General features: G+C 39.5%; 3 protein-coding genes across 3 annotated transcripts; 1 reads left to right on the forward strand and 2 right to left on the reverse strand.

The window, feature by feature from the left end:
• The first annotated feature begins 588 nt into the window (after nucleotides 1-588).
• BTG4 (BTG anti-proliferation factor 4) lies at nucleotides 589-2243 on the forward strand. Its single transcript, XM_010219428.2, has 4 exons — nucleotides 589-761; nucleotides 1381-1518; nucleotides 1699-1894; nucleotides 2025-2243. The coding sequence occupies exons 1-4, from the start codon at nucleotides 589-591 to the stop codon at nucleotides 2214-2216; spliced, it is 699 nt and encodes a 232-aa protein (XP_010217730.1). The 3' UTR covers nucleotides 2217-2243.
• Nucleotides 2244-3411: 1168 nt separating this feature from the next.
• Nucleotides 3412-26182, reverse strand: LOC104572292 (uncharacterized). The gene is made up of 26 exons (XM_088527396.1): nucleotides 26019-26182; nucleotides 25385-25608; nucleotides 24932-25096; nucleotides 24491-24673; nucleotides 24135-24255; nucleotides 23188-23301; nucleotides 22220-22388; nucleotides 21850-22012; nucleotides 21352-21540; nucleotides 20278-20470; nucleotides 19949-20088; nucleotides 19167-19304; nucleotides 18387-18607; nucleotides 17724-17881; nucleotides 16717-16944; nucleotides 15822-16157; nucleotides 14726-15124; nucleotides 14285-14455; nucleotides 13634-13791; nucleotides 12997-13137; nucleotides 12617-12755; nucleotides 12063-12253; nucleotides 11132-11257; nucleotides 10794-10974; nucleotides 4119-4279; nucleotides 3412-3504 (listed from the first exon to the last, which is right to left on the reverse strand). Exons 1-26 carry the CDS (start codon nucleotides 26158-26160, stop codon nucleotides 3412-3414), a joined length of 4644 nt encoding a protein of 1547 aa, XP_088383522.1. The 5' UTR covers nucleotides 26161-26182.
• Nucleotides 26183-39066: 12884 nt separating this feature from the next.
• Nucleotides 39067-47031, reverse strand: LOC148594209 (uncharacterized). The gene is made up of 11 exons (XM_088527385.1): nucleotides 46737-47031; nucleotides 44763-44884; nucleotides 44042-44117; nucleotides 43724-43767; nucleotides 42926-43581; nucleotides 40959-41064; nucleotides 40510-40656; nucleotides 40260-40320; nucleotides 39868-40034; nucleotides 39675-39785; nucleotides 39067-39189 (listed from the first exon to the last, which is right to left on the reverse strand). Exons 1-11 carry the CDS (start codon nucleotides 46975-46977, stop codon nucleotides 39067-39069), a joined length of 1854 nt encoding a protein of 617 aa, XP_088383511.1. The 5' UTR covers nucleotides 46978-47031.
• Between the last annotated feature and the right edge of the window lie 24041 nt (nucleotides 47032-71072).

A 71072-nucleotide genomic window follows, 5' to 3' on the forward strand; every position in this document is an offset into this window, starting at 1 on the left:
GCTTTCCTAAGGGCCACCTGATTTCCAGTTCTATATAAACCCTAGGTAAGTTACCCTGAAAAGGGAGTTAAGGTTTTTTTTTTTTTTTCTTCTTTTTCTTCCTTTCTTCCTGTGTTTTTTGGTGGATTTTATTGGCTCTTGTGATATTAAAAGTAGTTTGTTGTTTCTTTAAAAATTGTAGAGACTTTTATTAATTGTGGCTTGAGAAGGTAATGTTCATTACTTCTTTTTTAAAGAAGTATGTATGAGAACTGCTGTTTTTTTGTTCTGATATGTAAATTATAGGAAGCATTCTGTAATGGTTCCTATATTATATATCCTAATACTCAGCTTAGTGTGAGTGTCTTCCAGTAATGCATTAATCTGAGTTCATTACTCAGAACTGAAATCATCAGCTATTTGGCAATATGCTGTCTGTCTAAATCTATCCAGAATACCTAGACCCTATCTGGCCTAGCTGAGGAAGGTTCAGCAACATTTATCTTTGAAACTTGATAGTACCTTAATGTTGTTAAATATCTCTGGAGTAGTGTCTTATTTACCGATAACTATTCAACAGCTCAAGCACCTTGTGCACTTCAATTTAAAATGAAAGATGAAATTGCTGCCACAGTCTTCTTCATCACAAGGCTAGTAAAAAGGCAAGACAAACTGAGCAAAAGAAAAATGGAGAAGTTTGCGGCTAAACTGACAACCTTACTCTTTGAAAAATATAAGGATCATTGGTACCTGGACAATCCATCCAGAGGACAAGCCTTCAGGTAAGACTCCTGCTAGAAGGTTGTGGGGAGGACTGCAACTTTGATTTGAAAAAATTAAGCTGTAGTGAGGATATTTTCTATTTCTGGAGACTTGACAATGGAAACAACCAAGAGTTCAGTGGAAAATGTAGTGAGGTGAAACCTCTAGAGAGCTACTGACCTCCTTGTACAGCTTGATGGGAAAGAAAATCTTTTAACAGTTAAAGATGCACTTAAATTGAAAGTGGCTCTACAAATGTGCTTTCATATGTGTCTGTATGCAGCTAGGAAGCTGAGGTGGAAGACTGAGAGCAGGAAGCAATGGATGTAACATAACTGAGTAGCTGAATGACTGCTTGAATGTAGAAATTGAGTAGTCCTGAACTGAACCCAGAAATTCTCATACTTACCTCTCTAATAATGACCTCTGAAGTGAGCTGCTGCATTGTTAAATTTTTCTCTGGATTTATAAAGTAGCTCCTCTTTGGCTGACAGCTGGTTAAGGCTGTAACTGAGACCTTGAATCAATAGGCTAGCTGAGAGAAGATAATTACTGAATTTGAATATACTCATGTATGGGCTGAGCTTGTGTAGCTGCAGTGAAATGTTACTTTCCACCTGCACTTGTACTCCTACATAGGTGTATAAGGATAAACAAACATCAAAGGAGAGATCCACTGCTGGAGCAAGCTTGTGTGGAGAGCAATGTGGACTTCAATAATCTTGGCTTGCCGAAAGAGATGACACTATGGGTTGATCCTTTTGAAGTATGTTGCAGGTGAGCTGTGAAGCTGTAGTTAGAGATAGTACCTGTCAAGTGCACTAGTAGGAACTTAATCCTTTAAGCCTATTACTAGAGACCTAATGTCTGGGGGTATGTTTCGTAATTAGTGCTTGTGGTAGCAGAAGTCTGTACTTCCATCGCAGAGCTGTATTACACAAATGCAGTTACTTTCAGATATGGTGAGAAGAACCGGCCCTTCACAATTGCTCACTTTGAAGGAGAAGAGAACCGAGAGCTTCCTCAGCAGATCAGCTATGCTGTTGATAGAGCAGCACTGGACTGCCATTCTGGCACCTCTTCAGATGAAGAGGGCTTCAATAGGGAGCCAAAAACTATCCCTACTGTCAGCAACCCCAACAGCGTCTATCAGGTAAGCGTGTGCTAATGCTGTTGCCAAGAGCTGGAGGCTTGGAGGTATGCACTAGGCTAATGACTGGTCAGACCAGTCTGCCTTTATACTCCAGAAAGTTATAACAGTCTCTTTATTTTTTGCTATGTAGTTCAATGACTTCTGCAAGCCACCCATACAGACCTGGTCTCAGTATCTTCATAGGAAGGCATATATGACTGACGGGCTTCCTCAGGCAGGCTCATACTATGCCCAGCAGAGGGGTTACAGAGTCCACAGGCCAACAGTTGCTTTCACAGGACCGCGTATTGATAGATACCATTGGATCAATACCAAGCGGTAGAACTGTGGCTCCACCTGTTACAGGCAGTTGAAAACACTTAACTATGGTACAGGATGAAGGCTGGCCCTGAGATTGCATAAATGATATAAAAAGCACTCATTCTGTCTTGTGTGTTTGAAATAGTAGGGTTTTATTATGTAACCATTTTAATGTTTTATTAATGTTAATCTAAGATTGAAAATTCATCTGTAAGATTCTATTTGTAAGTTAAAAAGGAAATGCAGATATCAATAAATCTACTCATGTGTTTTTAAGAGCTGTCTGATCTGCTAACAGTGTCATGAAGGGAGCTTAAAGCCATGTTAGGCAATAGCAGAAGCAAGTCAAGGAAGGAAAAACATTCTCTTTTACTTGGAAAGTCTTCTTCCTTCTGGCAAAGATAGTAAAGTCAGGCTTAGTAAATTGCAGTGTGAGGGGTGGAGGGGGGAAAAACCTCTATGCATAACAAGCAGAATCTCATGGGTTTTCAGTTGAGAGGACTTAAGTCCAAAAAAAAAGAAAAAATATACTGGTATGAGGAAAAGGCACAGAAGTTTTCTGATCAGTCAGTGTGATTCTTGCAATGGTTGATTTTAATTTGTGGGGAAGTTAGATCTAGTCTGAAGACTATGGGGGAACATTCACAGGGCAAAATAACATTATTATCAATCCTCACAGGGAATATGTGTTTACTCACTCAAACATAGTTAAATTTCACTTCCTTTGAGAAATCTAAAGCTTTCTTGTATTCTATCCTTTTAGACAATTAAGGCTCTGTAACAGAATCATAACACAGATTTTTTCAATCAGTATTCCACAATGGTAAAAGCAGATAAAGCTACAAAATCTTTTGACTTACTATTTTCTGAGCAAGTGAAATGTTGATATATTGTTGTATGACTTGCATAAAGGCAACTTGCAGAGTTGGATAGATATGGGAGTGGTGGAATTTGGACAGGAAGGACTGCAGAATGAGAATTAGTTCAGTATATGTGCTATGGGGATGATCCCCGTATTAAACATTCATAGTCAATATCTTAGGCCTGAACAATGTGCTTACAGCCCTCTGGAACATGGCACTTGAGTTGGTTCCTCTATTGATATCTTTTATAGAAAGCATCAAGCATACCTTGATTTATAAACATATAAAACATTACTTCCTAGTTCCACAGCTAAATGAACATGAAAAGACTAAGCAAGCTGGCTGAGTATGAACTTAACCCTGATAAAAGAAGGAGTATCTGAAGGCATTGCCTGTAGCATTACTGAGAGGTATGCTGGAGGCAACACACAGGTTAATTTCTGGAGCCTACAGAGGGAAGAAAAATTGCTTCTGTAAAAATGTGAATACACTTGAGATCTGCAAAGTAAGAGGAATTAATGGGATATAAATTCATTTAAATGTCAGCTTTGATTTGCAGTGAATACATAGAGCCAACAAATACCACATGAAAATTGAGACTTTTTTTTAAAAAAAAAATCCTTAGTATATCACATCACTTCATCTTGCCAGTTTCCTAATTAAGTAAATGAAAGTATACTCTAGCCCTGGTGCTCTGGCTGCTAGTCCCTCTTATTTTTTTTATTATTTCATATAGTTATGAGAAGTCCTAGAGGCTTTACCTAGATTAGCACTGTAGTGCACTAAAAACTGTATAGAGACAAGTAATGACTGCTTGCTCCAGATCTCAAAAGAAATATTTATTCCTGCCCTAATTGTGTAGGGATAAACTGACCTACTGAATACATACAAAGATATTATAGCAAACATAATGAAATTAAGTAATTTCTTATTTTCCAGACTGATCATTTTCTACTTGATCTTGTCTTAAAAGTGATAGATTGATCACATACTGCAGGCTGATTGGAGGTCTGTTTTCTTCTGGAAGCACTGATCACAAAATATCAGTATCTTAAACTTACATCCATGTGAAGTCTGAGGAGCTGTAGGATGGCGATGTCATATTGATATATGACAAACTCCCTTGCAGAAAGGGCTGCAGAGTGGACAGTGGTTAGTTCTCTGCCACAAGTCATCAAGGAATCCAGTATGTCCTGAAAAGAGTGTGCTGAACTTATCCCCTCTGAAGAGACAGAGGTGGGAGGAAAAAAGGCATTTCACTACTACTTGCTTTTTATTTTGTTTTTGTCTGTCTAGGGGGAATACAGCAATTTGAATGCACAATGGCCTGGAAGTCTCAATTTAAACAATTAAAACAAATTATTTTCTGTAAAAAGAGGTGTTAGTTATGTAGTCTGAATTCCTACATGAGTCAGTCTCAACCTTAAGTCTTCAGCCTTAGATGACCATTAGCATTCCACTCTTCCTAGGTGAATTTTTAATTAATCACGGCCTTGAAAAGTGAGGTTACTTGTGGGGCATGCTCCATCGTTAGGGAAGCCGGGGTATGATTGCTAAGACTTTCTCCTGCACTGGTAGAGCAATTACTCCATAGAGGAGAATAACTTTAAGTTGTTTGTTATTGCAGCAAACAGTTTATGGTTCCCTCAATGCTGAAACAAAGCTTTGCATTACATTGGAGCTCAACTAGAAAAGGTTAGATATGCTGTTGTTCAGAATATGATTTACCACTAGTTAAGCTGCTGATGCAAGAGTTGAACTCATTACTGATGTTTTTCCAAGGAACAAGGACACAGGAAGCTTCTGTATGCTTAGTTTTACCACCACCTGTATACCCACAATACTACTTTCTGAAATTATCATCTCTTAACATCTTTATTTGAGCAAATATAAATTTTGCATAGTGGGAAAAAAGGAATTATGTAACATTCAAACAATTATTTCTCATGCTGGTAGTTTTTGCTTGGACTGCTTCCAGAAAGCTCCTGGCAGTGGCTTTTTCTTTCTTAATAAGGTGTTTTTTGCTATTGCTTTCTTAATAGTAAAAGAAATCAATTATCTGCCTTTAAACTTGCATAGCATGTCACTATTTAGATTAAAATTCCCTATTTCATCAGAATTAATGGAAAAAAGTAACATAAAATTGCAACTTTTAGCTGTATTTAAATGCTCCAACCACAACATCTGTCTTGCTATAAGAGCTCTACTCCTGCTACATAACAGAGGCAAGTTACTTATTCAGTTATCATAGGACTTTTGATGAGTTGACACACCGAAGTAAAAGAGCTGGGAGAAAGAAAAGCCCTCTAGAGATCAGTTAAGGTTTATCTGTTAGTCAGGCAGTAGCTAAGAAACTGGTTTAACATGTTTACCATACATAGGAGGAGGTGTGAAGTGTAGATTCAGCACAACAATTCTGGATGCCATCAGGTGTCCTGACTGCTTCAGAACCTTGATATCTGTGAGACCACTACACCCTAGTCAACAACTGCAAAGAATCCCTTAGAGGTCTGTGCGCCTTCCTCTTCTTGTTCCATACAGTACTCATGGCTTTTCTGTAAAGAAGGGGGGCAAGTAATCAGTTCAAAATCAACTATTAGGAATAAAAGTTGGTCTTGTTGAGCAATTTCTGATTTTAGAGGCAGTCTAAAAGTATGGAAGTATATTGGAATATCTCCAATAGACTGGATAGGGAAGTCTGTCTTTGGGGTTTAGGTATTTGGTGGATCATACAGCCCATTTGCTGTTAAGGAAACTCTGTGAATTACTCACAAGGAGATTAGAGGAATGAGGCCAGCTGGACTACCTGATGCACTCAGCATTTTATAACTTCAGTTTTGGATGCACGGAGAAATAGTTTGTCCTTTGTTTCAGATAGCAGTGTTTCAAATCAGATGTTAATTTTGTTTTGTGTGTTCAGATGAATTTAAGGAATGTGCTATAATCCACTTATTCAAGCTGCTGAGAAAATCAACAGCTGCTTGTTTCATACAGAAGGGGTCGGAAAAGACTCAGAAACTTTAGGGAATTGATCACATGTGGTAATTCACCTACTCCCAATAAAATCTTGGTTTTCAATCCAAAGAGGAGGATACTCTGGGGCCTATCAAGTAGCTGCTGGTTTTTCAAGCAGAAAGGTTAGAAGCTTCTTGACCCTAAAGATGGGAATAACTTTAGCTCTGTGGCTGCATCATGCAGATCATCTGGGTAAGACGTTTAATTTTATTTGTGACCTAGAGAAAGCGAGCGTCCATGTAAGTATTCCTTTTTACGTGATGTCTGTGACTTGAGAGTATCAAAAATTTGTCATCACCGAATCTGAAGATGCCCTTTTAGCCTAAACTCCTCAGTATTGCTTGCTTAATTATTAGGACTGTTTAAGGTATTCTTCTACTGATGCTTAGTTAGGAAAATGGGACTGGCTTTTTGCCCCCTACTTCACCCCAAGAATCACTAAAACCTTCCTCATTCTATATTTTTAATTTAGTCTGATCCACCCTGCCTTTTCCCTGTTTGTTCCATTTCGAAAGCATGAATGCCCCCTGCTCGGGAAATGTCAGCATTAGTGGAGAATGATGAATCAGTTGAATTTCCTCTGACAAATCAGACCTACTCTTAGTCAGGGATAATAGCAGCTGGTCATCTGCCTCTTGGTGTATCCCTGGAATCCAGGAAGACTCAGTGATGGATGACAGGGAATTGTTATTCTGCTGTGTGTCTCCTTCTTTTCCTTCTTCTAGTCTTATTCTCAGCTCTTCCAAATCTGGATGAAAATCCTTCCCTAAGAAGGATTGTGCTTCACTGTATCGTTTCGCTAGGTTCTGCAAATTTAAAATGAGGAGATAAAAAAGTAAGTGTTTATAAAAGAATACAATGGGTATTTTGCTTTTGCTAATGCAATTTAGTTTTATGTGACCTTTTACTACCACTCTGATATAAGTCTAGGTTTTGTACTTTAGAAATTTCTGCTCCCTTGCATTGCTCTATTTGCAGAAAAAGTATTAAGAATGAAATATATAGACCTCCAGCAGGGCTTTACCTCCTAGAGTGGATTTCTCAGGAAGTACATGCTTTGTTTAGGAAGAGAGAATCTTCACATGCCTTCCCTATGTAAAATAAGACATTACTAATCTTTATCTTCAAACCATTGTCTTAGTATATTTATTACGAATCTCATGGTACAAATCATAAATGACCTAACAACCTAACATAGCTGCAGTTATTGTCTCATTAGCATTATTTCATTAATGCTATATATCATGTATATGATGCAGCCTATATAGCTACTGTGATCTACTGTTTTCTGACCTGCAGTGGGTCAAAATTACTTGAGGTACTCTTCTCTGCTCTTTTATTTCCCAGGAAGACTTTAAGCTGATCCTTCAGTTTTCTTATTTTCTGCTCTCTGAATTTCTGCAGTTCATTGGCTGTGATGTTATCTTGATCCACAGACTACAGGAGAAGGGCCAAAAAAGAAAATAAGACCCAGGTTTTGTTCTGGAAGGGGTGGTACTTGGAGAATAGAATTTTTTCTAGAATAACAGTAGCGATGCAAATTAGGACATTTTCTGTATAAAAAAGCGATTTATTTTTAATATCACCTTCTCCTGGATGCAGACTTTTACTAGTGAGGCCAGTTTTAACTTGAAGTTCTTGTTCTTTGATAAAGAACATGTTTCTCAACCCGTACTGAGGCAATAAAATACCTAGTCCAGTACAGGGAGATCTAGAGTATGGAATGGTTCTGACTTTAGCTTCTCTGAAAATACAGCCACCTCCATAATGCCTAGAGCTCATTTGTACCATTCAATCAAGATCACATTCATTCTTGCAAAGCAATGAGATAATAGTGTCAGGAGAAGCATAAATAAAATGCTTTAAGCTCACTTCTTGTTCAGTGATATTAGAATCTGGGATCTGTAAAACAGGATGACAAACTGACAAGTTGTGCAGAATTTCTTCCAGAAAATGTAGGCTCTGTTTGGGTGCTGCTAAATCCTGGTTGAGGCCTGAGCATTTGATTTGTTCCAAATGTTTCTGGCAGAGAGTTTGTTCAGTGTGGGGGTGATGTTCTGACAGTTCTTTTAGAAATGTGTCGTCCTTGCTGGTAGCTTCTGTTTCTTTACTCCTCTTTATCTCCTAAAAACATAGTTATACCATAAATCATAGCCATAAATTAGATGTCCAAACTCATTTAAGTAACAGAAGTAGACTGATTTGCTAGCAAATGAAGTACACAAGAGCTACTGAGAAACAGGCCACTGATTTTTGTTCCTAAACATTGAGAAGGAAATTTCATTTTTCTGTATTGCTTTTGCAATGGTCAAAACAGAAGATTGCTTTATTCAAGAAACTTCCTTTTGAGTCAGCTTTCACTTCTGATGTGATATGGTTAAAACTGAACACAACCTGAAAAGAAACAGAAAGCTTTATTTTACTCTGATGGACACTCCAACACAGTGCTAGCCTTACCCAATTTCCCCTCTGGTCTTCCTTTTCCTTAGCTTTGGAAGATTCACAAAAGTAACAGATTGCATTTATTTCTTCCATCAGGAGGGTTAGCTCCAGAAGTGCCAGTTCACAAGCGTGCTTCTCTAAGACAAACCTATCACCAGATATACATGAGGCAGGAATGAAGTAAAATCACCATGTTGTATACAGTTATTACTATGAGGCATTTGCCACATGAATAAAGATTGCATGGTAGACAGCTTGCTGAAACAGGTATGAGCCACCCACAGAATCCCAGTATAACCCCTTTAAAGAATCTGCAAGGAATACTTTTCCTGAGAAAAATGCTGGGAGAATTAAACAACTATTTCTCACCTTGTCTGGATTTCTTGTTTTAAATGTCTGATCCTCGCTGAATGTAAAGTGGGCAGAAGAGATGATCCTGTGGAAGCTGAAGCATTTTCCTGACTGGTTTCAGTTCTTAATGCCACTGAATGAGAAGCAGATGCTCTTAAAGTGCTTCTTGATGAGTAGCCTGTAGAGGAATCCAGATAGATTCTTTACATTTACTTAGGAACCATTACTCAAACTGTTGTGCACAATTCCTAGGGAATTCAGTAGTTTTCAGTATTAAATTAGCAGTAGCCTTCTAGGCCAGAAAGAAACCAAATGGCCCTCTTAAAGGTCAGTCATCAGTCCATTTTAGTTATACATCTCCAAAAGAGTATTTTATAAAATAAATGCATATTTCTAACAAAAACAAACATAAACAAACCCCTGTGTATCTGCTTGTAAATTTTTCCTATGAGGTTTTCATCAAATGGATATGAGAACTCTGAAAATGTTTATATTGCTCACTGAGAAAGGAAGTTTTGTTTAGAAAAGAAATAACTTGTCTCTCTTCAACTGCGAATCAACTTCAATGTCATATAAACTTTAACTCAATAGGATCTTTTTACTGCATATCCAGAGAGTCATTTCCAATGTTGTGAATCTGTCTCGAAGTACAAATGAATAGATGGAAAACAATCCTATACAAGAGTATACTAGTCAATTAGTGTTCTGTTGCAGACAGATATATCAAGCGGTAGCTGCAGCTGATACAGGGATACTAATGGAAATTATTTTAAGGGTAAGAGGGTTGAAGCTTCATCTTGTAATTCTGGTTGTCTTCATTTATGTTAGTAATCTCCAGTGCTAGAATACTGGAGTCAAAGTACAACTGATGATTTCCTATATCACATTCTCATACTGGAAATATTATGGTGATTATATCTGCCCTCAGTTTTGCTGGAAATGGTCAAAATGCACAAGCTTTTCCTGAAATGCAAATCAATATTGGCTAAGAAAGAAAAATGACCTTTTAATTCTGTGTATTAGTTATTTTAATAGAGTCTTTTTATTTAAATAATCACTAATTATTTCTAAAGTGCTGACAAATTCACAGGCTTCTTGGAATGCTTCCCAAGTTTACCTTAAATTATCAAATCTTTTCTCAAGCGATCTAGAAGTGATTAAAAGAAGATGGAAAAGTAGTAACAACATTGTAAGGCTATTGTTATTGCACCCCTAATTCACTGAAATATTTGATAGCAATTACAAGGCTAAATGCTTGGTGGTTATTTCCTCAGGCAGTATCCCTGCTGAATTCTTATTTACTGACTGTGTATTTCTGTAAAGATACCAGTCTGCCAAATAAGTTATAACATGACTAGATTTGGTATTAATGAAGACATTGTGTGTGAAGACCTTTGAAATGGTGTTGATGCAGACTGGAACCTTGCAGATAGTGGTCCATCAAAAATTATGGCTGCTCAGAATATCCAATGCATGGAAAATGCAGGAAATGAAATTTTGTGCCGTGCTTTCCTTATGGTCTTTCCTTTGAGATTTAACTGCCTTTGAGCCTATAATTGAATGGTCTAATGAAATTGCGTTTATACATATAGGAACACCCTGAGTAGGGAGATGATGATGAATAGTACAGTTTGCCAAAAAAAAAAAAAAATAAAGGCATTAATTATTTTGTGAGGCTTAGAATAAAAGAGAATATAGAATTACAAATTGTTTTAGGAATTATCCCATCATGCAGCAAGTCTATGTAAATGATAAGGGGTTCAGAGCTTAAGTCAAAGGAGATTTTTAATACTTAGAAAACTGAGTGAGGCTTCATTTTCTGCTGTTTGATGGCTGCATCTTTCTTTCTGGTACTTGGAAGTAGAAAGGTCCCAGCCAAGGCCAGAATACAAGAAGATAACTAACAGCACCTTTATCTTCTTTCTTACCTGGTGTCTCAGGTGATATTATACTTCTGCTATTTTCCTCCAGCATATAAACCACAGACTTGAGTAGTGGGATCAGTTTTTGATGGATGATCTTGCCTGAACCATGTGGCAACCCAATAATGCCATAAAACATGGCCGTCTGATAGTTCTCAAAACACTGTCGTGACCCAGAGAAAAGCACCTGAAACGGAACAGAGAAATGCAATACCTGCAACTTGCATTTAATGTTTATCATAAATACAGCTGAGAAAGTATCCTGGCATTGTTTGCCTTCTCAGGAAAACTCTGTGCTGCTCTTTCTTACCATCTTGTGCAATGCCTCAAGGTGAAATAAATACCTTTGCCTGCTGGGTCTGGATTGTTGACCAGTCCCTCACGTATTCCAGTTTGGCGTATGCAGTCTCCACCTTGGCTTGTTGTTTCAGTATGCATTCCTGAAACTCAGAGGCTAAGGCAAGTATGACCTGAAATAAATGTTATGAAATATGAACATATTTCAAGTGAATTGGAAATCCTGACATGTATGTTCTTCTTTACACAGAATCTAGTATGATAACAGCTATAAAGCTGATGTAACTGTTATACTGTGCTAGGGCACAACAAATTAAAGAATGAATGAAAAATGGGTAAGTTACCTAAAGGACTAATGGAAAAGGAATAGTGGAGGAAATAAATAGGACAGCTTGACCACATGATGCGATTAGTCTGCATGTGTCTAAAAGATATTAGGATCAAATAAGTTGTGAATAGACAAGCTAAAACTGAATGTCAGCAGAGCCTGCCTGGTACCTGTTCAGTCAAGAGAAAACTTTAGCGTTTAGTTCAGCTGGGATTGCACTGGGTCATGGCACAGATAAATGTGGTCTCTGTAGTACTAGGAAACATTTGGAGAAGCCCTGGCAGTGTTTTCAAATTATCCATACAAGAATCCTTATCCATATGAAAGACTTAATAGGGTTTAGGCTTTTCTTAGCATTCTCTGACGAATGAAGAGTACAGGCAGAGAAATTCAGTGCACAAATATTTTGTCTAGATCACACATGTACTGCATTCCAGGATAGCTGTGCTTCATGATCTCCTAGATCTATTTCAGCTTTAACAGCTATGATTTGATGTTGTAGGTTTCATTTATATTCTGACAGTGACTGCTCAGCTCCTGTTCCACTGAGGAAAATAAAACAGCATTTTTGTCAGGTCATCTAACATCTTTCTTTAAGGTAAACCTTCTGTAGATTGAAGCCAGTGAGTCCAAGCCAGCAGCGACCTCACCTTTCTGAACTTCAGATTTGTTACTGTCTCAGCGTTCAAGAAGTGATTCCCTTCCTGTTCTTTCTCTGTCAGCTGCATTTGTATTCGGTCTTCTTGCAGCTGCATTTTTTTCGTGAACTGCATCAGCTTTTCCAGTGCCTTTCTGATCTCCATCAGAACCTGTATTTCTTGTTCTTTTTCATCTCTGTCAACTATAAAGAGCACATGTTAGCGGTAGCTCCCAAATGATAATCAATTGGAAACTCAGAGCAGTTCTGAAGTAATATTTGTGTGAGGAGCTACAGAATGTCTTATATGGATGCAAGGTTCTGGATTAAATTGAATTTTTTTTGTTCACTTGATTCCATAATCTTTTGCAAAAAGCAACATGTCTTCGAAATGAGCTCCATTTTCAGCTTTTAGAACAGCCCAAGTGATCACCCAGATCCTACTTCTATATTGTCTTGCTCCAGGAGGACATGGGTTTTCAGTAAGGCTGGTGAAGACGTGACAAAGGAAGTGACTGAAATGAAAATGACATACAGCCTCTTTTCTGTTTGAGTAAGCTGTTATACCTTTGCATAGGAAGGATAATTCAGTTCCCAGTTGGCTGCTGAAATATTTTGAGGTTCTTCTCTCAGCTTCCTGCAGAGAGGACCGTTCAAGAAGATGACATATTTTCTCAGTGTCTTTCACTTTTTCCTTGTGCTTCATCTGTAAAAAAGTGGATGAGAAGAGAGAGTTTTAGATAACTTGTCAGTCATTTGTTGCAATGTTTCTTTCCAATAGGGAAGAGCAAGAGATTGTCTAGTTTAGCAATTGCTTTTTCCTAGCCTTTCATTTTTTAATGTGTGCGTATAAACTGATTGCAGTCCCTGTTTCTGATACTACTATGAATTGTGCCTTAAGCACTTATGAAGACCTTGAAGCTAATTGCAAAAAGCATACACTGTACCTTTTGTGTTTTTCCTTTTTTTGCAGCATCAAGAACATAAAGAAACAGAGAGTTGAGCTCTTTAAGAAGTTCTTCTTCCTTCTTTTTTCTGCAATGCCAGTATGCTTGCCTCAAATTTATTTCCTTTTCCAGAAGGTCCAGCTGAAATGCAATGACAGATATAACAGCTCAGTTTTGTAGGGCTGTGAAGAAAGATTATGAACTTCATCATGGAAACTCATGATGAAATCCTTCTTTAGTGCTTTCTAGAATATATATGCAACTTTGCTGCCACAGGGAGGTCAATGCTTTGCAATTTTAAGCCTGTGCTTGTCCACAATTTACCATTAGACATTCAGTCTCCAAAGTTATAATGTCATATGTGTTTTGGGGTGCTTGAAGTATGTGAAATAAAATGTACAAAGAAGAGAAGAACAAACAAGGGAGAGATAAAAGCAAGAGAAAACGGATATTTAAAAGGAGAGGTCAGTACAATGTTCACCTCCTGCTGTTAGAAAACACCATTTGTGGGGCCTTGAATGGGTGAAATCACTTCTCAGTAGTTGAAAATCAACCCTTGTTCAAATTTCTTAATTTTCTTAGGTGTATAAAGTTATCAAATCTGTAAGTAATGCTGATTTACTGGAGCTATAGTTACCAGATCTGGATCTGTCACTCCTCTTGGTAAGGCTCCTAAGGACTGAACTGTAGGAATTACATTGTGTGTCCAGGGATTGGTTTGAGCACCTATAACAGGCCCAATTTCACCTGTAATAGGACTTATGGTTCTGGCCCCAATAGCAATAGGGACAAGGCCTGTGGATAGAGGAAAATTAAGTTCAATCCTTAACATTTTCATCATGAATTAAACTATTACAGCTGCAACTCTATTGAGCAGCTTTTATTAAATTTTAATATTCATGTTTTGAAATTTTCTAGGGAAACCAGATTTCCCTGATCTGTATATGCTATGTACTAAGAGCAGAATTTAGGAATAAGGAGTTGCAGACCTTCCTTTCAAACAGCCTCTGCTTGCAGGCTTGTTAGATCACTGAGAACTTCAGAGTAAGTTTCTGAAGAGTACATTAGATCTTTGAATGGCTTTGAGACACCATGTGACTTGGTCTCAATCTAATTCTCAGCAGCAATTTGATGTTGCTTGTTCTGAATGCGCACACCATGCATAGTGGGACTTCCTGCTCATTTTTGAAGTAGTACACGATCTGTTTTGGTAGTCTGTTTTCCTGACTCTGAAAGTAATACAAATATTGGTGATGGTGCAGCAGCCCCTGTCTCTTTCTTGCTGTACCTTTTCCGTCTGCATCTTCCATAGTTCCTGCGAGCACGGAAGGCTGCCTGGGGTTGCAGTCACAGTCTATTCCCAGAATTGGCACCATGAACCTGGACCCGCTAGGATCTGGGATTTTCATTCCAAACACTGCAGGGATCCACATCTCTGTTCCAGGGTATTTGATCATCCCTAGTTTGTTCAAACAATGAGAAATGTGAAACATTAAATTGAGAAGTTTCATGAACTGAAACACTCATTATTTCTTTTACCACTTCCAAATATCACTTGTCTGACTTGCTTCATGGTAAGATTTTTCTTAAGTCTGGCTATTTTGACAAAAAAAAACTTCAAGAGTATGAAGTGCTGATGTTTGGCCAAACTCTGTGATGCAAATGGATGTATTTCAGTATCCCTTACAGTAACTTCACTCCTTAAAACACTGATTGTTTTATTACCTACCCAATTTACCACCATTGTTCTTGAGACTTGAAGCTGTTTTCTGTTTTCTCTCTAGGCTTTGCAGGCAATGCATTGCATGATAAAATACAATGGTAAAGGACTTTTTCATATTTTCTATTGAAGCCTTAAGTGCTGCCAATTTGTCTGCTGCTAAACAGGCATCTTCCAGAACTGTCTCTTTATACTGCTTCACAGCATTCACTACATGAGTCTGAGATATAAGCCAGTCAGCTTCCAACATTGCTCGGTAACTTCCAGCGTGGGGCAGCACTTTGTCTTGCTCAAGATGAGCTCCGTATACCCGAGCTGTTTTCCCACTCAGAGGTTCAGTGAAGGTATCTCCAAGAAGCATTGGGTTTCCACAAGGACTGACAAGTCCACCTACAGGTATAACTTCTCCTGTATTCAAGGAACAGGAGGGGAGGAGGAAAAAAAAAAAAAAAAAAAAAAAAAAAGCATAACATCACTTGTCAAGTCCTTATTCATTCCTTATCTTTGGTCCAGTCCTTATCCATTCAGAACAAGGTGCAATGATCACTTCAGGGGAAACAAATAGACTTATTTAAACACATTAAAAAAACCTTTTCAAAACTGTTAAAAAACTGATTATAAAATAATTTGTCTGTCAAAAATGTTTTAAGTAAGTTTCCCAATTTTTACTTTAAAAAAGATAAAGGTCCCCACAACTTTTTTTAACTGCAGTATATCTTATAATGTGCAGTATAAAGAACATATATATGTGAAAATGCATTCTATAAATCTAGAATTGCTAATCACCTAAGCCCCTAAATAATGTATTTCGTGCTACTTTTATTATTTATCAGAGCAATTGGACTATCTCTAAGAGTCTGATCACTGTCCATAATCTCCGTCATAGTTAATGAATATGGCAGCTCAAATGTTTCTCTGGATAATTGTGTTGACTTTAATGGAATAAATACTAGATTCAGTTTCTTAAAGGGGAAGCATATCTGTCTGTTGAAACTATAAGATGCATAGCCTGTTCTACAGGAAAGGCAAATTCCATTCCCCAGAGGCAGGTAAGGTGAAGGGTGTATACCCTCTTTACTGAAGCATGAAGAATATATTCACTTACCGGTGTTGTTATCCAAACTGACCCCAAGTATTGGAACAATCTTGCCTCCCTCTGGCTCAGTCATGGGTCCGCCAATCTCCAGAGGCGTCACTGTGCCGGTAAGTGGGTTCAGGTATGTCCCACCAACGGACAGCTTTTGCCCAGTGTGAGGATGGATTGTGACAGCAAGCACTGGCACTTCTATTTCTGTCACTGGGTCTAGCATGAGTCCTCCCAGGTGAAACATTTTTTCAGGACGTAGTGCTGGAAGTTTTGTCTTCACAGGTAAACCGGTGTTGGGACAAATTGGGTAAGGAATATAGGGAAATATGGGCACTTCAGACTTGCGAAGCTCACCTGTGTGTTAAAACAAGAAATTTAACAAGACAGTGAGAACTAATGCTAGCAGCAAGTAAGCATTAGAGTTCAGCATGGAGAATATGAAGCTTTCAGGGAAGGCTGATTATAAAGATATGTATTCAGGTTTGGAATTACATGAGTGAAAGAAAGTACTCTCTCAGCTATTTTTTTTTCTTTTTCTTCAAATTTAAATTTTGCTTTGGCCACTCCTTAAAGCAAAGAGTTTCCGATTATTTACTAGTTTCTATAGGTCAGTGAACAGAGGGGTTGAAACCTGTTGGAAGCAAGGAATATTTAAATAGTTCCTGGCATATAAACCTTGCGCATTGTAGTACATCTTATTAACAGCAAGGCTGAAAGAAATTTCTTCTAGTACAATGCTAGGCACAGATATCCCTTAGTTTTGCTCTTTTGTTATGTGAAAAATCCCTACAAGTACGCCGAGTTGTATTTTTTTTTGTCTTCTGTTCTTTATTTGTTTACCAGTACCGCCCCCTATAACTATACCCTGCATATGAGTAATTGCATTAATCAGTTATTGCAGTGTGGCTCTTACCTGAAGCAAAATCAACGGCACAAACCAGCCTAGATCTGATGGGATCATAACCAATGTTACCAGCTACAGGAAGCACTTTTCCAGTTTGAGGATGCAGAAAATGGTTGATAGGTACAGGCCCAGGGCAGTGGCTATTCAGCAGCATCGACTGTTGTGGGTTGGGCATTAGCAATCCAGTGGTAGGATCCATATAGGTAACATCAGGTGCTTTGGCAGTGCCATTTGAGTCTCAAAGCAGTGCACAAGAGAGGGGGAGAAAAAGAAACTTTGAGTCTCCACCTACCCATGGGATTGCGAAGGGTTTTTCTAGCCTTTCTGTTGTCTTTTGCAGATGTTCTCTGCTTCTCTGCAGGGGAAAAGCTACAATATTCCTGGCACATTGGTGTTCAATTCTCTCTACAGTGTCTGGATGACTCTTGTAAGAGTAAAAAGATCGATATTTCAGGAATAAGCTTTGAGAATTTGAGATCTTATTGCCAGAGTCTTCAGTGTTCATTCAAACATCCAAGGTCTTTTTTTAAATTATTTTTATTTTTTAATTTTTGTACCTTTTAGGAGGGTAAAAATGAGAGTTTTCTCAGTGTCAAGGTACCAGCTGCATTTTATTGTATGAAAATGTGTAACAATGTTAGAAAGCAAACATATGCACAGGAACAAATTAACTGAACTTATTGACATTTAGCTACAGAGTAGTTCAATTTCCTCTCTGTTGCTAGGGGATGATTAGCAAGTACCCTGCTAGCAGTTACCGGCCTATCAGTCAAAGATCTTGATGAAAGCAAATCTGGCATTCTTCCTAAGAAGTAAGATATGGAAAAGTTCTGTCAATTACTTTTTAAGCAACCCCTTAATTCGTAAGTTGTTAGTGGAAACTAAATGAGGATATGGTTTTTCAAAGTATAGTCGCTTTTCATTCCATTGCTGATACTTTTGTGAACCATTTACAGGCAACTGCCTACATTTCTGTACACATCATTTCAAAAAGAATGTATAGAGGTTATAGTTACCCGCTAGCTCCTGCTTGATAAGAATCCTGGTTTTAGTTTTGTTAAGAAGGTAAGCTCCCATTCCTTCACCCAGCACTCCCCATGCTTTGAGGCGGTGACTTTCCTTTATTACTGTGCTTGTCATCATGCTGCTTGCAGTATCTATCCGGGCTAACAAGCTGGAATTTACGGCATAAATATGGTCACTAGCCATTTGAAGGTAAGGTAAAATATTTTCAAGGGAGTCACAGAGGAAGAACTTTGATAGACATGCAAATCTGCCCTTTGCACTTAGAGAGATCAAAATGTATTTGCCTTGGCTAATGCAGTGATAAGGACACTTTACTGTTTCTTTCTCTCTCGCTGACAGTGGTAAGTGCACGGCTGATACAGTAGCTACAACTAACGTGATATCCCAGAGACAAATTATTTGGCATAAAAAAGGACCTTCAAAACATTTTTTGTCCATTGGATTGTGATGGGAGCTTCCTGAGAGTTTACGGCTCTGTTTGATATTTTCTATGCTTGTTTTACAAGAACATAAAAATTATGATCTGCTTGTCACATCAATTAGCTTCCAGCTACATGTGTTGCCAATCAATATGCAACACAATCACTCACCAGAAATGCTTTCTAGCTAGGAAAAAGAAAGTTGCAGCAGAATTTTGCAATAATAAGTATTACCTTTGATATTCCAGTGGAGACCATATCGTTTGTTGTTTTCTACCAGCCACCTTATTCGTCAGCATCTCTATCAATCTCACTGCTTCTCGCAGGACAGAATTGAACATGACATAATGCTCTTCCTGGCACTTCAGATCATGGTGTAGTAAGTGCATTTGTTTGTTCATGCTTTCCTCATATTCAGCAGCCAGCTGTTTCCTGTGCTGCATCTCTTCTTCTGCCTAGGCAAGATATAAAAAGCAAACACCTCTTCTTCTTTGTTTTACCCAAATGTAAACACAGATTGCAGCTTTTTTTTTTCTGCCTTCTATTAAAAAGATAAATACTAGATATATAAAACATTCTGCTCCATTCATTTGAACTTGAACATTCACATGCTAACAACAGCAATAATTGCAGTTATCTAGCATGTAAGTGACCAGCATGCACCCAGGTCTGAATAACCTAATGAAGTATTCTTTTAATCAAGTGATGTAGAACTTTGAATGTATCCTTGTGAAAAACATAGCTTTTGCAGATACAGCGGTTTACTGTGTATCATGCATTTTTTCAAGTGAGAGTATGAGCTGGGTGTATTTCAGAATATTGTATTTCAAATATTACAGAATGTTACTTGATTTTCAGCCTATGAAAATAAGGAATGTCTACAACTGCAAAAGACAAATTTTATATGACCGTGCAGAAAAATTATGAAAAGAGAGTACAGAGGATTTCATTTGTTATTCTAGGTTATTTCTATTTTATTCTATCTTATTCTAATGATGCCAAACAGAGCTTTACCTGCTGCTTGGTTTTTGAGTAACTCTCAATGATTGTGCTCTCATAAAACTCAGATCCTTCTGGGATACTCAGTGTTGTCATCCAAAGTTCTTTCAGTAGAGATATTTCACTCGTAAGCTTGTGATACATAGTTTTCACCTGAGGTTCCAAAAATGTGAATGTTAAAGGTGACAAAATTATGACTGTAAAAGTAGAATTGAACAAATGAATTATCTGTACAAACTACATGTCTCCCTATGTAATTATAAAAAAAAAAAAAAAAAAAAAACTAGTGTCTAAGTTTTCAATATAAAACACATGAATGCTAGCTTTCTTATGAGTAGGGTACCATGATTTCACTTGCACTAGTCCTCTATTACACTGCATGCTGTAGAACCAGCTCCCTCTACTGTCTAAACTACAAATGAAGTTAGAATAATTTTGTATATAGATTTATCTTATTTACTTTAGGACTGTGAAAAGTTATCTCATTGCTTTCAGTTGTGACATTATTATAAAATTAAAATAGCATAATGAAACTCCATATTTATGAGGTGCGTATTCATTTATCTTTCATACTCCTGGATTTAATCCACAGTTCTCAAGCTTTTGACCAGGAAATGCATGTTAATCTCATTTTACAGAGGAAAAAGAGAAATTAATTGAAAAATGAAATGAATACGAAAAATGAAATAAATTACCTACTTAATAGCTGAAGGCTACTGAAACAGTGGAGAACAAGCAATGCCAAATGTTTTAGGCTCTTTCTGCATATATATGAATAGGCTTTGAACACGATTTACCTCTTCTTTGAAATGACCCAAATGGGTTGTGACTGACAGAGACTGTCTCAACAGAAGCTCGAAGAAAACATTGGTGTTGAATGACTCGAGGTCTATCTGTTCTTCAGGTTCCCAAATATTACCTCTTTTTAAGAAGAAGGCTGAAATAGGGATATTTGTTTATTAGTATTTCTCCACTTAAGAGTGTTTTTGAGCAAAGAATGATTTTGGAAATCACTTCTAATCTAGTGGCCGTTGCCCATGATAAGAGATAGGATTCTGTCTCCATTATATGCAAGCACTCTGGAAACAGGTAGACCAACTGTTGTTTAGCCTTTCTGTTATCTGACCTTTTGTTTCACCAGTGTCGCGAGAGTCAGCATCCAGACTACCGTTGTTCTGCAGACAAGGATGACGTTTTTTAATGGAAAAGACTGTTGATAAATTGGAGGAATATCTGTCAAGGTTATATTTCATTTGCTGCCTTCGGTATATGGGGTAGGTAATGCCTTTCTGAGACCAGCTAAGTTGCTGACAAAGAAGCTGCAAAACACAACAAAACTAAGTAAGTTTCTCTTCTTATTTTGACATATTTATTACGTTTCGCATGTTATTCACTCATTAAGCAGTATGAGGACCTGTCCTATACTTTCTAACAATATAATTCAAGTGATCTGTTCTAAGAGAGAAGAGTTATTAATCTTAACAGATCAGGCCAAAACCATCAGGAAGGAAATAGATATCTGTTGTTTGGATCTGCTGAATGAATAAATCTCATTTGCTCTCATTATTTCAGAATTCTGATTCCACAAAAAGCCTGCTGATTTCAGGACACATGTGAAATATTAAGGTATGGCTGTTGGGGGGATTTACAGTCTGAAGGACCCTGCCACTTGTTTACTGTAAAATAGCAAACCTGATTCCAGATATGTTGCAGTCAGTGTGACTTTTTTCTGACTACGGTGTGCCAAACTGACTATCATGTGAATGACTGCTGGAGAAGGGTATTCACTACTAATAGTTCTTTATAATATTTTTCTAGGATTCATCTCTCCTCTAATTTGAGGCAGGTGCATGTAGATCATAAAGAAATGCATAATTGCTCACTCATTGATTCTTCCTGCAGAGATGTGAATTGTGGAGAATATTGTGGTCTGATATAGGGAACCAGAAAATATGAATGCAATGAATGCATCCGTAGAGTGCCTCTAACTGGCCTCTGTGTCACGTAGTCATATTGGAGCTTCAGAGGAGTTGGATCAATTCCTAGGGATGAATTTTACCCTATCTATAAAACAGGAGGTTGAATTACAGTTTATTCTAATTTTCAACTCTGAGGTGCTACCTAAGGGAACAGATTTGGTCTTTCCTCATGGTGCAAAATCTTGTCCTGAGAAATGAGATGCTGTATAACTATTACTTACAGTCAATAGCAGGAAGGCAATAAGAAATATGAGAAGTCCCATGAATAATCCAATAATAGCTGTCCAGTCAGGCTTCAGCAGGAGGTCTTGGTTTTTTGTAATGCCCACCTGTACAGCATATCTGGGAGTTGTGGGGAAGAATGGACCCTCTTCATAACACTGTCCGCCCAGTGGCATGACCTTAACATACTGAATGAAATAAGCATAAATAGAAATGCTAAGTTACACAAGATTTGGTCTGCTATTTTAAATGTTAAGTGTTACTTTGTTTGTAATGTTGAATCAGAACCTTGTTGCAGTTGTATCTTTTGGGCTCATATGTGTCGCACACACACACACACACAGACTCACATGCTTACTGCTGTATTCACCAATATGCTATGAAAAGATGCTCACTGCAACTCTTAACATTTCCTTCTATTTCAAACCATTTTGTGGAACAGGAAATACTCCACTGATAGGGACGTAAATGTAAGCACGGGATTCCTGGATACAAACCATTTTTTTGTGCTGATTGCTACTCAGTTGTAAAACATAGGTACCAGGGTGACGGAACTGGAAAAGGAAGAGAAGGAAGCTTGAAGAGGCCTCTCTGACTTCCTCTGCAAGGCTCCGGAAGTCCCCCCAGTCAAAGTCAGCATTTGTATTGTACAGATTGTTTCTAGGAAGGAAAGTAGGGAAGTCAGTTCTTGCCATCACCGTTTTTTTTTTTTTTTTTTCTCGTATTGCTTCATAATTACAGTAGAGCTCTAGCCATAGGTGCACTTGGGGTTCCTCTGTAATCTGTACCACTTAAATGAGAGCCCTGTTCTCTGTAACTTTAGAAAACGTGCAATAGCTATGTTCTACCTTTGCCTTTTGTACTTACACATCATAAATTGGGTAATGCTCCTTGGAGACAATGAACATGATGGTAACATTAGCATCAATGCATGTGATAGGATTTAAGATGCCAGTAAATACTGTTTTTGATGTGGAATTTGAAGGTCTCAGGCCCTCGAGCCAGAAAAACCTGTCGTTTTCATGGCCAGGCTTAACTGTAAAAGAACAGATATCATTACATTTGGATCATTACTGGCCATTTTTCTATCTACAGAAATGCTGCAGGATACAGTATTTCCTGTTCATTTTTATGACTAAAATCTTGTTTCCAGAGTAAGGTCTGTGGTCGAGGTGGAACATAAATATGCCACAGGCATTTCCCTGATATTGGGTTATTATGCATTACATCCTCATCTCTTTTTTTTTAACTGAAATGCATCTGGTAAAGGAGCAGCACTACTTGCAAAATGTGCAGGCTTCATAAGAGAGCTGTTCCCTTATGTTTTATCAGATTTGATGTGAAGAATGAAAGTCCTGACCTCCAAGGGTCAGGGCAAATCTCTGCACTAGCATTATTAAACCAAAGGATAGATGTAAACCAGGGGAGCTCAGCTCTGGCAGCTGCTCCTGGTCTCTGTCCTCCCCCTACACCCATGGGTGTTATCACCTGTACACGCAGGTGGAAGTATTCAGCAATTGCTCACACAGCCTCTCCGTATTGCCCCTGGCAAAAAGCAGGAACTAGACAGAGGCAGCTTTGGGGGCTCCTGGGTAGTGTAGCTACCTGGCTCTGAGCACAGACCTCCTGAGTCCTAGCTCAGGAATGTAAAAGTTTTTCCTGCGCCTTCAGTGCATTTAGTATGAACAGCTTCTTGAAGCTCCTAAAGATGGTGAGTTCTGTACAATATTGCTGTTGCCTAATTAGATCAGTGCTGGAAATCAGTGATGTGAAAAAGCACAAGAAAATCTTTGCAAAATTGTGTATAAATTGTGTAGTTTTATGTGAGACCTTACCTGCAGGTGGTGCTGAAGAAGGCCTGCTTTTGTGAAGCAATGAAGCCTCATTTAGTATAATGAAACTGTGGAAGATTTGTGGGTCAGGATTATACACTCCTAAAAATCCTTTCCCTGAAATGACATAAAATGCATTGGTTACTTCTGTTTTGTTTTTTTTTCTTTGTTTTTTTTTCTTTTCTTTCTTTCTTTCTTTTTTTTTTTATCACAGTGGACTTTGCTTTCCTTCTGCTTTATATAGGGTTGATTCACCAAGTTCCCTCAAAAAACTTACAAAACCAGAACAAAACTGTGCCTTTTGCTGTTTCTTCTATTCCAGCACAGTGATCTAAATTGCTTGGGCTTTATCTGAAGGCTTTAAGGCTAGTTTGGTGTTGCAAGAGCTGTTCTTAGATAGTAACTGCTTTAACTTGTCCCGGCTCAATGAAACTGTGCAGAGACATCATGGTGAAATGTTTCCATCCCATTACTCTTACTAGATTTTTCATGTGGTTGTGCAAACAGCGCGTTTGGCTTGTGGGTTAACTTTAGAATAGCAAAAAATTAGCTATGTTCAGTTCTATATGGTAAAATGACATTAAAATATAAAACCCCAGAGAAAATCTGTATAGCTTTTCTGTACAGATCTGGGAAGGTAGTCGCTTGATAGGCAAAGGTATTCTTTATCTCTGTTAATCACAATTTTCAGGGAGAGGAGTGGGAGGGAATTTCTGAATAGCTGTCCTTTCCTGGAATATCAGAAATCTCCCCATCCTAGATAAATGTTCTGGAAATGAATGGGATGAATTTTGCACCAAATGTCGAGATTGCATCGCCTCACGCTTATGTGGATATATGCATCAAGACTGCTGCTTGTTCATGTTATAAATAGCAAGGACAGGTATGTTGTTTATAAAAGCCATTTAATACTCAGTTAATACTGCAGCTGTTTTTAACCTTTTCCTTACCACTTGTTTTCACCATGTACACTGCTTGGGAAGACTTGCTTTGCTCTGAATTGCAGGCATCATTTGGAGGGAAAGCCAGTCGTAACAGAACTGTTCTTAATTCTTTCAAGAAAACAGTAGTCTAATAGAAACAGAAGGAGAGGTCAGAAAGTTTTTACTGTGATTGCCACAGCTGCAGTGTAATGCCAGCTACAAAAAACACACTGTGCATGCAAGTGTCTAGGCTTTTTTGTTTATTTCCTCCTATGCTCTTCCAGAAGAGAAGAATGAGGGGGTTTCTTGGTTAAAGGATTGTTAAAAAGCAGCATTTGAGTATAGACAGCTAGACTGTAGTAAAATTAAATGAAATCCTTTACCTTGCTCCCATTTTTGTAAGTGATAAAAAGCTGAGCATTTTTTTCTGCACAAGTGAACTGCAGAATATCTTTTTGTTGTCTTCTACACTGAGAATTGCACACACTTTCCAGACCGTCAGCTTGACAAATGCAGAGCCCAAGAACCTTGTCATAGCCTTCGTAATCTGCAGGTATGGTACAAACCTATACGAGGAAAGGGGGAATAAAAGAACAACGGAGGAGACAATTAATGGCCGGAGCTTTGTTAAGCAAGGAAGGAAATCTGAGTTTCCGATTTCAGGTTGAAGAAGAGCAAAATAATATGAGGCAAAACCTCCTGTGAAAATGCTAATAACACTTGGTTCTCATGCTACCTATGCCTAATGAAAAGTAGCTAAGGAATTTATTTTTAGGGAAGTACTACATAATCCTTGGTCTTAAGTAATGCTAAAATCTCAATACCTTTTCTGAGCAGTAATGAGCCCATCCTTTCTTGGTTAAACATTGTCCTTCCTGATTTCTGGAGGCTGGATCCCTACAAACGTCATAGACTTTTCTGATGCAAGGTCTTCTATTGTCAAAGGAGCTCCAATAACCTGGAGGGCATGTACAGTGGGCATCACGAGGCTGGAAGAAAACACAGACGTTTCTCTCTAAACCTGCCATCTCATACAGACAACTTCGTGGGCTAAGCATCGTACATTAGGGGTGCGACCAGGTGCAATTTCTGAACAGATCACGTGAAACTTTGATATCCAAAGTCCTGAGATGCAGGACTGAATATTGCCAATTCTGAAGAGGGAAAGATGGTGTAGAGTACTCTGTGCAAGGTAAAGGAAGTGAAGATTGAAGCCTAGAATAGTAGGCAGAGAAATGTATGAGAACTGAACTGTTTTTCCAGGACTGCTTTTGTACCTGGAACACTTGACCGTTCCCAAGGCAGATGCATGTATCTTGACCTTCTGCAGGCTGTGCAGCCTGTGAGCCACATGGAAGACATGCTTTTTGGCCAGGTATAGGATTAAAGAAATCCGCTGGGCATGTCAAGCAATGCTGTGATATCGGTGCTGCTCCTTCTGAACGAAAAGTGCCAGGGGGACACGGCACTGGTGTGATGCTGCTTTCAGGGCAGAAAAAGCCTTTGAACAAAAAAAAATCCTTGAATTTTTCTCATATCAAGTAGATTATTGTGTAGATTAGTTAGATGAGTTGCAGCATTTTTTTAAGAACGCAAATACAGCGGAACTTGTGTCATAACGTCAAAATCAGTTAAATGTGTCCCGAATTATATGCTCCCTGTTTCTCTCTCTATATATACATATATATTTAATTTCACAGTACAGAAAGGAAGTCTTTTGATTGCAGAATCTTATTACAATAACATTTGAATGCTATGCACTTGTTGTAAATGGTAAATAGGCTTAATGAGTCCAAATTTTTGCAGACTTAATTGGTTATCTCAGTATTCCTGTAGTAGTATATTGAGCAGAATGTAAATCAAAAGCATCCCAAAGAAACTAACAGCCTCTAATGAATTATTTTGGAATACCTGCTGGACAGAGTGTAATATTCTCTTTTCTTCTTTTGCAGTGAATTCCACTTTGACAATCCTCATGGTTTTGAAGTTGCAGCTCTCCTTCACCACAAAGCAAGCTGAGGAAAAGGGAGAAAATGAAGAGGATGTGAGCCATTCTCCTACGGCGGAGAGAAACTCCGTTTGGTAAATGTTGGTAAGTAACACACGCGCATAAGGAGAGCTCTTTTTCAGCTACTGGATATTTAATGAAGAGTGAAAGTTAAAACATCCTGATATCTGTGTGAAATATTCATACAAGTTATTTGAGCTAGTGTACTTCCATACAGATCATATAACAAGATATAAATTCTTTCATCTGGACAGTATATGGATGAAATACATGTGTTTAAGCATAGATAAGCACTTATCTATGATGATACACAATTTGCTACTGTACTTGTGACCTAAGTTCTTCAGGCTTTCTGTAACCACCATGTGTTTTCAAAGCCTGTGAGCCTATGCTTACCTAAAGCAATCACTGGTGTCTATGAGATACTGTGTGTCTTGTTTTGAGATAGGCTGCATAATTTATGATGTGCACAGAACAAAACCCTGTTTAGCTACTGATGTCTTTTCAAGGTTTGTTGTGTGCAGGACACCTAGCGTAGGACAGCTAATTACTCATGGTTATTTTGCCTTCCTAGTTTCTCAAGATGTGTGCTAGGATGCCAGTAGGCAGGTCAGAAGATCTTATTTTGAGTGCTGCCCCTTTTTTGTGTTCTCAGGGGTTGCGGAGAGGCTGTTCAAGGTTGCAAAACACCAAGTGTTTCTGACCTTGTTACACAGGAAAACAAGGCTTCTCTTCCTAGTAGTCAAGTACCAGTTCCCGCAGCAGGGGGGCAGCCTGGCTTTTCTTTCAGGCCAGGGAAACCTACTCTGTTCTTGCCTGCTTCTCACAGACCTGCACAAGCCCAGTATACAGCACTTGCTTTCATTTGCTAGATACTACCTAGCAGGTAAAAAGAACGTGAAGAGGGTCCCCCTCTTTAAGTTTTGCATTATGCAACAAAATGTGTTGTGCTCATCTGCGATCACAGAAAAGGAAGTGATAAACTTTAAGATGTCACTTCAGGATCAGATTCTCCAATGTCCTGAGAGGTAGGTTGAGGTAGGTAATGCCACCTCCTAGATTAATGGCTCTGAGCATCTGAGGCACTTGTGAAACCTTTGCCCTTGCAGCAGAACTCTAACACAGTCCTCTCTGCATATATAGTGAAGAAAATGCCATATATTTAGCAGTGACTTGTGTTTTCTTGTGAAATATAAAATGAAATGTGCAAGAGCGTTTCTGGATAACATTTCCACAGTTCTCTGTATTTTTTTTTTTAAGTAGTGTTTAGTGCGTGTGCATTTCCTAAGAACTTCTTATACAGCTGCTAGTTCAAGAAATGGTCTAACAGGGACTTTCTAGGGACATGATATATGAATGGTTTCCAGATGCAATTGGAATGACAATCATTGTTCCACTGCATAGTCATCCGGATGTGGGAAGGCAGCCCTTAGGGTAAAGAGATTGTGCTAAAAGGCGTTGTGTGGTGGTGGTTTTTTTTTTTTTTTTTTTAAAGTGTTCGTACTGTATCTTGATTGGCTACATGCATGTGCTAGTAGTAGTAGTTACTGGTATATGTTGCAGAATGTTGATTTTACAGTACAAGGATTAATTGGTACTTCTTTCTTCAATATGGTAGTGGCTAAATTCTTCTGTTAAAGGTGGGGTTTTATAAGGAGAAATGCAGTAAAGGCAGTATTAACTAAAACAGTGTTTGGTCCATAAAGTGGGTTTATTTACTTAGATTCGAGGTGCCTTCTTTCTGGACTGCAGTTCCCTCTTTTTTGGCCACTCAGCAGCTGTCTAATACTCAAAGTGCCTCATCTCCCCTCCTTGTTTGCGTTTGCATTCCCCAAGCACCAGGATCTGTCTCTGAGCATGCCTGGAATTGCCCCCGTTAGAGAAAACCTGTGCATAGATCCTGCATAAAACATACAGGAATGCAGGAACTAGCTCTTCTTCTGCCTATCCCCTAGTCCCCTGCAGGGTTTTTGCTTTGGCACACACCTAGTAAGCGGTGGTGATTGCCAAATTAAGTGCAGACATTTCTTTCATTTATTTATTTAAACGCAGAGAATCCAACATCTGCAGAGCTGGAACATTCATCCAGAGATAGTTAATGTTCACTCAATTACTTCTCCCAGAGAAGCTTCAATTCGCACCTGCTACCTCATGGCCTTGCTGCTAGTGAATATTTGTGAGCAGAGGTAGAATTTTGTTGAACCTGTGCAGCTGGTAATGTTATATTTTAGAGAATGGAGAGAATAGCTTGCAGTTAAGTGTTTGTCTTCCTACTTCCAATGCTGCACCTATCAGACTGTTAGTATTTAAGGTAGAGCTCATGAAATGGAATAGAAGCTGAGGCTCCCCTTACTGCCTGCCACAAATGCTGTGCACTGAATTATTGCTTTCTCCAGCCCTACTTTAGAGTAAATGAACTGTCATCTGTGCAACCAAGATTCTGGGCTCTAGATGCCATGGAGGTGGAGATCCTTCTCTGTCAGAGAGCAGCCCTGAGTCAGATGCCAGAACTCTAGCGAAAGATGGCTTTTGGGTGTATGCAGGAATTCAGAACCAGGTAATTTTGCCAGACAATAGCTCAGTATGTTTTGTACAGGTTATATATTTTTAAGAAGTACCTAGCACATGTCCTTCTCAGAGCTTTCTTGGCTCCTGCAAAGATTAGGCTCGACAAGGTTGGATTTGATAGAATTCAGTCTTTGAGAATATACCATGCATAGTGTTGTGGAAATAACCACAGAACCTCCCTGAGATGTTAGATTTCATAGAATGTGAGAGTAATTTGGCTTAACTTCTTCTGGGAACCATTTTATAATTGTGTATCTGATTCCTATTGGCTATACAAAGCAGTGTCTGGTTGTGATGGGTCTAGAATGAGGAAACAACTTGCGGTAGCAGTCTCGCTGTTAAGTCTTAAGTTACTGGCTGTTGCTGTTATTAACAGATATGCGACTTTGGTTTTCCACAGAAGTAATATACGATGATGCTGTGCATGCCGAACAGTCATTCTTCTGGCAAGGGCTGGAGTTTAATATCCCCATAAAATGTTTCCTGACTGTAATCAAGAGCAAGAATAGATAGTGCTTGAGTCACTCTGAGGTACTTGCCCTTGTCACTGTGTTAGACTTTCTTTCAGTAATTACCTATCTTAGCTTTTTACTCAAGCAAAAGAACAGAAGAAAAAGGAGTACACCCAAGCCCTGCTTCCCCCTCTTCCCCCCCCCCCATATTGTTTGCAGATAAAATGGTAAAATAAGCAGACTGACAGGGCAAAGTGTCTAAAAGCAGTGTATTACTGATCTCGAACCTGCACAGAATAGCTTTTGAGGAGAGTAAAGCAGACTTGCTCCTACTCTTTGTTATGCTCCTCATAAAGTATACCCTAATGCACACACAGCTTTTTGTTGTGTATCATTCTGGTTAGGAGTGCCATGTTCCTCCCCCTGCCCTCGTAAATTTAATAGTTCTGTTTCTGGCCTTTGCTACCCCAGGCACATGTTATGAACTGCACATTATCATTTGGAGGCCTGTGGTTAGCAGTGTTCCCCAGGGGTTAGTCTTCCATCCTGTCCTGTTCAATTTATTCATCAATGACCTGGATGAAGGCACAGAGTGCTCACTCAGCAAGTTTGCTGATGATACCAAACTGGGAGGAGTAGCCGATACCCCAGAGGGCTGTGCTGCCATCCAGAGGGACCTGGACAGACTAGACAATTGGGCCATGAAAAACCTCATGAAATTCAACAAGGCCAAGTGCAAGGTCCTGCACCTGGGGAGGAATAACCCCAGACACCAGTACAGGCTGGGGACCGACCTTGTGGAGAGCAGCTCTGCAGAGAGGGACCTGGGTGTCATGGTGGACGACAAGTTGACCATGAGGCAGCAGTGTGCCCTCGTGGCCAAGAAGGCCAATGGGATCCTGGGCTGCATTAAGAAGAGCGTCTCCAGCAGGTGGAGGGAGGGGATCCTACCCCTCTACTCAGCCCTGGTGAGGCCGCATCTGGAGTATTGTGTCCAGTTCTGGGCTCCACAGTACAAGAGGGATGTGGAGCTGCTGGAGAGAGTCCAGCGCAGGGCCACAAGGATGATCAGGGGCCTGGAACATCTGCCCTATGAGGAGAGGCTGAGGGAGCTGGGCCTGTTCAGCCTGGAGAAGAGAAGGCTGAGAGGGGATCTAATCAGTGTATATAAATACCTCAAGGGAGGCAGTGAGGAGGATGGTGCTGGCCTCTTTTCTGATAGGACTAGAGGTAATGGCCACAAACTGAAGCACCAAAAGTTCCACAGGTGCAGGAATTTCTTAACAGTGAGAGTGACAGAGCCCTGGAACAGGCTGCCCAGAGAGGTTGTGGAGTCTCCTTCTCTGGAGATCTTCCAAACCCGCTTCGATGCAGTCCTGTGACATGTGCTCTAGGTGACCCTGCGTGTGCAGGGGGGTTGGACTAGATGATCTCTAGAGGTCCCTTCCAACCTTAAGCATTCTACGATTTGTATTTTTTTCTCAAGGTTGGGGTTTGAGAATGATTTGTTATTTTAAGGACACGTTGGCTGAATAAGCAGCAACCATTATGTTTCTAAGACGTAGGATTAGTAAGTTAGTTAAGCAAAACTTTGGTCTATTTGCCTGTAAAGTTGAATACAAGTCTCTAAATAAAGCGAAGGCTGTGTTTACCTTGCTGTAAGTCTTTTGCAAACATCTGACCAAGCTAGTAACTAGTTATACCATGCTGTTGTTTTTCCTCACAAACTTTATTCTCCTGGTAATGCTTACAGTAACCTTTGTCACCTGTGAAGGACAATGACTCTTAGATAAAGTGTGGTTTATGGTCAGCTTGGATCAGGTTTGTGCTCTAAAGAGAAGCTTACAGGAAACCTGAAAGCTTTTTAAAGCCTTCCAGTGAAAGGCTAGGCTGTTACAGTGGGCCCAAAGCCAAGGTAATCTTGATGGCTTTGGTAGCATTACTTGACAGTGACTCTTGCAGGAGTTACTACTCTTAAAACTGTGATTTCCCTCACACTCCTCCCCTAGCTCCAAGTTTAGGACATTATCCATTACTTTCAGTTTCATAGCTTTCAGTTTGAAGTTTGCTGTCATGTATTTATTTTGATTTTGCAGTTGAATTTTTGCACTAGCAGAGCTTTAGAGGTATCTGGATTAAGACATGTATATCCGCCTATGTGGATATAATTCAGCACGCTGAGTTCTGGTTCTGGGGAAGGGGGTAGTGCGTGGAATATAATTGTGCATAGTTTCTCCTTTCTCAGGGAACTAACCCTCAATGCATTATATTTGCATGTAAGAGTGACTCGTGCTGTGTTTTTGTCTTACAATAGGCAAGTATATTACTGGAAATAGCCTTCTGTGAAGATAGAAAGTAAAAATACAGTATTAGAATTCCATTCCATGCATAATATTATCAAGGCAGATGACGTGCGTCAGCTTAGGAAGCACTATGTTTGGCTGTGAACCTGACGAACTGCCAGGTTCTGCAGAAGCTTATCTTGTATTGTATCACAAAAGGGATTGCCTTTGTGTATGAGTAATAATTCCAGTGAAATGGAAATGCCATGTTAGCTAGGACACAAAACATGTGCACCTGGAAGCAGCAGAAAATGACACCCCAGAAACTCCAAGTATTTTAAAACCTACTGCGTGCAAGATTAGTTTCTGTCTGTTAATATTTCCTAGAGTAGTTCTATCTGACAGGTATTTCTGACTTAATTGCAATGCAATTTCATCACAGCATGAGTAAAAGGGTAAACATACCTTTTTGCCCTGCTCTCTGAGGAGGTTTTGTGAAAGGAGTAGAATCAAATGCTGTGGATGCCAAGAACTGAAGTTTTCAGGGACGGTACTTGGAGAGCTGTGAAATGCCTTGTTTTAGTGTCAGTATTTGTGAGGGTGGAGCACTTCTGTGTCATAGTGTAGAACTTTAAAGGTAGGTTATTGTTTCTCTTACAGTAATGACCAATTAGTTGTGAACAGTTTTCTAAAAGTAATTATGAGGGATTCAAAACCTGGCTACTCATCAGCCACAATGGGTATCTAGAGTGTTTTACTAAAAACAAAACCAAACCAGATCTTAATATTTCAAATCTGCCATTATGTTTTTGCATTAATTCACATGGCATGCTTTCCTTTAGATCTAAGGCAAGTAATTATTCTGGGTTATTTAGTAACCCTCAGGTAATGGTGTTCCGATTTTTCCATGTACCTATCATACCACCTACTACTGAATATTTGCTTTTGGAAATCTCATTGTGATTTAAAAAAAAAATGGCAAGAGGCTTTTGTAAATTATTGGACTAGTGGCAATAGGTAATAGGTACAGATGGCAACAGAGAAAATTCTGAGTTGGGACCTGAGAGCAGGCAAGCTTCTCAGAAGTGTAGTAGCTGGAGGGATGTGGTCAAGCATGGAGCAGAGCAGTGGTCAAGCATGGAGCAGAGTAGTGCTCAGGGGGCTTTTGAACATAAATTAATGTGGATTTTTTGTTTGCTTGATTATTTGTTTGTTTTAACCCCTAAGAAGTGATATTTTATCTATGGGAGTTTGCACTCCTGCTGTCAAGCCAAGTGAATATGAAAGCTGTCCTATTGAAACAATGGAAATGGTTTTAAAGTTTATAATAAAAAAAATATATATAACCTGTAAACCCAGGGAAGAAGGGAATAAACATTGTATCTTTGGCACTGCAGGATGCTTAGCCAGGAAGGGGCAGGGAAGGGGCAAGGAAACAGCAAAACTTCCCTTTAGTCAGGAAAAATATTTATTGATCAAATGACTTTAAAGTTTCTGTCTCTTTTAGAAATGATATGAAATGAAGGATGAGGGAAAAGGCAGGAAACTGATTGTGTGGTACTTCAGGGTACAGGTGCCTTGTGACTGTGGTGACAATAACCAGGGCAAGCAGGGTTACCTGAATCTCCAGCTCACTTAGACTGATTCATGACCGAAGGGACTTCTTTAGGGCTGACTGTGCAGGCTTCTGGGTGCTAAGCCACGTTGCCTGCTTCTCCTTAGGAGAAATTAAACTTTTGTTTGAAGAAACTGATGAAATGTGCAGCAACACTGAACTGAAGCTCCTGGCTTGCGTGTGTATGTGGCTCTGCTGTCTGGGCAGCACATCCTGTCTTCTTTCCTTTTCCTCCATCTTCCTGCTGCAACCTCTCTCCAAATTCCTGAGGCACTCGGGTTTCCAACTGGTGGACTTCCCTACCTTGCAAGTATTTCATCTGTCCAGCACAGCTGCAAAAACATGTTCTTGTTTTAAATTGAATTGTTTGGTTTCCAAGTTTCTCCAACCACAAAGCAGGAAAAATAAAACTTGATGGGTGAGACTTCCAAAAGAATCTGAATCAACCTCTCCCTCTTGATTGGCTAGGAAACTTGGCTCCTCCAGCTCTGCTTGCGCCTCAGCCTGGCAGTCATTTTTTTTTAGTTTCTCATCTACGAGACTGAATATGTTCTACTATCACAGCTTTGCTGTTTGCTGTTATCTGTTTTTAGGAGGCAGTGTTCCCTATGCTTTTCAACGAAGTTTTGGGGATTTGAGAGATGTAGCTTGCTCTAGCAAAACCTAGCAATCCTTCAGAACCTTTGTCACCATAACCTTGAGTATGCAGCCAAGTGTGATTTCAAGAACTTGTTTCTGAGGATTAAAAAATAAAAAACATGACAGGAGGTGGAATTTTCTGCTGTAGTCATTTTGAGTGTACCTTATCAGAAAGCAGCCAGATCTCCCCAGCTGGGGATTCCCTCTGTCAGCAAAAAGTCATGTCCCGTCATCTTATTTGGCATCAGCAGTGCAGGAAAGATTGCTGGAGAATTCCTGCCATCACTAACTACTCAAAGCAGTCCCTGAGGAGCTGTCTACTTGACACATCTTCCTGAGTTAATGATCTGGAACTGACTCTGCCTGCAGAATTTAATGCAGCTGAAAATCATGGTCAAAATCTCCTCTCTGCCTCCCTTTTTGTGTTGTTCCTACTATTTTAATGTGCCTAATACCTAGAATGGTTTCCGCCTTTTTCTGCCATGCGGTTGGTTGTTCATCCATAAAATGTCTTCCCTCACCTTTTAGTTTGTATTCTTTGTATTGCCTTTTACCATCTCTGCAATTATTCTTATGTGCACAGTTTGGTGGCAAAGGTTGTGCCTTCTCTGCTTTTCACAGAAGTTTGCCAACTGTGCCAAGTGCTTGTGTTGCTGATAACTTCTGAAAGCTAGAGGGAATACATGTGTGTGCACCAAAATTTAATGGGTTTCTGTATATCCATTAGAAACTGTAGTTACTCTGTTACTCACTCACTTCTATGAACAGGGATTGTTCATAAAGGGAGAACTACTGCGAGGCCTGAATCTGATTTCGTTGCTTATTTTTATCTCCCTGTGCTGAACTGCTAGTAATTCAGTGGCAAAGCTCTTGCACTACATTTAAAAATAATTATGCATGCTAGTGCTCATCTAACTTCAAAGTAATGGGGAACCCAGCTAACCACGTAAGCCACTGAACAACACTCATTCTGTAATACAGGGTGAGAAGTGAGGTGAAGAATCAAAGCAGCTTCTCTTAAGTATGGCCTGTGCTCTAGTTCAAAGGCATGACTATAGCTTGTGGGAGCACACGTGAGTTGGCTTGGAATCAGTTAGCTGGAGGACTTGCACAGCAAATACTAGTCTGGTCACTCTGAATGGTACTTAGGAGTCAGCAGCACACACTCTGTCCCAGGCATGTCACAGTCATGCCCACCTTGAACGTTGTGCTGCTGTGACTGCTCCTCTTGAACGGCCCCACAGCTGGTGAGGTTCAAGTGAAGCTGGTAAGATCAGTGGCCCTTACAGTAGGTCTTTCTCTGCTCTATGGCAGCTAAACTCTGGCCTGGAGACAGTGTCTCTGCCTTGCCCTGGCTGGAACTGCAGAGAGGTAAATGCTTTCCCTGTGCCATGGGCATTTTTGAAGCCCGTGTCAATAAGGCACAGATGCCTCGTCGGGTTAAGAGGGCACTCCTTGGATTGCAATGACCTTAGGCCTTGTCAGAAGCAGAGCTGAACATGGAAGCCAGTTTCTGCATGTAAAATGAAAGAGGTTTTTATATGAACATGCAACTATTTGCAGAAAAATAGGCTAGTATTTCCGTGCATGGTTTTCAAAACCCGTTTAAAGACAGGCCTGGGAAAATCCATTGAGTTATTTCTAAAGTGTTGTAAAACATTCTGCTGAGGTCCTATTACCGCTGCTAACTGAGCAGGTTTGACCTGAGACTATCTAAAGACATCTGAGGGCAGATTTACAGCATGCATATGGGACCGGAAGAAGGGATGCTAGCGATCCCTGAAGAGCTGTCCTTTCCTTTGAGATAGTCCTGAATCAGCAGTGGGGCTAGGTTCAAGGAACTGTCTTGACGCGGGAGGTTTACCCTTTATGATGAGATGGAAAGCAAAAGCTCTAATCTGACCATCGCAATCTAATCAGGCCTCTTTAGTGCAGTGCATGTAAGGTAGAGTTATTTTCAGTTCTGCCTTTGCCAAATTACTTTATCTCTTAGCACCTGTCACCCTTAAATTAATTCCCCCAGAACTTTCACTTGAATATGATATTATTTCATTTTCAACCCGGCTGTTTTGAGCAATTATCTGCAAAGCTGTTGTATCACTTGAGTAGTGATGGCACTAGGAGTGGAATAAGTGCAATACCTAAAAAGCCCCTATCTTAATGCTGAAAGGGCCTTCTGTTCACAAAAAGGGTGGAAAACCATCAGAAGAATCTTGCTGAAAAAGTGCAAGCTTTCTTTATGATGGATAATTCCTATTCAAAGCCCTCTTTTATTCTCTTTTGGTTTAAAATAGCTTGTTTCAGTTAGGCGCAATGACCAGCTGAAAAGGTGCATTTCTTTTCATCAAGTTCTTATGTTCTTCAAATTTTTAAGCAAGTTCTGAAATCTCTTCGGTGTGTTTTCCTCCCTGCCCCTCAAACGGAGTGCATAAGGTGGCTTTAACTTCTCAAACGCACATGCATGCGTGCACACACACACAAACTGCTTAATTTACTCATTTACTGACAGTCACTTCTCTGAGTATAGTGTATTGATTCTACCTAAAAATATTGCATGAAATCGAAAGTTTATTGATGAGAGGGAACAGTCAATGTGGAGGCTCCTTCCAAGACAATAGTACCTTGTTAGCAGATAGTTAACCACAAGGATGTCAGCCTCCTCAGCAGATGGGGGACAGAGCCGAAAAAGTAGGACTGCAGAACACCTCCCCTTGCCCCGTGTGAGGAGTGTCTTGTCAGAAGAAAAGGAACAAAGCCAGGACAACCACACAGGTGGCAAGATGCTGACTGGTTGTAAGCTTTGCAACACTTGTGTTAAGAAAGTATAAAAAGTTTGATTTGAAAATAGTTATCTCACTCTGCACCCCAGACTGAGTCCATTTATTCACAAGGTGCAACAAGTAAAATCATGTAAAGCACATATGCTAATCTTAATGCAATTGATATATAAAGTTTTTAAATGTATATTTTACAGGCAAATTCCATTTTAAGTATATTGAATAAATGATACACACTAATAGTCTAATGTTAGTCCTCTTTTTACCTGTACAGCATCCATGTGATTACAATATTTATCATTTATTTTTATACAACAGTTTTCTACAGTTATTTCTGTGATATTCTCGAGACAAATCCATTTCTCTTCATTAGAAGTGCTTATTAACATGACTCTAAATTTGGTCACCATTTCAACTCGTTCTTGGTTTTGCATCTGTTGCAGAATTTCTTCCCCAATATCCAATGAAAATAAGCAGCCTTTAATTTCAGTGGATCTTGGGACTGGTCCTTAAATCTCCTGAATGGAAGCTCAGTAACCTACAAGATCCAAATTAATTCTCTCCAAATGAACGAGAAGGGCTGTGAACTCAGACAGGAATTAAAATGCACAATCAGGAAAGAATGTGTGGGGGATGTGTGTGCACGCAACAGAAAAACATGAACAGCAAAATATTTTTATTGCCAAGTAAGATTTGGGATGAAAAAGAAAAGCAAAAACCCATGTGATTAAAAACACTGAGGATGTCTATAGAAGGAGGGGAATGAATAATGCATTATGTTATGCAATATGTTATGCAAATAACAACACAAAATTATTTGAAATCCATTTTTGGTTGGAGTACTTAATGCTCATGCAGATTAAAGAGGATGAATGTATAATGATGCAGCACAGATTTTTGCTCTTCAGGCCTTAAGAAACAAAGGATACAACCCAAAGCGCCCTGGAGTTTAACTTAAACGCTAAATTGCAGTAAAACTTGAATCCTGTTGTATAATTTAGCTCTTGGAGCTTAACTCTTAAGAATATCCAACGAGAAGAGATTTTTCACAAGAAAATGCAGAGGAATCATATAAAAATATCCTCCAAATATGAGTATTTGACACTTGATCCTGCAATGGTTCCACATAAAAAACCTCCCACTTAACTCAATAGGAGGTACATATGTGAGCTGATTGCTTGATGAATCATTTTATAGGTTTATATAAATCTAGATTGCTCCGTATGTAGCAAACGGGGAAGTTTCATAGAAACCAGCTAATTGACAACCAGAAGTTAAAATGAAATGACTCAAAGTCTGGAAAATATGAATTAATTTTGAGGGGGAAATAATAATTTCATTTATAGAAATTCTAGAAAGAATTCTTACATATCCAATAATCGAGGATTATTTAAGTCACTTCCTATTCTTCTGACTTCAAAATTCCTTAGTAGTAAAAACAACACTGTGCAGTGTTATATATTTACATTTTTAATTTATCCTCTATTTATATAGATGATCAGTCCTCCAAAAGATCATCTAAAATGAAGGACCTAATCCAAAACACTAGCTTTTTATCCCAGACTACACCAACAATCCATTACAGATGGCATATTCTGATTGCATAACCAAAGACCCTGACTTTTGTTAGAGGGAGAATCTTAGTTATGAGATTTTTTTGTGTGTGCGTTGTGGCGGGGCTTTTTTGGTGGTGGTGTTTTTTTGGGGTGGGAGATGGGAGAGAGGAAGGGAATGCCTTAAAGGGTGATAATGCCAGCCTTGGAGAAATTCAAAGCTAGACTGCAAAAAGTATTAAATTCAGCCAGTCAGACTCTGACTGCCTGTAGCACGTATTCAAGTTTATATGTTGTTGGAGGTTTTCAGCGTATCTGAAGCTCAGACTGCGGAGCATAATCTTATTCTGGTGCTTTGAAAACTAAACTCTGGAGGGTGAAAATTGGGGTTTGTTCTATTTGCTTCCTTGAACTATATACCTGCATAAAAAACTGTCAGAGCCTAAGAATGTAGAACTTCTATGACACAAATGGACTTCAAAAGAGAAGTCTAAGCGCTCAGCTCTATAGGAAAAGAATTATTGGCACATCTAACACTGAATGCCTAATACTGGTGAAACTGGCTTGGGTTTTTTCCCTTTATTTGGAGAGCTTTCCTCTTTATTCTTTATTTCTGGATACAGAGGAATATATTTGACAGCCAGTTCAAGCTATAATACATTCAAAGACGTTTCCTGTCTGCTCTGTCTTTCATCAACAGCTTCAGCGTATGGACCATGAGACTCGGATAAGGAGCCTTATCAGTATTTCCCTGGAAGGCAATAAACCAACAAATATTCAGTTCAATCTATATGTTAAACTTTTTTTTCTGCTGCTAACTATTTTATACTTGATTTTTGGATGAGCAAGGAGTTTTGCAAGCAAAAGATTTTTTTGCAAGCAAAATTTTGTACAGAGCTCTGGACTTAATCCAAGATCTATGACAAGTCACTGAGCATCTTTTCCATCAATTCATGTATAAATGATGATTTATGATTCTAGAACAGTGCCAGTTATGTACTGGAGGGAGCTATGACATTCCAGCTGTGAAGTTAAAGATCCTGAGTAGATAAAATCATTTTCCTATTATGAAATACCTTTGAGAATGATGTCAAGGAAGTCTGAAGATGAAAATGGAAAAAGCTCAGAAATGTTATCTGGTGGTGAGACGTAAGGCATTCTTCTTAGGGCATCTAGCAAACCACAACCCTGTAGAAATGAAGAATCCAGAACAGTAAATTTTGAGCTATTTCGATGAAGCAGACTTTGCATCAAGAACACATACTGGTTTTGACTTGTGAAGCCTAGGTTCTGCCCCTTAATATAAGATGGAAGAAAATGACATTGTTTACAGTTAGTTCAATTTAGCATTAATCTATTTTGAGATTATTTTAATGGATTACACTCTATTTTATTTCCTATAGAGCATTAATGTTTTTAAAAATAATAATAATTAATTACTAAAATGTGTATTTTAAAAATTTGCCTACCCCTGACTAAAACTCTTTTTTCTTGCTCTGCTTCTGTACACATACACAGATGGGAAGTTTCATTTAACATGTTTAAAAAATAAGACTCTAGAATCCATCTTTTAGCCCTGTATTGCACTTTGGTTTATATGGTATGGTTTATATTACTGTATTTGCTTTCTCGGGTGCTGGAGCTGGTGTAAAAGTCCTCATTGGCAGAGTTACCTCTTGAAGGATGTTCTGTCTCCTGTGTTTGTGAGCCTGGATCAGGTGCATTAGCTCAGTATTCTCGTGAATTTTTAAATGGGGAGTGGTAGTTTGACAGGAATTTAGTACCTACAAAGAAAATGGAAAGCTGGATTTGCAACCAAAGAAGAAAGTATAAGACCACCATTAACAGGCTGCTGTTGATCCTCACCTGCAGCTCAGGTTTTCCTCCCATTTGTAATAAGCAATTAATTCCCTCAAGAACTTGATCTCTGCGTAATTTGAGAAATCTTCCCATGTCACTACTGGTGTCAGTTTTCTGAGATTCCATTACTAAGACAGTGTGAGAGAGTGCAGCACAGTGTAGCGGTGTTAAACCTGAACAGAAAGGTTCACAGAAAAGTCATATCTATTGCTTGAACCAACCACTTAAACCACCCCATGCATAGCTAATCACAAGAGTATGCAGTAAGATTGCTTGACTCTCATGCTAAACCTTTATCTTTAAATGTAAAATCAAATATTCTTTGGTCTAGATACAAACTGGGGTCTAAAACTTCAGGGATCTACCCAAAACTTCAGTAGTTAAGCCTTTTCTCTTACCATAATGATCAGTTAGGTTCACTTCTACACCCATGCCATTTTCTTTGAAGTTTTTCAAAACCTAAAATCAAGAAAAAGTTGAGATGATAAATCATAGTTTGGGGACTGCTAACATGCAATCCCCCATCTCACTTGAACAAATACCATATCAAAGCTACTTACCCTGTCTGCTCTGAAAGAAAGAACTTGTATTTGACTCTTAAACTCTGCATTTGCACATGTGGCTGTAATACATAAATGACCAACTTACTTGTAGAACTCTCAAATATCCGTTCTCTGCACAGAGATGAAGAGGAGTTTTCCCCAAGCTGTCCTGTTCATTGACATTGGCTCCCAGAGAAATCAGGTCACTGACCATCAAGTGTTGGTTCTTTTCTGCAGCAAGATGTAATGCAGTCTAAGTAGAAAAAAAGGGTAAAAAAATCACTAAAAGAGGTGAAAATGCTTTTAAAGTAGCACTCCTTGTAAGAGAGGAAGAGTTGGGTCTTTGTGTTCTACTCCCTGCTAATCTTGCTAGTAGTTGCTGTTTGGAAGTCATTTCCTTTCTGTATCTGCTCTTGCTTCTTCACAGCAGCGAGAGGCAACACCTTGCTTAAAAGGGTGCTTGGTACTTGGTTTGTAATCAGGTTTGAAAGATATTTGATATGCTTTATTTTATTTTTTAACAAAGGTCATATTCTTTCCAAATCAGCATCCTACCCGTTTCTCTGCGTCCTTCTCATCGATTTTATTTAGGGATGCAAATCTCCGTGCAAGTACGTAAGTCAGAGCTCTTCTTCCCTGAGAAACGGCCTTGTGCAGCAGCCTGGAATAAATCCCATTTTAAACAATTAGAAATTAAAGCAATACTTTGTTTAGTCAAAAGCAGCAGAACATATTTCAAATCATGAAATACTGAGGGTGCAAATGTCAAAAGTTTGAGTTGTTTCATCATCTAATGTATTATCTATCTTGTATTAATAAGGGAATCCCTAATTTTGTGGCTTTTGTTTAAATTTGCTGTGCGTACTAGGGCTTTTTGCTTCTCACTTCTTGCTGCTGTCCTGTTCCTTTACTCCGCTTCAGACGCTACTGCGTGATTCCTCTTTCGCTTCGGCGTCAGTATCTAACTATTTCCTCCTCAGTTTGTGAGCCCCTCTCAGTGCAGGCAGAAAGGACTGTGAAATGCCTAAAAGCCATGGAAAGGGAATGCCTTCTTTCCCACTTGAGAGAAAAGCAGGATTACCAAGCAGTAATTCAGACCTATGCATGAGGGCAACTTAGTCCTTCTGTGTCGTTTGTCTCACTGAATTGCTCAAAACAGCTCGTGTTCTTCTCCAGAGTTTCGTCTTGAAAAGACTTGTGTTCCGGAAAAATTGGATGTTTACCTTTCTTACTGGAGGAAACATTTAGCGCAGCCGCTTACTTCCTTGTCCTGTATCATGGTACTCTCAATGATTTCTGAATAACTCTAGGCTGCAGTTTGGCCTCTGTTCTTTTTTTTGTTTGTTTTTTGGGGGGGATTTTGAGACAGTAATTTATATTGCTCAGGGTTCAGTACAGTTCAGAGCTGGTATCTTTTTGGTGTCTACTCTTGCCTTCAAATGCTTATTTTTGCACATGTCCTGATGTAAATTTCTCATGGATTTAAGCAAACTAAAAATTTTAGTTTAAGAATGCTGTATAAGCATGATAGTAGAAGGCTTTTTTTTAAAAAAAAAAAACTGTAATACATTCTGTATATGTGTGAAGTTTTTTTCCTTTGCTATTGCTTTAAAAATCTGTGGGAAATAATGAAGAAAAGTGGTGGGTGGCTTATTGCAACTGTGTTGCAGTTCTTAAGTTATTGTTGAAAAGCAAAGTCCTTTCTATTATCTTGCTGTGAATAATCATTATGAATGAAACATGGCACTTCATGGAAGAGGGGGAGCAGGATTGTATGATCAGAAAGGAGTCACTTTGCAAGCAAAGGAGGACAGCTTCTAACTAGTTTACATTTTCTGCAAATTGTATTTAATATCTTCTTCAGATGACCTGAACTGTGGGAAATGTCATAAGGTTTTGCTTTTTTGAGGAACAAGTATTTACTCTTTAAGTGTGCCATTCTAGGGAATATGGGAGCAGTAAAGCCTTTTGCTTTCAATTCATTTCTAATGAAACAGCCACTCCCACTTCTCTGGAAGTCTACCCTCTGTAGGCTAGCAGCATATGTATGCTTTGTGTAATCTTTCCACCCGTTTTTCTTACCAACTAATAATAAAAGTAATTATCCCGTGAGTGGCTGCAGCCTGGAAAACAAATCTCATCTGCAAATCTTTTTTTCTCCCCCCCACCCTTTTGCAACAATTTGTTTTGCTTCATTTAATTTTCTTCTGAATCCTTACAAATACAACTCAGTCCTGAATATTGTTCTAAATTTGTTCTGATGTCACCTGTGGTTTAGCAATACTACTGCAAACAAGGAAACAAGTAGAAGTCTTTTCTTTTTTCCTTTTTTTTTTTTTAAATAGAGGATTTTGATTCTGCTAAAATTGCGTACTGCAGCAGATTTCAATTTCTTGTGGAGCAAAGAAGCCTTTGCTACAAGTGTACACAAAACTGGCAGTAAAAGTTGGAGCAAATCCTCAGAATGAGTGACACCCCAGGAAAAAAGCAAGCCATATGATTTAAGTAGAAAAATGGGAGACCTATTTCCATTTTCATCAGGTGCGAGCAGTTTGTCCAATGAGATATTTCTCAGTAAGCTTTCTTCCCTGTGTAGCTGAAACTGGAAGAAGGAGATGGCAGAGAGATCCTGCTGTTTGAAAGAAATTGGGAATGACTTCAGATGTCCCTCAAAGTCTGGAGAGCCTGTATTAGCTTCCAGAAACTCCTCTGGACAGCCTTCTGATGAATTATAGCAGGGAGATGTGGTCCATGCAGAAAGCCTCAGGAAATCTTTCTGGGAACTGGTACAAACATCCTGCATCCACCAGCAACTTGCTTTCTCACTTTCCCTTGAGAAGGGTCCTGGTGAGTCTGGTTCTTGCATGTTTTTATGACCATGAAAAGGAGTTTCTAACTGTCCTTGCAACAGAGGGTTGCAATCTTTAAAAGGGCAGTGTGAGCGCCATTTGGTCAAGCCGTGGCATCTTTCCCGCAGACCTCGAGCTGCCTGCTTGTTTATTCCAGTTTCCCTTTGAGTGGCTTGCAGATCTGTGGAGAAGCTCTGCCAAAAGCTCTCTGGTGCAGAACCCAGAGATGGCGGCTTTGACTGGCTTTTGTTCAAGTCTTCCTGTAGTACCTCCACCAGGATATCAAGGTCCTCTAAGCCTTTTGGTGTTTGCCCAATGCTCTGCTTGCTCTGTAACAGCAACAACAAAACGGGGGAGGGCGGAAGATGGGGGAGGAAAATCAGACATGAAGTGTCCTGTTCTTGCTCAGTGATAAAACATGAAATATGCCTGGGGAGGCTGGCAGCATTGAGTTGAAGGTATTATGCATACCTGTCTAAGCTGTTTCTCTGTATAAGGGTGAACTCTCCTCTTCTCTGTTGGAAAGAGAGAAAGAGAAGCTACCTTGAGTTATAGGAGGGGAGAATATACCAAAGTTTTCAGTGTTTTAGCATTGGTTTATCCAGATACCGAGTAATGCATCCATCGTGATGATGCCCTGCTCATGTATTTTCCGAGGTGCTAGGAATTTGTGTTGGTTCATGGTGGTGTTGGTTGATAACGGGGAGGGGGAAAGCGGGCCGGCTCTTTGGGTGTTTGAGTGCTGTTCCGTTAGAAAAGGAGACCGCATTAAGAGAAGGGTTTCTTAACCTGTTTTTCCTGAGGATCCTTTAGCTGCTGTCTTCGTTAATGATCCTTTAGCTGCTGTCTTCGTTAATGTAGCTTCCTAAAGAGACCAAAAAAAAAAAAAAAAAGATTTGAGGTGCACATAAGAGAAAGTGAAACTGGAAAATAGGGTAATGTGAGTTAAGTAAATTGGAACTTTGCACAATCAAGCACCAGTGTACCCAGCACAGTGTGTACCTTGCACAGCAGTGGCTGCAAGTCAATAAATCTGTGTGACAAGGTAACTCACAACAACTGCAGATGGATGGGGGCATAGCCCTTGCAGCAGTCCAGGTATCTGGGAGTCTACCAACCTCTTCGGCTGGTTTTGCAGGTTGTTCAGAAATCTCAGTTGCTACAGCAGAATTGCTCTTGGTTCTCTGACTGGCTTTGGCTTGATTGTGTGATGTTTAGTATTGACATACATTTGGATATATAGTATGGGCTTATCCTTCAAAATGGTATGCGGGGCATGGGTGAGTTCTTGCTGTAGCGCTCTCAAAAACTGTTTCTAGTACCAGTCATGGTCTGTTTAAAGCTTGGTGTATTCTCCACCTCCATCAAAAGCATTGAAGTGTTGGTAGAAGAGGCAGCAGCAATTGGATAAACTTTCAAGAGCACCTGCAGAGTGGGAGTGTGATGTGCATGCATCAGAGGGCTGCATCTCTGCACCTCTCACCTTTCCAAACTCTAGAAGAGTCCTCACCTTGCTGTGACCTGGATCCAGGCCTTTGGAAAGCCTTATCTTTCTCAGTAGTTCCCGTACTGGCATCTTCACTCTCACACCCATGTAGCGCTTCTGATGGGGTTCAGAGCTAAGTCCAGGGTCTGGAAAAGTAATAACATGATGCTTCAAGTAATTTGATTCTACGAGCTATAGTACAGTAGTGAGAAGATGAGGTCATCCTGAGGGACAAGCTTTGGTTCTGATGATCAGCGTCAGTTAAAGGAAACTTCCACATCGGCTACCTCTTCCTTAGCTCTGGTGTTTTGTTAAAATACTTCCTGCTTAACAATTACTTTAGTTCATTGTTTTTTGGGGTAGAACAGTCTGTAGGGCCTCAAAAAAGGAATCCTTTTCTTTAGAAACAAACAAACAAAAAAAAATCCCAAGGCTGTAGAATCTTCAGTCTGAAGGCACTAGGCAGAGAGTTGATGTAACCTGCAGACTGCCTCCCAAAGGCTATTGCCAAGTTTGTGTGCAGGGAAATTTGGAGGGAAGAAAGAGAAAGGACTGTCCAAAGCATGAAATGCCATGTCCAACCTCTTTTTCCAATGGCTCTTGGTCTATTTAGAGATCAGTGAGGTGTAATTTAGCACATTTTCTCTAGTGAAATGTAATACTTCTTTGAGAATATACTTAATTGTCTAAATAAGCTACAGTATAATAGTTCATGTTAGGTCTTCTTGCATCTTGTGCTTAAATTCCCAGACTTGAAAGACTAGCCCAGATTAGAAGCTTAAGTGTATCACTTTGGAAATACCTTTTATGCAACTCTTTCCCCTTGAGGATGATGATTTTCCTTTGAAATGCATTCAGTAATACCTATTATCACTGTAGAATGGTAATGGATTTAATGGATTAGTTCAGGGTTCTTTCCAGTTGGTTAGCATATAAAAAGTGTACTCTTAAAGCCCACTGTTGCAAAGGCGACCCGCTGTCAAGGCTGCGTGTGTGTGTGCGCTGCTGACGGCAGGGCTGTGGCCAGCAGCCGTGCTTGCCAGACCAGAGTGGAGCTTCAGTGTGTGCTCCCTGCAAAGGCTGCAGGTGCCTGGCTAGCTAAGTCCTGGGAAGGAGAATTGCAGGAGCTCCGCCGGTGCGAGTGGCACACCGTCCCAGACTTGTGATGCCTCAAAAGAGGCGATATTGGCATGGAAACCAGCCACATGAGATGTGGTTTCAGCTCACGTGATGCTGTTTCTGTTCCCAGCATCAGGCAATAAGAGACAGACGCCCTTTCAGCAGGAGAATGATGAATCCCAAGGAGCAAACAATGATAATTCAACATATACAGAGAAATGAACTTAGTGTTGGCCTTGAGCACTTCTGTAACTTGTCACTGAATATTTGAAATACTGGGACCTCACAAGTGGTTTATTTCTCAGACTGCCGTACCAAAGGAATTAATTACTATTTTAGACTGGAGTATTGCAGATGAATAACTGAATATTTGTAGACCGTTTTAAAGGCCTATCTGAAAAGCATTACAAAAAGGCAAACTTGTGCTCTTTCATAGTCACAGTGCTAGACAATGTACATGCCCAGGTATAACCTTAAGAACTCATCAAAGCCTTGCCAAAATTCACCAAGTATGCTTTTATATGATTTTGTAATATTAATAATTTAGGTCACATCTACTATGTTTTTGTTTGTTTCAGAAACTACCTTACAATTCAGATTGTAAATGCGTGGCAAAATGGTAGAGAAACACAAATCACAGATTAGTGAGCAAAACACAAAATGATTTCTGAGTTAAGGAACAGACCACAGCAAAATAAAAACAAGACCCAAGCAGGAGAGTGCCAAATGCATCTATCTTTGGCATTATTGCCACAGAAGCTTAACATGGGTACTCTTAGCATTATATTTTGCTGAATGTACATAATGTACGTTATCACTTTGCAAAGGAAGCTTAATACTGTTGCAAAAAGTAAAATGCGAGTAAACATTTGATCTTACCAGTGGGAATAGACATCTTGTGCGGTTTAGCAGAAGGAGGGCAGTAGATCTCAGGACTCGCAACGTGAAATTCAGTTAATCCAGAGTCTGGCAGTGATGGGCTCTGTTGAAAATAACTTTTGGGGCTGGCAGTTTCTCCTGGCAGTGGAGATTCCTGGCCTGGGCTGTAGGCACGGATTTCATTTTCATTGGTGTTTTGACTGCCCAGTAAGTCAGGACTCATGCAGACTGTTTGCAACATTTCTGCTGTATGTGCACAAAAAAACACAAAAAAAAGGAGGGGAGAAAAAAGAACACCCCCAAAACTAAACCCTATTGGTTTATAAAAAAAAGAAATGAAAATCGAGTTTCACAGTGAGAGCATGATAATTGTATTTAATTCTCCAGAGTAATTCACAGCTACTAACTGGCTCCAACTTCCCTCTCTCCTTTTGAGTAGCAAGTTATAGCAGTCACTGAAGAAAGCCAGCATTGGAATCCAAGCAGTCACTGGAAACTGCTTTTGAGAGGTTCTTGGCAGCGGCCCTCCCTCGCTCTTTATAGTCAGGTAGGGCTCGAAGGACGTCAGCCTGGGAAGGCTCCACCCTCTTTCCTAACAGTCTCTCAGCTGCTGCCAGAGAAATCACTTTTCCCAAGAAGAGATTGAGTACAAGTTGAAAAATACTTTCCTTAAAAAAAAAAAGTTAAAAATTGGACTGTGAGTTTACTGCAAGTGGCATGAGCAGCCCCTTTCTTCCTCTTCCTGACTTAGTTAGTTAAATAGATTGGTTAGACCATACAAACAGGCAGCTGATGCAGAAGAAAGCGTTTTGTCATTTCTTTTATCAGGAAAAAAACAAAGCCCTTTTCTCAAGGCTGCGTAATCATAGAATCATAGAATCGTTAAGGTTGGAAGGGGCCTCTAGAGATCATCTGGTCCAACTGTTCTGCACATGCGAGGTCACCTAGAACAGGTGGGACAGGACTGCTTCCAAGCGGGTTTTAAGAGGAGCCATTGCTCACAGCCTTCGAGAGCAAAAATAATTTTCCCTTCAGATTAGAAATTTAGCCATGCAGGTGTATCCTCCATTCTCTGCGTAATTTTGTCTTTGAAGACAGAAAAGTGTTATATGATTCCTTTTTTTTTTCCTGCTGATTTTTTTATTATACAAGAAAGCTTGCATGAATACTGGCACTGCCATTTTTAAAACCCAGTTGGATTAAAATTCTATTCGGTTAGGTACTTTAACTTCCTCCTGTATCAGACTAAACAGAAGGGGGCTAGATTTCCTTAACCGAGTGCACAATACTGATACAAATATGTTTTAGTTCAATCCGGATACTGACTTCTTTGATGGACCTGTGCAATCCTGACTCTTTTCTCTGAATTGCATGTAATAGCCCCGGTCTTGGGAATGTTAACAGAAATATTTAGATATCGACCAAAGCTAGGAAATTTTATATTTGTAAAACAAGTGTAGAATTGGATACCAATCTGTATTTCAGCAGCACTGGAGAAACTTGCCTCTGCCCCATAGATCTTACAATATAGTAACACCTGTGACTTTTAATTTTTTTTTTTTTAATTTACCTTGTAACATCTATTTTGGAAAAAAAGAGAGCACTTCGAGCAGTGAAATGTAAGGAATTGTGGATACAAGTCTGAGCATTTGGGTAGAGATTTTTCAGTGACAGCTGGGGAAGGGGGTGAAGTCAAAATACAATTTGGTCCTACTTTTATGCTTTTAGGAAGGACTTTTTAATGTATCCCCTTTTATGTGGCACCACCTCGCATCTCAGTGCTATTGGTAGGAAAGATTGCATGTAGGATCTCTGTGTTGGGAGTTTTGGGGTTTGTTATTTTTCCTTTTAACTATACTGATGTAATATGTTCAGAAAAAAGATGGCTGTCCTCAGCTGGAGCTTCCTAGTAGATAACAGTTGTTAAAGCCGCTCGTTGCCAGCCAATTTGTGATGGGTAGCTCTGCAAATTCCTCTCCATGTAATCTTTCAGGTCATCCTGCCAGTGGGTGCAGCTCCTTTTATGTGTTTGGATGCAGGATGAATGCTCTGCAGCTTCCATCATCCCTTGTTGTTACATGTTTCTTTAGTGTGCCCACCCAAGCATTTGCTGGGTTAGGTTTTTGTCTTTCTTTCCCTTTAGATGCTGTTGCTTTGACTACTGTTAACCCATCTGAGTGTGAAATCCTTTGTCCCAAAGGTTTTCTTTATTAATATTCTCTTTTAACTATGGAGGGGTCAGGAGATGGTGTGCAAAATTTGCTTTTGTATAGAAAGCAAGCGTAAGGATTTTCCTTACGTGTATGCTGTAATGTCTGATTAGAATATAAATAAGTCAGCCACTGTATGTGTACAGTTCTGTTTAAAGATGAATATTTAATTGTGTGAGTAGATATTGAAGGCAGCGGATTTCCAATAATATGAGACATACATTCTAAGATGGTAATAAAGTAGGATTTTCAGAGCAAATGCAGAACATGTGTGAATAACTCTCACCTCTGCCCATCTCTCCTGGGAAACAGCATTCTGATGCAGAGATGCTATTTGCGTCAATGGAAAGCTTAAATTATACTGTGTTATAGATGTGGGCATTCTACCAACCCACATCGTCATTGACAATGAAGTGGGCTTGTGAAGTTGTTATCCAGTTGCAGGCTCAGAATTTCCTAAACAGGAATACCTAATTTGCTATACTGAGGCAGGACACCGGGTAGTTGCAGCTAAGATCTCTGCTGACAGTGGGCAGTATATGATGCTTCAGTAAGAAACTGTAATGACAGAGGTCAGTGCTGAACAGCTGAGCCTGAGCACATCTTGATGCGCGTGAAATATGAGTTCACTGTATCTCTTGCTGCAGTACAAAACCGATTTGTTTTACCAATCACAAAATGATGTGAATCTACTTAAAATACGTGCCTTGCTGATGCCTTGCTTTCCTAAGACTTGTTTGTCTTTAGCTTTATTAAGTAAAAATGCATCGTCTTTTGTCTGTCTGTAGGGATCTTCCTTGAGTAGGAACTTCAGTATGCATGCTCTGCCTTGCCATTAGAGGCCAAAAATAGAGCATAGGAAATGGGCAAGATCAGTTCTTGCATACTGTGCCTTGCTCTACTCTTAAAAACTTCCTGTCTTTCCTTAGGAATGGTTTCTTTTGCTATCTTCTCTATGCTTATTCTCACAAGCAACCATGAGGGCAAATCCCTCATGAGAAAATATGTTTCCTGAGAATGGACTGTTTTTTTTTTTCTTTAAGCTGTGTAAATAGATATCAAAAGGATTCCTGTTTACTTGCTCGATTCTGACAGGGTGGGTCTCAGTCCTGAAGGGAGTCATACTATTTGCCTAGTACAGATAGCAATTTTTCTCCAGACACTTTTTATAGCCATGCACCCATGGACTGAAGGCATCTGCAGGCAGGAGAGTGAAAGAGTAAGCTCTGACAGCAGCATAACTGACAAAATCATTTGATTTTTTTTTTTTTTTTACATGCCCTCTATTGTAAATCCCCCAAGAGTTATCTGCTACTGACTCATCTTTAATGATGATGCATGGCTACTTCTCAATGTTTTCCTTGGATTCAGAGCTCTCCAACACTGACAGAGATGGCATGTTCAGACTGTTTTTTGCCTAACTGAAACACCTTAAACAAGAAACGTCGCTGGCTGTCTTCACTTCTTCAGACCATGACAATTAAAGCTGCTTCTCCTGCTGATCTTGTGTGACACTAGTTTCTAATGTCACTGTGTACACTGAGCAGAAGCTGTTAATTATTGATGGCATTCAGTTCCATCCTGACCTATGTGTGGGTGAAGAAATGATTTTATGATCTGTCCATTTTCCATTCTTGGAGATGTCTTTTTCTTTCCTCAGTATAGCTCGGAGAAATACCAGTTTCCACTCACAAGTTTTTATCATATTTTAATCTATGTCATATATTAATTTCTGAAAAAGGTATTCAGGGAAAGAATTTTTACGCTGTTAGAAATAATTTAAGTTGTTATAAATAATGTGGCTTGCTGGTATTGCTCATGTGAGTTGTGCTGTCCATACAAAATTAGCATGTCTGATACTATAGAACTAGAATTTATACATTTCTGTGAAGCAACAGTGACCTCCCATGGGCACAGATCATCTGTCAAAAGTAAAGATTTCCAGGTGTTTCTTTTGACTTATTTTTTTTTCTTTTCTACTTTCTTTGCTAAGTTAAACCTCTAGGAGCTACATAGAATGGATCTTTGTTTTGAACCCTGGGGTCAAAGGCAGTTTGTCTGCCCTTCTGCAGTTGAAAAATACTATCAGATGCTGGCTTGTTAACAGACTGTAGTTGGTTTCCAGAGAATTTAAAACAGGCTAGGGAAATGAGCTGTCATGTGCTTTTACTAGTAAAACAGGCTTGTGACCCAGAGCAAGCTGAATATTGGCCCCTTAAATGGACTGACCCAGTTGATGCGTTGGAGTGAGCTGACAGGAGTTAGCAAAAGTTAGTCTGTCTTTGCGAGCAAGAGCAGGTATTTTGAGCAGTTAAGCACTGTGGTGTAAGTGTGGTATAAGTAAGAATTCAGGGCTTGATTTGTAGCCTCACATCCTAAAGACTGGTTAGGTGAACTGTATTTTTCTTGTGCTACAGCGATCCTGGCAGGCTGTGGGAAAAAAGCATTTTTCTTGTGCACTTCCATTTTTCCCTCTGTTTTCTTGAGCTGTCTGTGTTCTTTCCAGGTGGCTGAATCATCGTGCCTTTAGGTGGGGAAGAGCACTTCCTCATGCTTTAAGAGTTAGGGATGTCTCATCTTGGCCTCCTTCCTCCATTTGTACTTGCTGTTATCGCTAGAAGTCAAAGGAATGGCTCAGGCTTTTACATATGTGCCCTATTACACTATCTTAAAACATTCAGCAGACCAAGTGAAATCATTTTTAGAAAATGAAAAGGAAACTCAATATTTTAAGATTCTTCATTTTATTCAGTCCTTGGGCCATATTCTCCTTTCATTTTAGCAGGACTATATAGAGTTACACGGATTGAGAATAGAGCTTTTGGCCTTTTGTTGGCATTAATTTTTTATACCTTCTGGGTGATCTCTGAAGCCTCTAGAAATGATTTATGTTTAGCTTCTAGATTTAAACCCACCAAGTTTTGTGTTGGTTGAATAGCTCTAACACAAACTTGAAAACTGTGTTTTCAAACTGACAATGGTAGAAATAGACAGATGTTTCTTCTGTCAAAAAACACCTATAGGGCTGTGTTATTAACAAGTTAACAACTCATTTTTCTTCCCATTTAGACAAATCTTAATCGCGGTTCTGCTTGCTGACCAAAGATTTATTTGGATTTAATTTTTCATCATACTTTTTATTTGCAACAACGGGGTTGGAAATATGCATCCACGAACATTAATGCACCCATTAAAATTAAAAACGTAGCATGAAATAACATTTTATTCCTGATCCCAACTGTTGTCACTAGATGGTGCTGTGAATTAGACCAAAGGAAACCCTCGCTAGTGCACTTGCCAATCAATCAGATTTAAAAAAAAAAAGTTCAGCAAGGAGGCACAGTAATCATTCTTTTGGAGGGAAACAGGTGAATCCATTAGAGGGGGTGGCTAAATCTCAACATGGAAGCAGTCTGATATATGAGGTTTCCCCCCCCCCCCCCCGCTAGTATTTTATAAAGTATATCAGTGAACAGTATAGCAGAAATAGCACTTTGGTTAGTTTCCTTCTGCACAATAGGTGATTCAGATTTGGCTCAGATATTTTTATGTTTGTTTCTGAAATGATCGTCTGAGTTTCACTGTGATCTATAACCAGAATTCAGGGCAGAAGGGGACAGAGAATTATCTCTGCCAATTTTTATCTCCTAGTCTCTCTGACCTGCCTTTTCTGGCACAGATTCAGTAAAGCAATTAAGTCTAAAAGTTAACTGAAAGTTTGACATTAAACATAAGCCTGTACTGTTTGAATTGGGGCCCTTGCACTTCATTTACGAAAGTAAAATACAATTTCAAGTTCCCCATTGCACCAATTTTGCCATCAAACTAGGTGTATCTGCACAAATATTAATTTTGTTCCTTAAAGATGTGTACATGCCTGAGTAACTGCATGCATCTGGCTGGGCTCAACACAGATTGAGTTCTCGTGTATACAAAGTTTGTTTCTCTACTTGCTTGCCTGCAGAGCAGCAATCAGGAAGTTGAGAAGAAAAATAGATGGAAATTACACAGGTAGCTATGAGATTTTTCATGCATATAATATCAAAAATCTTTCAGTAGCTGCACGAATTCTGTGTGCGAGTGGGTGATATGTAGAGGCATTTGTCTTAGAGACAATTCCTGATTTCCTGTGCTCTGCTCAGCTCAGTTTTTGGCTTATAAATTGGCCTCTGATGGTCTGTGGCGTTTCAAAAACTTGATTTCAAAAGCATCTTTCTGTAAAAAGTGAGGGATATCTTGGGTCTTGGTTACATTGCTTGAAAGAATTCAGGCTTTGGGTGCCGTATATGTATAGGAGTACAAATTCTCGGTTTAAGGAGAACTGAGGCCAGTGCCACTGACTAGTACAAACCAAAATGAGAGGACAGATCTTCTGAAGAAAATGCAAAATTAAATATTTCTGCCTAGTGCTAGAAATATGATTCATGTTTTTTGTTTTTGTTGGGGGGGGGGGAGAATGAAGCAATTTGCATATCTACTGCTACTTAGAGCTCTTTATCCACTGTTTTACTTCCTTGATGTGAAACTGCCTTTGAGAGGACCTGCAAAGACTTGTAACACTTGCTGAAGTTCTTAAACAGAAACTTTATGCTTCCACAACCAAATTGTCAGAGCAACCTCTCATATCGAACAAAAATCCATCTAAACCATACTAATACCTGCATGTCAGGAAGTTTGAAAAGAGAAGCAGCCTATTTCTCAATGAGCAAGCTGGAGCACTGAATTTTCATTTTTTATTCTTCTTTTGTTTCAAGAGATACTTGCCATTACAGTACATGTAACAAGAATTAAGATGAACCAAATAACAAATGTGTTCCTTTTGAGTGCAAGTGAGCTACCTAATAGTTTTCTTTTTTAGGGGTAATGACTGAAGTATCCCATAAGAAAATAAAGGCCCTAAATCCACTTTTCCCTTCTAAACAAATATAGTGAGAGTCACAGACAACAATAGTTTGTAATCTGGGATCAAGTTTCAGAGCCTTTTTCCCATGTGCGGAGATTATGTTTTACTCTCAGTGGCCCTCATCCAGCTTTTTTTCTGGGTCTGGGAAATGACTCCCACTAAAGTCAGCTAATGCACAGGGTTAGCACATTATGACCGCCTAAGAAGCGGTGAGGAAGATGTTTCTTACAGATGTAAAATTGCTTCTAGCTCTTGTAAGGCCAAGCTTGGCTTAATAACAATGAGCCATTGAGTTTAGGGATTTACAGTGTACATAGCTTGGATGTGGCAAAAAGATGGGGAAATGTCTTTCACCTTATTCCTGCAGTACCAGTCAAAGCTGGAATGTCACTTTTTTGTCTTCTTTTAGGTAAAATCTGGCATGGGATCTGTAATGATTAATCTAGGCCTTTTTGGCTACCCGAGATATCATCTGCATTTATTCTAGTTGCTTGTGAAAAGGCATCACATTGTTCTTAGAGATCCTACCCTGAACATAAGTGCTGTAGCAAATCTTTACAGGCAACAGTGGGAAAAATCTGAGATGCTGAGACTATTGTCCCTCTTAGTATTATGATCATAGCTTTGATGAGAGGAGTAAAATTCAGTCCCTTACTCCCTGTTCCCACATTCAGGTAGTAATGTTAATTAACTCATTTTCTTGTATTGTTTTTCATCTGAAGATCTTGAGGAACTTTGCTAAAGACCCAAAACAGACATTTGGCAAACGTATTTCCGCCTTGCCCTGCAGAAATTTTTATAAGAGTCTGGGTAAGATGCAGCAGCCGTGTCTGCTGTATGTGAACCACCTGACAGGACATAACAAACGAACAAAACACCTCTTATGCTGGAGAAGTGAGTTCATGATATCTTAGCTCAAAACTTATTTGTGAAATCTGATCCAGACGCTGCTATGCTAATCTCAGGATTGTAACACAATGAATAAAAGCTGAACCCTGAAAAACACCCCTGTAAAATTTCACATAGATTATTCAGCTGCTTTGTTTGTTCAAGGTTGTGTATGGTAGTGCTTTTTGGTCTTCTTTAATAATTGTGACATGTGGTATTTATCTAAATACAAGGAAGTACACCTTATTAATCCACAAGGCTGAGAAATATATATAGCTGCATTCATTTTTTGTGTAGTAGAATAAACTAATCTCCGAAGCTTTCTGTATGCAAAGCTCGATTGTAACATGGCTTTAATTACCAAGCCTTTATGCGCTTGTTTATGTGCTCAGGCACTAAGTTTATAGAGAAATACTACAAGAAAATGGGGATATGTAAGCAATCTTACAGAGGCCAAAGACCAGTGAATTATACAGAGTGTTACTGGGAATGTTAGTCTCAGTCCAGCACTTAAGTTTAGGAGAACTCTAGCTGATCCTCTTTTAACTAGGGGCCAAAGAAAGCTAGTAGAAAGCTAGGCAGAGGTCCTGTCTGTCTTAGGCTGTGGTCACTGCCACCAAGATTCAAATCTGAGAGCGTTTGTGTGCGGCTTCTACAGCATTTGATATCTGTATTCTGAAATTTGGAATACAATTTGGAATACGTAGTGATTGCTATGTCACTTTTTCTGGATCAGGCTCTCAGACAAAACCAGTTTAACTTGGTAATTGTTTGGGTTGGTTTCTTGCCATTTTTTTTCTCCGAGCAGCAAGTTCCCACGAAAATGCCAACATCTTCCCCCTTATTGTGAGTTAATATTTTATTAGCATAAATCATTTCATGTCTCGTGGAGTCTGGCCTAATTTCACCATGAAATGTAAACCTGGATGTAACCCTTCTTTTTCATCTGTATTGGTAGGTAAATTCCATTATCAATTCTTTATGCTGCAGTTATTGCCCTGTACAATTTCTGCTCTTAAGCAGCTTAATTCTTCAGTGTCAGAGTTCCCGTCTTTGCTTGCAGGTGATTCTTGACTCTAAGAATATTACAAATACGGAATAAGTGGAAATACCAAACAACTCCACAGAATGGCACTTGGCTTTTTAGGGGCCATGTTGATACTCCATTGGAGAGCAGGAACCAGCTGAAGCAATGCCCGCAAGAAAAAGTTTCATTATCATCAATAAATTTAACATGTCTTCACTGTCACAGTTTTAGCTCCTTAGCAGATAAGGAGAGCACCACTGTTTTCACAAAGGCTATGCTGAGCCAGCGCACAGCAGAGGCTGCTATATGCCTACGATAGGCTCCCAGGCATGTTTCAAAAAAAAAAAAAAAAAAATATATATATATATATATATGTATGTATTTATCAAGGAGCAGAGGTGAAAGATGTTAGAACTTTCTGGGATATTTAACTGAGTGAGGGTGAGTTTGTGTAGGGAAATGAGGAAAATGCAAAAATACAGGTGTTGCTTGGAATTCGCTCCTCTCTATCCAGGGTCAAGAGGCTAATGGAGGTACAACTTGCATGGGGAGTTAAAAAAAAAAAATTAAATATTTACCCAGTAAAAGAAATGCAAGCTGGTAGATTAAATATGCAGTCTGCTTCATTATCATTCCAATAATTCCAGAACAAAAGTCAGCAGTGAAGGAGGACCAAAAATCTGGTACAAGCCTCACACCTGTGCAAGTAAAGAAGAGACTTGTCGCATGCAGTTCATTGGATAATAGTGACTCCCTAAAATCACTGTAATTGTTTACAGTCCTTTCGCGTTCTTTTCTACCACAGATGCAATCCCCCTTCTCCTGCCTCTGTTGTCCATATGTTCCAGACCAAAACCAAAATAGCTAATCTATCAGGTAATAAAATCATATAACAAACTGTATTCAGTAAGTGAACGGTCAACTGTGGGGGTTTTACTTATAAACACCCAAAACGCCGAATATTTTATTTATGATCCTGGTTTTAACATCTAAGAGCAGTATCTCCGTGGGCTTGGTTGTATGCTGTGCAGGACACCGATGCCATATATGAACCAGGATTCAGTGAGTAGTTTTAGACTTCTGCAAGGCTCAGGGGCTTAGAATACATGTAGCTCAAAATGTCATGTGTATATTACCTTTCTAAACGTTGAGAAAATTTTGGATTTTTGTTGCTCATCTCTTCTTTATGCTATTCCTGGAAACCTTGGAAGCTAGTCCATGAAATGGAAATAATTTTGGGGTGCCTTTTTTAAAAAACAAATGCTTGATTTTTTTTTTCTTTAAATACCCAAAGTAATTAGTCTTTTATTTTGTTCATCCGTTGCAACATGATGAGCCTGTATATTATGTTTTTGACAGAAATCGATTGGAAGCTTGGGCAGTATTACACAAAAAAACTGCAGGTGCACTAGTAACTCAGTAAGCTGCAGCAGCCAGAGATGAGTGCTAGAGAAAAATATAGGGAATATGTGCATTGGATGGCGATGAGAGCTTTTCAGTAAAAATAAGAGTCAGCTATTCATTTAGCTCCCCTAGTGAGCCATTTAATCAAAATCAAAGGCAAAACTTGTGCTCAGATTAGTCTTTAAAATTCTCTAATAAATCCTTCTGAATTCATGACTGCTCTGATGTTCCTTGATATCTTGCATGCAGATGACTGTGACTTCTTAACTGAAGTTTCACTGGAAATCCCTTGTCAGATTTATGAGCATGGTATTTATTATTTAACAATATTTTTGATAGACTAGCTCTCATTTCTGAAGCTGTGAGTACATAGGAGGCTGTTGAGGCTTCTCTTGCAGGATGCCCTCATAGGTAGTGCTAAAATGATTGTTACAGTTGAGATTACCAAACCCTGAGCACGCCCTCTCTGTTGAGGATGCAGAGAGCACATGTGCGTGGCAGGCTTTAAGATGTTTTTCTGCTGGATTTAAACTGAGAGTATTAGTGTCAGTGAGGCGAGTGACACTACACTTTTTAGTAACAGGGAGCTTTCATCCGATACCTCATTGCACTCTGTGGCTTTCTGCACCTACTGCTTTTTGCTGGGACAAACTGTTTTTGTTAGAGCAAGCTAAAAGGCAGCTGATATAATCAGTAATACACGGAGTGATTAATTCTGCAGGGTTGTAACTTGCATTGGCTGCCTTGTTTGCTCTTCCCAGGGAGAAAAGGGCTCGACAAAGAAATGGACAATGCTCTACGTATTGCTCAATAGTTTGACTTCTTCTGTTCTCAGTTCACAGTCTGAAAACAACTTGTATGTGATACCATCAGACAGCTTCATTCCCAAACCCTACTGCTCCTTAAAACTCCAAATCTCTTGAATCTTTGCATTCTTGGGGAAGCTGCTTGTACCTAGACCCACCAGTGCTTTAGGGCAATGAGGGTCTTGTTCCCCAGGTCACGCTGTCCTGAGGAGGTGGAGGAGTGATGTCTGTCATGTTTTATAGTCTTCTGAAAATTCTTTATGTTTGTGCTCGAGAAGGGTCTTATAGGCGCTGTTAACACAGCGCAGAGAGAGAGAATGTTAGCTTGTGCTTGGTGCATGACTAACAAAGCTGTCCCAGTTGCAGTTGGTGCAGAATCCCAGGAAGGGCTTGTTTCTACGTGCTGTGATCTGGGGAGAGTGGACTTGTCTGGTGTTTGCTTGGATTCATGACTCTGCTTCCAGCCCTGTGTGAACTTGGAAAAAAGGCCTTGCTCTTAGATCCTTTTCCTCCTGCTGCTGTTGTGCTGTGATTAGATGCTATCATAGTGCTGCTGTGTCAGCTGAAGGATCAGAGCCTGCAGATGCTAAGCATAAGGTTCCAGGTGTTTTCTTGGCCTTTGAGGAGTGTATCCAGCAGTTGTGTATGTGCATGTCATCAGCTGTAAATATTCAGAAATCCTGGTTCTGATCCTCAAAGTCATAAGAATAGTTTAAAAATAGCAAGATTTCATAAACTTAAGACTCCTCATATTTCCACGTTTTATAGTGATTTAATGACAGGGCAGAATTCAGTGTTGTGCTTTGGATCTTTATGCCTCACTTGAACATCTGAAATGGTCCTTTGAGTTACGGCTCTAAGACTGTTGAGTTTTGACAGAATTAAATTTTGACAAAACTTGGAAGGGGAATTGAAAACATAAAAATATTTAGCATGACAGTTCATTTCACATAAACACATATTACAGGTTGCAAGTTAAAAGAAACAAATCAGAGTAAGTCAAAATATTTTCACAATAATGTTTAGGTGGGAGGATATAAATTTACCTCACCAGAGTAATTTGTAACTGGAACAGTATGATTTGATTTCTTTTGTCTTTCTCAGATGATATCAGGTAAAACAGAGAACATTAGGCAAATGTTGGAGGACCTTAAATACCTCCCAGGTGATGCAGTATTTGTGTACTGCACCCTGATGCTGTGACTTCAAAAGGTTGGGCCCTGCTGCTGGCAGCAGGGAAATAATTTCTTGGTATAAATACAGCAAGTTGACTTTTTTTCTTTTTCTACCCCCTTCTGTCAGACCTCAGGGATTTTTTCCCCCTCTTTTTCCTCACCGAGAATTTGAAAATGATGTGTGTGCAAAATCGATGCTAGCTGGAAACACACTTGCAAAGGGCAGCTGGGGGAGTGTGTGTGTGAGAACAGGATGAGAGAGGAAAGGCTGCTATATTGCAGCCATGCTGAGATCAGGATTTTAGCCAAGTGTGGAGAGGAAGACAGGCATGGAAAATGTGATCTATAGCCAAGTGTTTCTCATAGTTTTCTATTCGGCATTGGTAACTCCTTTCTGAAAGCTCTGAATTTATTTATCTGGCCACACTGTGCCTCCATTTGGCATTTGTACATTTCTGCACGGTACACTTGAACTCTGAGAGACCCAGGCTTTGTGCCCTCATTACCTACAATTGTTAAGAAATAAATGAATATAACATTGTTTAATATGTAATCCAAACTGTGCTGAGCTCTGACCAATATGGAAATGTTGTTGCTCTGTAAACAAAAGAGCAACTCTGAAATTCTTTCTTTGGAAGTCACCTGGCCTGGTCTAATCTGGAAAAACACGATGGACTGTTTAAATATCTGGTTGTAGATCCCCCAAACAGTAAAAATGGCAGTTATAACTACACTTGGTGGACAAATCAAACCATACCCCAAAGAAGACCAGTAAAAGAGAATTGGTGTGATGGTATCTGGTATTTTTATTGGATGATGGAACTTATCAGGGACTCGGATATGTGAGTTCTCAAGGAGAAAATCCTGGATTTTAGTGAATGCACCAGTCATTTCTGCTTGTTATTATATGTCTTCTTATTTCTTCTTATTTTCTTCCTAATAGCCCTGGTAAATCTGACACAATACACAACATAGGAAGAAAGTATTAGGGAAACACTGCAGGTAGATTTTTCCCTTCTGATGTAGCTCTCTGGAGGGGAAAATCAGTGACTTAGAATTGACCTATGATTTGGTTTTATTTATTTACTTATTCTGAATTTGACAATCAAACAGATGAGGAAAAAAATTCTCCAGCCCTGCCATTTCTTTCCACAGAACCTGGGCAAATAAACTCCTAGTAGAATTCATCTTGGTTGGGAGAAAAGCTGTTCATCTGAGCCCAACTTTAACGCATCTGCATTCATTAACCATAAACAATCTTGACCCTTTACCAGGTAGGGATATACAGCAACACATTGCTGAGTCACTTGGTTAACTAGCATATAATCAAAGTAGAAAACTAGGAAATGTCTGGTTGCTATCAGAGGGAAAATGTAGCTCACAGCTTTTTTTTTTTTTAGCATGTTTTCCAAAGTAGCCTTCTCAAACACATATTTCTCCCACATATACCTCCTTATTTTCATTAAATACTACTCTTAATAACAGCAAAACAAGAGCAAATGAGTATGTAGCCATGGTAATGATAAGATTTGAGTGTGGTGTGGGTTTTTGTTTGTTTGTCTAGCTTCAGTTGGATCTCCTAAAATGCATTGGAAGTTTCTCTGTATAAACAAGCTCTGGAAACTATATGAAATTGTTGTAACTCCAGCGTCATGCTGAAGTGAAACTGGGTGATATGTAGAATACTACAGGAGCTGCCTCCAGTGTCCAGGGAGACTGTGGCTGTAGGCTTTTGCCTGCTGGTTAGATGCTGAGCACATGCATTAGAGCAATAACACTGACCATTTAGTAGCTCACAAAATTAACGTGAGAGTCTGTAATTTGCCAGATTAGTCTGACAGGTGCTGTACTTATGTATTGTATATGAGGCTTCTAACCTCAGAAAAGAGAGGAGGAAGGGAAAAAAAAAAAAAAAAAGTTGAATGAATTGTAATAGCCCAGTGTGGCAGTGTGGTGTTGTAAGTGAGGATTCTTAAGGGCAGTTTATCTCACATGGAAAACTTTGAGCTAGGGAAATGGTAGTTTTCAAAATGTATTTGGAGGGGAAATAGTGTGGAAAATAAATTAAACTAAAGGTCAATGGCTTTGCATACTTTATAAGTATAAATGAAAGAGACATGGAAGAGTCAAAGGGATAATTAAGTACCTTATCTGGCAGTTGCACCAGAATCATCAAGTACATTAGAAGCTGGTCTGTGCACCTGCATTTAATATAATAAAAGATCACCTGGAGAGAGTTCTACTTACCGAAAGAAAGGAGCAGACGATTTTCACACTTGAGTCCTGCAAAAGGAAACCCCCTAAATTTCCAGGGAGCTGATAATAATATCACATATGTTCTGTATGTGTAGAGTAAAACAAAATATCCTTCTCATTCCTCACTGCAATAGGTCAGGAAAGGGATTACTCAGAAATATGTAGCACAGATAAGTAGGCGGCAATCAATTCTGTATCTTAAATGAGAATATCAGGTATGAGTAAAAGTTCTCCTCAGATGTGTTCTTTAAGTGATGCTGGCACAGTGCTCTGATGACTTATGATAGTGAGACTTCTAAACATCTGCTGTATTTGAAATTTCCACATTTTTCAGGGTTAAAAGTTTTACAGATAGATTGCAGAAAATTCTGCAAACATTTCAGTTTTATAGCAGTCTACCCTAAACATGCCTAGAAATATAGCAGTTTAGCTGACTGTCCTTTACAAAAATCAAAGCAGAACACCATAGATGGCTCTGCAGGAGAATAATGCTGCTGTTTTAGTCACATTTGGCAAAGCCTTTTACTGCCTAGGTTCATTTTTAGAAATGCTACCTTCAAATCCTCAACGGGTGTATAAAATATTCTCTATTGGATCTCAGGAAAAAAAGTTTTCTCTGCATTAATTTGAGCTTGTTCACTGCTTTTAGCATTTAAGTCACAGCAATAGACCTTATTGTTTCCCCTGAAGAAGCGTTGGCAGTGGCCGTGAGACTAATGGAAAATCTCCCATGCCTGAGGGGATTATGAAATTATTCTGAAATTCTCATTTGCAGAGGAAAGATTTGCTTCCTTGCTGTGCATGCTGTATCTCATTGCTTTCCCAGCTCATTTACTTGTGAGAAGTGCTTTTCTTTTTCTTGCTCTGTACAGAATAGAGGTTGTTCTTCCAACTGTTGGCAGTTCGTGCTACTTTCATCAGCTGTTGGCCCACACTGTGTGTATTTGGGAGACCATGAGCCCTCAGCCACCTCTGAGCTGCACAGGTGGCCAAATCATACATGGAGTTGCTTACTCTCTGAGGGTGAAACCCTGTGTAGGGCAGCAAGAGGCATGGTTGTTATCCTTGACTCAAGGTACTGATGGTGGTTAAAGACACTGCTGTGTTGAAGTCATTGCTTACAGAACAAGGAACAAATTTCATAGCACATCATCAGTCTTTATTCATCCATAACCTCTGTTTGGTCCTATCCTTCGCGGAAGTGCATCTCACTCCTTATGTTCCCATATGAAGTATTTCCAGATACATATTGGAATCTGGAATGCATATTGTATTTATAGACTCTTTTTTTTTTTTTTTTTTTTTTTTTTTTTTGCCTCCAGCTCTGCTTTTAGGTAAGATATCGCCTTCCCTTGGATGCTCTTGTTACAAGGAGCTGAGGGAACAATTTGTTTCGTACATAATTCTGTTCTACTGTGGGTTTCTTTGTTTTTGTTTGTTTTTGAGAGACATGCCTGTGACGTGACTGGAACCCGGGGAAGGTTCATCAGTTGTGTTGCGCAATGCTGGTGTAACTTAAGGCAGTGCAGCTGCCAGGGTTTTACTGGTGACCCTAAATAGAGTTGCTTTGTCACTTGAAAGAAGAAACGTAACTTAAAGAGCTTGCCATTGGATAAGGGCTTGTGCGTGTGCTTGTGAGGGACATCCTTAGGTCCTCCAGGGAGCTGTATCTGATCTCTCAAGCCCCTGCTCTGCCATCTGAGACATTTTCAGTAGTAGGCACTGCAGCTGGTTCTGGCAGTCAGGTGTGGCTTGAGCTGTGGTGCTCCCTGATCCTGCTGCTGAAAGCGCAGGGTAGTTACTAAAATTACTGAAGCGATTCAGTAGATACAAAGCCTCAAAAACATGGGATGGATAAGGATCCATGGCAGACGGGGGAAAGAAGGGGGACTTTCCCCAAAGAGGGGGGAAAGTGCTGCATGAGGAAGCTTGCAAGTGTTTCTGAACAGAAAAGTTAGCATGAAAAGAGAGGAGCCTACTTAGGATAAAATGCTTACGGTGATCTGGAGCACTGGATCCAACTGGGGGAGAATGCAACCAATGGATAGAAACAGAAGCAGCAGTATTATGTGGACGCTTTCTGATGCATCTTATTGCCCACATGAATTGTGTTTCATTTGTTATTTTAGTACTTCACCTGATTTTATTTGTAATATTTAATGTTTAATATTTGAATTTAAGTTGGAGCAGAGTTTTAGGTGATAGGTTCTTTTTTTTTTCCCTTTGGGTTGTTAAAGCTTTGCTGCCAGCAGCACATGTTGGAGAGGAGATTGTCTAAGGGTGAGCTCCAAGATTTTGTCTCTGCGCATTTGCAAAACTGCTCGTCTTATGTGATCAGAGAGACCAGTAGGTGGCAGCTTTAACCAAGCAATAAAGATCTAGTAATGAGCAAACAAACAGTTGTGTGTAAACATTAGTTGCAGAAGTGGGTTTCTCTTGCTTTGACTCAAACTTACAGCTTTTCCTGATGTTTTGCACCGTTTGAACTTGATGGTAGGTGTCAGGAACGATGACAGCTGCTATTAAGTGACCCTCTCCTGTTGGAGTCAGCGGTACTCTATTGGCTTCGAAATCAATTCCAGACTTTGCGTTCATCAGGGAACTGCCCTGAGTATTTGGGTACTGTTTCCTTTACTCATGTAACTGGGATGATTCAATTCTAGGTATCTCTGCTTCCCAAAGCTGACATGTTTGAGTGTCTTTGAATCTATTTGCTGGAGTCCTTCTCTGACTTATAGAAGCTGCAATTCAAATATTTTTTTTCTTATTATTAAATTCTGAAATACAAATGTTACTGCAATATTTTGCCCTACTGACCCTTCCCAAAGTAACCACCTTAAAACACAAAAGGACGGTTTTGCTTGGTCATGAATACTCTCACCTCCTTAACTATACAAGGGCAGAGAAAATTGTTACTCACCTTTTGTTGGAGTGGCCTTTTTTAAATGCATATTACTTTTTTGATTCGCATACAATTTTGTACTGTTGTGTTAATTCCAAGAATGAATGCATGCATGCCTGGAAAACAGCAAGCGGAATATAAAGTATTTCAATGAGACTGTGAATGAGAGCAAGTGAGCCTTATGGTCTTAAAACAGCATTCCTCTTTGAGGCTTTCGTTGTGTTCTACCTAGATAGTGACAGATGTAATAACATAATGGACCCTGAGATCCAGATACCTGGAGAGTGCCATTAATAACTTCCAGAGCTTTCAGCTGCCAGTCAGATGTGCCTTTTCACTCCTATGAGTATTTCGATCTTCAGAATTTCAGTGCTTCTGGACATGATGCATTTAAACTAATCTTTAGTCTCGCTCTTAACACAGAAATAAAATAATAATGAAATAAGAGTATACTGTGACAAAAACACTTCAAGGATCCTTTTCTTAGAGTGACCAGAAGCATGTGCTTCAGGAAAAAAAAAAAAAAAAAAACACGTAAAGAAAGCCTACAGAGTCTGTTCTAAGGGAGTCTGTCTGTAGCACAGAATTGAGCTATTGCATGCAGAGAGCCTATGATTAGTTCCTGCAGATAACTTGGCACTTTTTTTTCCAAAAGAATTCCAGCAATCCCTCTTAGAGTTTTATTTCACTTTAAACAAACTTAATTGCACCCCAAATTGTAATTTCTTCCTGTGTTCCTGCTGACCACTGCCATCCTTCATAATTTCCCTTCTTGTGGAGAACTTCCAGCTATGCACATTTCTCTGATGTGAGCAGAAATACTTCTACTTCACCAAGCTTTTGATTCTATGCCTCTGTCTAGGTGGCATTTTGCTATTCTTTCTATTTGGTTTTCAAATAGGCAAGGAATGTCATAAAAGTGCTCTCTGTAAGCACTTTGGTGCAACTCTGCAAACTGAAAGTCAGGTTTTCTAAATGTGGGCTGGCCAGGAACCAGAGCTGATAAGACATGAGGTTTTTGGTTCCTTTTTTCATCTGGATTAGAAATCAGTTTGAAAATCTTGTGCCCTATCTTAACTCTGAGGGTCAAATGCAGATAGAACAAATAACGGGGAATCAATGCCCTAGGGGGAATCCATGTTTCCACTCTCCCAAGATCCTGTCCTTGCTATCAATGCTAAAGGGAGACTAATAAATGCTACTTTCAGTTCAAGTCACTAAACTGAAGGTTTATATGGCCTTTTGCCACATCTATGATCAGCAGTGGAGAAGAAGAATCTTGATAATGGAGCAAAGGGAGTGGGGCTAAGTGAAATACAGGGGTAATAGCAGGGATGTTTTTGGTGAAGGGCTATAGATTAAGCAGGGAAATTACCTCCTGCATGAAGAGATAAGCTGAGATCTGTAGAGTGACCTGAAGAAGCAGCAGAGAACTGTTTAACCTTTCGCATTGCTTGGGCCCCCGGACAAGTGCCCGGAGCTTTCTGAATGAGTGGCACCCTCAAAGGCCATGGAAAAATAAACACCAAATGAAGCGATGGGAACTAGTCTGTAGGTTCACAACTTTCTGCTCTATAGATGGCATGAGGATGCTGCCAAAGCTACTGAGTCTCAGTACAAATGGTTCCCAGAGGGGGCCAGAAATTGGTGATTTGACTTTCATTGGAAAGCACAGTTTGGGCTCAAACTTTTAAGCCCTACTATCAGTGCAAGGGTGGATTTTCTTTGTCCCTTTTTTTTTTTTTTTTTTTCCCTCAAGATGAGCTGCCTAGAAACAACCTGATGGAAGGTTTCTAGCAGTAGGTCTGACCTGCTAATAGCAGAGCAGGTAGCTCGCAGGTAGCTCTCCTCACACCCCTTTAACTTGAACAACTGCTTCTTCCTCTAAGTTTGGCCAAGCCTGGGCCAATATCTGAATGTGAAATGAGATGCTGAAGTTCTTGGTTTTCTGTGCTGTACTGGGCACATTTTTGGCTGAATTAACCACCAATAATTCTGTTTCAGAATCATTATTTCCATTGTGTGAGCTGAACACAAGTGTGGGCTTTCAGCAGATTGACTTTCTAGGTCTTACCTCTGTCCGCATGCAGTCAAATATGATACTCTCAGAAAGTGTGTTTCATATGAAATTCATGTCAACAATAACATGAATTTTGAATGAAAATCTCTTTGAGAAATGATGAATATAGGTCATGAGAAGTGTCAGCCTTTTCATGTTATGCAGTCTTCTTTGTTCATCTGTGGTTTTTGGGTTTTGTTTTTTTCTCTTGTTCTATTCCTGTGAGGAGAAAAAGAAATCTTAAAAATCTAGTGGTGAGAGCCCCTTCAAATAAATGCTTTTCTTTGGCAGCCTCGGAAAAGATGGACTGAAGTTTTTATTCCAGCATATTGCTGGATTTTATGCAGGACGAGTACAAAAGGAAGGCTGCTTGAGACACGCTAGTGGGAACATAGGACGACATGTTTTGTAACCGATCCCCCAGCTTTCTTGCTGTCTCACACTGCCAACTCTCAGATCTAATCATGCAATTTATGTCACTAATATTCAATGATATTCTTAATCCTGCGGGGGTTTTTTTGTTTGTTTATTTTTGTTTTTCCATGAATCGTTTGAGATCTGCTTCTGATTTCTGCCAATTTCAGGTTTGTCTGCTGGTGGTTCTGTGTACAATTTCTCAGCAGATAGCTTGGACAGATGGTTTTCATTATGTTGGTACACAGAAGTTCTATAAACCAGCAAGTCAGCAGAGTGGCATTGCTGCAGGTGGGGAAATTGCAAAGATACCCTGCTGCATTCCTCACTTGACACTCTCTGTGGTAGCAGCCACTGTACAGCATGGGAAGAGGAGAGGCTGTGTAATTCCTCCCAGCTCCAGCTCACCTAAGATCGTGTATCATCAATGTAGTTAGGTGTCATTACAGGATATGCAGACACACACAAATTAGTTTGAACACCTAACCATGAGAAGCTCCATTGACATGATTTTCAGTGTGTTTTACTGAAACCTGGCATGAGAATATACCAGGATTCTGGCCTGGCTTTGCCAGCAAACACAGAAACCTGCACTTCTGGATCATCATAGTTCTTGTTCCTCTAGCTGGGTTAAGGTCAATTCATGTCACACCACCACCTGCGCAGTCCAGACACAGACCGTGTTATGTGATATTTTTCCTGTGGCCTGACTCAGTGCTGGAGAAATTTAAGCTAAATGTGACTGCTACTCATTCATATACAAACACCTGAGTGTTTGAGGAGAACTGGTAGGGTACAAGTAGCCTGTGCCGCCGGGGCCTGCTGAACACATGTATGTGAGCAAGCAGGAAGGAAGAGGCAAGGGCAGGATGGATCGTGAGCACCAGCTATGAAAACCTTGCGTATTTAGCTCGAAGTAGTATATTGGATAAGTATCAGCTGTCAGGAAGGACTTTTTGGGGGAACTGGTCATATCTTGGTTCTGAACAAGAGACAGGAATGTCTCTGGAGGAGTCTCCTGTTCTTACTTTCTATGATTCTGTGGAAGTTAGGATTTTTTTTCCGTGTTGCACAGTCTAGACAAGTGCCCAAGTACAAAGAAAACCTCTAAAGGTCAGTTTTAGGACATAAAAGTTTTAGAAAATGCAAGTACTTTTTCATGGGAAACTCTCATCTTTGTGTGCAAGTGCAGACATGGTCTCAATGTGAGAAACTCGTTTGGCTCATTTTTTTTTTTCTTTCTATGCTTTTTACACACAGTTCTCCTGAGGATGCTGGGAAAAGCTTTGTTTGGACTCTTGTGTGCAGAACGTTTGAAAGGTTGTCTCTGATATTAAGCCTGGTCAGTATGGGACATTTCTTGGTGTGCAAAAAATATGTTCAGCAGCTCTAAAGTAGGAGTCGAATGACCCAAGGTCAGATTCTCAGCAGCTGAGAAATGCACCCAGGGGTTATGGTGATTTACACTGCCAGAAGTGCTTATTGCTGGAGCTGAGAAATATGAAGGCTGCATCATTTGTTCCTTATCAAAACACAGGTATGAATCAGAACTTGTTTCAGAAGGTGAAGTGGGAGGTACAAGGCTCATTTGAAAAATATATATATATATTTGTATGCATATACATGCATATTTCACACACACACACACACACATACACACACACACAGAGTCCTGAACCCTGCTTTGCTTGCAGTCTTTTAACTATTCTATCTCAGCAGGCGTCCCTGTATTTCTGAATCATGAAGGTAGAAAGATAAATACTAAATGCATGTATGCTGTGAAGAGGTATGCCTGTTCCTTTGGCTCTGTTCTTGGCCTGGCTTTGCAGTACATACCTGTTTTTAGAGGGGCAGATTTCCCAAGTAAAAAGGAAAATACAGGACTATTAATTGAAAAAAGTGTTACTTTTATCTGCAAACTTAGTATGTGTCTGTGCTTTCTGAGTCTGAGATCCAAGAGTGAAAGAATAGGTTGTTCTTGCAAGCGATTACATTTTCTCTGCCTGTATCAGACTTTTACCTCAGCCCATGAGAAAACAGAGATGTCTGTCGTTTTTAGGCCTTTCTACATGGAGGTATGTAGTAAATTCAGGTATTGTCCAGAGAGTCATAAGATTTATTATGTTTCCTGACACAAGTGTCTCACCTTGTCTCGTAAATCTCGTCAGGTTGTTTTGATCTCTCTCTTGCCCTGACTCATGTAGGTGAAGCCCCAGGTTCTACTGAAAATGGGAAATTTTCGTCTTTTATTCAAACTAACATTTTGCTTCTGTATTGCTTTAGGAGTGTTTGAGGAGTTGCCAGTGTTAACTGGTAAATGCAGATACAGTAGATACATCATGAAATGTCACGCCACATCAAGTTGGCCTAAGACAACAGATCCACAGCTTTTGAAATATCAGGCTAATACTTTTATATTCATACTTGTCACTTTGTACAGCACTACTGAGGTGCTAATATTGACATGTGTTCTTAAAAACAAAATCTGGGGCATCTGTCAACAGCATTAGCCCATTTTGAGAAAGAAAATTACTCATTCCTGGGACAAGAGATAAGCTTGTAAGCTTGCAATAATAGAGAGATATGGAGGGAGTGTCTTATTACTAATCTTCAAAATGATGCTCAGCTTCAGAAGGTCAAAAATAGTATATCCCTATGATTTTATATCATTTGGATGCTTGAAATGCTTGCAGGCCCATGTTGCTACAGCAGACATTAGGAACAGTTCTTTGATTTGGTTCTTCTGAGTTCTTCTGTAGTTCTTTTGCTCATCTCCTGGCATCTGTAAGAAGTGTCAAGCCTAAAAATATATATCTATTGGTGGCTGTAATAAGCTTGGCTGTAAGATTACTGAACAGCTACCAACTCTCAAGTCACTTTATTCTGCTCATCTGCATTTCTGCAGTCATGGGAACTTCTTCTCTCGCATTCTATCATCTTGGCTGGAACAGGAGGAGTTGAGACCCATATAGGGTTTGTCATTCTAGTCCTGTCCTCAGAGCAGAGTTGGGTTCTGCACAGGTGTGGGGATCCACCTGGATCTGCCTGCCATCTTTGATGAGATCGTGCGTGTACAGAACTGGCAACCCTGATTAGGAGAATTCTAACTTGCCATAGCTCTGAAGAGCAGTGTTTGTGGATTGTGTTCACCTAGATGCTTTAGTGTTCTCTGCAGCTATTTTCACAGGTTATCCTTTGAACAGCTGTGTGGTGGTCAGACCTAATTATAACATATCCTGTGAATCTTTCAGTCTCTGGGCATGACTCACAAGTATTGCCATCAAGTATATGAGAAGTTGCATCTAGATTCTGGGTAATGACATCCACTGTTAGCCCAGGGTTTGACCAGTTTTAAGGTGTAACTTGACATAAAACTTGGTGCATTGGTAGAACAGGTCAAGGAGGACTGTAATTGGGTTGAGTCTGCAGGTAACTTTGAGCATATTTTAAACTGCAACTATTTGCAGGCAGCCTTCCTGCTGCCTGTATTTCAGGTTTATAGACTAGAAACTTTAATTGTGATCAGCTAACAGTTGTTAGATGAAGAGGCAGACATGATTATGACACTTGCTAAATTTTAAGTCTTCCTATTGACCTTTTTAAGTAAAATAGTCTTTACCCAAACACCCATGTGTTTTGTTGTAAAACACATGAAATAGGCTCGTATTTGACTGAGCTTTTATTTTGATGTGTTGGCTCACCAAACTACACACACACGGCCCTTTGTATCTCATGCATAGCTTTAAAGTTATGTTTTGAAGAGTGATTCTTTGGTAATGCATCAAAAGCTTGTTTAGTAAGTGTGTAAAATATGGTCATGGATGACTGACTATCAACCACCAAAATAGTTTGGGCTGTTTTATCTGTGGATAACATGCTCTTTTTGCAAGTTCCTCATTTTAGATATTTACTGCAACATGACTTTATCTGCAAGGTTTCACAGTTTTAAAGTGTTGACATATAGACCTTAAAAACAATTCATTCTTTAGTGATTTAATGTTGTGCTCAGCATTTCGAATACAATGCAGTTAAAGGTGAGAAGATATGTCTATACAGACTCGGATACAGCAAATCTCTGTTTCTGTCTACATTTATGTAGTATGCAGTTTACCTGCACATATTCATGTGACCTGGCATGTGCAGATGTAAGACTGGACTGCTACTGCTCTGGAGAACACAAATAAGGACTGTATTTGTGACTAAAGATTAGAGGTGCTATATTAGGCTGTTCTTGTTCCTGGTAAACACCTAGGAACTTGCCTTACTAACTGTTTTGTAGTAGCTCACAGGTA

Source organism: Tinamus guttatus, unplaced genomic scaffold (genome assembly GCF_059628265.1).
Source record: "Tinamus guttatus ecotype Peru unplaced genomic scaffold, ASM5962826v1 Tinamus_guttatus_pri_ptg000284l, whole genome shotgun sequence".
Lineage (NCBI taxonomy): Eukaryota > Metazoa > Chordata > Aves > Tinamiformes > Tinamidae > Tinamus > Tinamus guttatus.

Bases quoted from the DNA above. Each gene is read 5' to 3' on its own strand.
- BTG4 (XM_010219428.2), top strand. From the start codon at position 589: ATGAAAGATGAAATTGCTGCCACAGTCTTCTTCATCACAAGGCTAGTA. The intron at 762-1,380 runs GTAAGACTCCTG...ACTCCTACATAG, and splicing joins TCCAGAGGACAAGCCTTCAG to GTGTATAAGGATAAACAAAC. The intron at 1,895-2,024 runs GTAAGCGTGTGC...TTTGCTATGTAG, and splicing joins ACCCCAACAGCGTCTATCAG to TTCAATGACTTCTGCAAGCC.
- LOC104572292 (XM_088527396.1), bottom strand. From the start codon at position 26,160: ATGGCTCACATCCTCTTCATTTTCTCCCTTTTCCTCAGCTTGCTTTGT. The intron at 24,674-24,931 runs GTATTGAGATTT...TTCCTCGTATAG, and splicing joins CTCATTACTGCTCAGAAAAG to GTTTGTACCATACCTGCAGA. The intron at 13,792-14,284 runs GTACAGCAAGAA...CTCTATCCACAG, and splicing joins GGAAGATGCAGACGGAAAAG to GCCTTGTCCCTATTGCTATT.
- LOC148594209 (XM_088527385.1), bottom strand. From the start codon at position 46,977: ATGTTGCAAACAGTCTGCATGAGTCCTGACTTACTGGGCAGTCAAAAC. The intron at 40,657-40,958 runs GTAGGATGCTGA...TTTTCTACTTAG, and splicing joins AGAAGGACGCAGAGAAACGG to ACTGCATTACATCTTGCTGC. The intron at 39,786-39,867 runs GTGAGGATCAAC...TTTTCTTTGTAG, and splicing joins GAGGAAAACCTGAGCTGCAG to GTACTAAATTCCTGTCAAAC.